General features: G+C 43.2%; 1 long non-coding RNA gene across 1 annotated transcript; it reads right to left on the minus strand.

Annotated features, from left to right (window-relative positions):
• Positions 1-24,321: 24,321 nt before the first annotated feature.
• LOC142467711 (uncharacterized) lies at positions 24,322-28,813 on the minus strand. Its single transcript, XR_012788490.1, has 3 exons — positions 28,470-28,813; positions 28,151-28,319; positions 24,322-24,904 (listed from the first exon to the last, which is right to left on the minus strand). It is a non-coding gene; the product is annotated as an uncharacterized LOC142467711 (long non-coding RNA).
• Between the last annotated feature and the right edge of the window lie 43,276 nt (positions 28,814-72,089).

Genomic DNA, 72,089 nt, shown 5'->3' on the forward strand with positions numbered 1-72,089 from the left:
ACACCATGGCAACGATGTCCCTCCCCCTATCCCGCTACCTCACACAGTGTAGCTCCCGCGGACCGCACAGCACGCCTCACATCTCCTGCACCTCACACATCTCCCTCCGCAACCGGACCGCGAGGCCCCCTAACCCGCTACACCATGCCACCAATGTCCCTCCCCCTATCCCGCTACCTCACACAGTGTAGCTCCCGCGGACCGCACAGCACGCCTCACATCTCCTGCACCTCACACATTTCCCTCCGCAACCGGACCGCGAGGCCCCCTACCCCGCTACACCATGCCACCAATGTCCCTCCCCCTATCCCGCTACCTCACACAGTGTAGCTCCCGCGGACCGCACAGCACGCCTCACATCTCCTGCACCTCACACATCTTCCTCCGCAACCGGACCGCGAGGCCCCCTACCCCGCTACACCATGCCACCAATGTCCCTCCCCCTATCCCGCTACCTCACACAGTGTAGCTCCCGCGGACCGCACAGCACGCCTCACATCTCCTGCACCTCACACATCTCCCTCCGCAACCGGACCGCGAGGCCCCCTACCCCGCTACACCATGCCACCAATGTCCCTCCCCCTATCCCGCTACCTCACACAGTGTAGCTCCCGCGAACCGCACAGCACGCCTCATCTCCTGCACCTCACACAGCTCCCTACCGCAACCAGACCGCGAGGCCCCCTACCCCGCTACACCATGCCACCAATGTCCCTCCCCCTATCCCGCTAGCTCACACAGTGTAGCTCCCGCGAACCGCACAGCACGCCTCACATCTCCTGCACCTCACACATCTCCCTACCGCAACCGGACCGCGAGGCCCCCTACCCCGCTACAGCATGCCACCAATGTCCCTCCCCCTATCCCGCTACCTCACACAGTGTAGCTCCCGCGGACCGCACAGCACGCCTCACATCTCCTGCACCTCACACATCTCCCTACCGCAACCGGACCGCGAGGCCGCGGCCTACACTCACACACCATGGCAACGATGTCCCTCCCCCTATCCCGCTACCTCACACAGTGTAGCTCCCGCGAACCGCACAGCACGCCACATCTCCTGCACCTCACACAGCTCCCTACCGCAACCGGACCGCGAGGCCGCGGCGTACACTCACACACCATGGCAACGATGTCCCTCCCCCTATCCCGCTACCTCACACAGTGTAGCTCCCGCGGACCGCACAGCACGCCTCATCTCCTGCACCTCACACAGCTCCCTACCGCAACCGGACCGCGAGGCCGCGGCGTACACTCACACACCATGCCACCAATGTTCCTCCCCCTATCCCGCTACCTCACACAGTGTATGACAACACCTACCACTGGAAATCAGATGTTCGTTGAAATAAAATATGTTTTCCTAACTATTTTACTGTCTGTATAATGTACACAACACTCACCCACACAAAACCCCCTCATACACACACACACACACACGCAAACATCCTGTCATTCTATGCCACACACTACACTCAAAAACATGCCATTTTTAACATGTGTATGACCAACAACACGCACTCACACACGTCACACACACAACATGCCTCATACACACACACACGCCATCACACACCAGCAACACACACACATGCTCTCACACACACCACACACCATGCCACCGATGTCACTCCCACTATCCCGCTACCTCACACACTCTACCTCCCGCGGAACAACCAGCACGCCTGACATCTCCTGCACCTCACACATCTCCCTCCGCAACCGGACCGCGACGCCGCGGACTACAGTCAAACAGCATGCCACCAATGTACTCCCGCTACCACACACACTGTATGACAACACCTACCACTGAAACTCAGCTGTTCCTTACAATAAAAAATGTTTTCCTAACAATTTCACTGTCTGTATAATTTATTCTAAAACACTTCTCACACCACCACTCACACACAACACTCACCCACACAAAACCCCCTCATACACACACACACACACACGCAAACATCCTGTCATTCTATGCCACACATAACAACAAATCACACCTCACCTTCACCCTCATAATACACACACTACACTCAAAAACATGCAATTTACAACATGTCTATGACCAACAACACGCAGTCACACACACAACATGCGTCATACACACACACATGCCATCACACACGCCACATACACACATGCTCTCACACACACCACACACCACACACCATCACACACAACACACACACAAATACACAAACACATGCACACACACACGCACTCAGCAACGCCACACGCCCTCAACCACGCAACACACGTACTCACACACACACACCAACCTCCTCTGCTGATACAACACACAAAACAACACTTCAACATAACCTTAACTACCACACACAACACAACCACCACTAAACAAACACACACACCCAACCCACTGTTCCAATTACCTACCCTTCACCATACACACTACACTGAATACAATGCACATTTACACGTCTCACCACCCACTCCCATTGCACATCAACATCCCACCACACACAAACATATACAACAACACAACACCTCCGCTACTAACACACCTAGCACAATTAATCACCTCTTCCTTTCAATAACATATTTTACACAAAACATTACTATTTACACATCTGTCTAATTTATTGCACACAAACACTCAACTAACCAACACTGACACACACACACACACACTCACACACCACACACTCACTATCACATCACACACTCACTCATCCACACACACACCCCACACAATCAACAATCACACACAATAATTACATACACACACTATTCTGCCACACACACAGCCAACATTAACACAAAACAAAAACACACACAACATTTGAACACCTACACAAACGCACACCAAACACAAATAAATACCCCTCAATACTGTCACACTTTATCAATTTACAAACTTTTCACAGACCACAACCGGATGCCTTCAACACCTCGACGCTTCAACGCTGTGCCAAAACACACAATACAATCATTGGATCGAACTGCGCCTTGACACAACAACATCAGGAAGTATTGTAAACACAATCGCACTGAAACACTTCACTAACATCACACACAACACCTACCTCAACACACACCAACAACTTTTAACAACACATCACAACTTACACACACAACACCTCTACAACACCTACAATAACGCACATCACAACAACAACACCAAACACACATCTTCACAACACAAAACATGCCACCCAAAAAACACCTTCGCAAAACAAAACATACACACCCTGACAATGAACGTGACACGCACACACACACACACACAAATTATATGTACTGCACCACACAATGCACACACCCATTTCACACACATTGAAATCCACGCACACAATGCTAACAAACAACTCACAACGGAATACACAATAGGTCAACAACAAATCTAACATTACATCAAATACACTCCTCTCAACAATGGACATTCACATCTTTCAAGAAGCATTTCCAACAATAACATTTTCAAAAATAACTACCGTAACAACTAACATACACTTCAAACATTTGCCCTCATATACATGTGCTTTCTACTACTGTTGATTTACAAACACAATTCTAACTAATATTACATAACATTGGCATCACATTACAACTTTCACATACAACATTTACACATACTTATTCACACTTCACATCCCGGGCAACGCCGGGTTTCTCAGCAAGTTAGCTATAAAGCAAGTAGTGAAATGTACCTGCGATTGACCTAACCCAACAAAGCATCACATTGCAGAGTAAAACTCCTCGGGACGTTATTTTAGCGACGGGGTTAAAAAAAAAAGTAACGACGACTGAATCTATTAATTATGAGAGTTATGAAGTTTTAGGGGTTACCTCAACACCAGACGTATTTCCTTCATCAATGGAAATGGGGCTGCCTCCGAGCTGGGCAAATGTCCCTAAAACCTTGTCACTTCTTATTGTATCAGTAAAGCAAAATAACTAGTGACAGACATTTTTTTTTTTTATCCATATGAACGGAGTTTGTTCGGTTATGGTCCGGCACAAACGGTACAGTGATATCCCACCGGCACGGCAGCATCTCGTACACGGGTAAAAAAAGGAACCCTCCATATTTACCTAGTGCTTGGGAGGCCAACTCCCGGTCCTGAAGGGCCACCAACAGGTTTTCAGGATATCCCTGCTTCAGCACAGGTGGCTCGATCAGTGGCTCAGTCAGTGCTGAACCCAGGTAATGATTGAGCCACCTGTGCTGAAGCAGGGATACCCTGAAAACTTGACCTGTTGGTGGCCCTTGAGGACTGGAGTTGGCCGCCCCTGACCTAGAAGGTAAAGAATAAAACATGCTCTGTTAGCTCCAATTCAATGCCACATTTGCCTGTCATTTTGTGTATTTGGATACAATCTGACAATATTTTAGCTGAAGCCCCAGAAGCCTTTAGGAGTTAATTCATATCATGTTAGTATGTTGCGGCTGCCCCCTGAGCATGTCCTTAATCTCTAGCTACTGAGGTTATAATGGTAACCTTTACACTGGGCTCTGGATAGAGCTCCATTTTAACCTCCCGGACACTTAATATTTCAAATGCTTAGATTGTATTGTATGTCTTTATATATTTAACCCCATTAATGTACATAGCGCTTCACAGTAGTAATACATGGGGTAATCAAATAAATAACAGATAATATAAATAACAGATCATGGGAATAAGTGCTTTAGACATAAAAGTAACATTAAGGAAGAGGAATCCCTGCCCTGAGGATCTTACAGTCTAATTGGTAGGTAGGGAGAACGTACAGAGACAGTAGGAGGGAGTTCTGGTAAGTGCATCTGCAGGGGGCCAAGCTTATGTATCATGTGTTCAGAATATCCACAGTGCTATTCATATGCTTCTTTAAGCAATTGTGTCTTAAGGTGGGTCTTAAAGGTGGATAGAGAGGGTGCAAGTCGGGTACTGAGGGGAAGGGCATTCCAGAGGTGTGGGGCAGTCAGTGAAAAAGGTTTAAGGTGGGAGAGGGCTTTAGATTCAAACGGGGTAGAAAGAAGACGGAGAGGGCTTTAGATTCAAACGGGGTAGAAAGAAGACATCCTTGAGAAGAACGCAAGAGTCTGGATGGTGCATAATGAGAAATTAGGGCAGAGATGTAAGGAGGGGCAGAAGAGTGTAAAGCTTTAAAAGTGGGGAGAAGAATGGAGTGTGAGATGTGGGATTTGATCGGAAGCCAGGAGAGGGATTTCATGAGGGGAGATGCTGAGATAGATCTAGGAAAGAGTAGAGTGATTCTGGCAGCAGCGTTTAGGATAGATTGTAGGGGAGACAGGTGAGAGGCAGGAAGGCCGGACAGCAGGAGGTTTCAGTAATCAAGACGGGAGAGAATGAGGGCCTGAGTCAGAGTTTTAGCAGTCGAACAACAGAAGAAAGGGCGTATCTTAGTTATTTTGCGGAGGAAAAAGCGACAGGTTTTAGAAATGTTTTGAATGTGAGGGGCGAATGTGAGAGAGGAGTCGAGTGTGACCCCTAGGCAGCGTGCTTGGGCTACTGGGTGAATGATGGTAGTTCCAACAGTAATGGGGAAGGAGGTAGTAGGGTCAGGTTTGGGAGGAAGTATGAGGAGCTCTGTTTAAGCCATGTTGAGTTTAAGGCGACGGAGGGTCATCCAGGATGATATAGCAGAGAGACATTCAGAAACTTTGGTTTGTACAGCAGGTGTAAGGTCAGGTGTTGAAAAGTATATTTGTGTGTCGTCAGCATAGAGGTTATAATTAAACCCAAAAGATGTTATTAGGTCACCTAGCGAGAGCGTGTACAGAGAAAATAGAAGAGGTCCCAGGACAGAGCCTTGGGGTACTCCCACATAGAGATCAATAGAGGAGGAGGTGTTAGCAGAAGAGACACTGAAAGTACGATGGGAGAGGTAGGATGAGATCCAGGATAGAGCTTTGTTCCGAATACCAAGAGTATGGAGAATGTGAAGGAGAAGAGGGTGGTCCACGGTGTCAAATGCTGCAGAGAGGTCGAGTAATATGAGCAGAGTGTAATGACCTCTGTCTTTGGCAGCATGGAGGTCGTCAGTTATTTTAGTGAGGGCTGTTTCCGTGGAGTGAGCAGTGCGGAAGCCAGATTGTAGAGGGTCTAGGAGAGAATAGGTGTTGAGAAAATGGAGCAAGCGAGAGAATACAAGTCGTTCAAGGAGTTTAGACGGAAAAGGCAGGAGGGAGACAGGTCGATAGTTAGAAAGACAGGTAGGGTCAAGCTTGGTGTTTTTGAGTAATGGTATGACTGTTGCATGTTTGAAGGAGGATGGAAAGGTTCCAGAGCAGAGGGAGGAGTTAAAAATGTGTGTGAGCGTAGGGATTATAGTAGGAGCAAGAGGTTTTAGGAGATGGGAGGGAATGGGGTCAAGAGGGCAAGTGGTAGAGGGAGAAGAGGTGATCAACAGTGACACATCCTCCTCTGAGACAGTGGAAAAAGAGTCAAGGAAGGCAGGAGGAGAGTTAGGAAGAAGTGTAGGATGGGAGGAAGAAACAGAGGGGATGTTCTGCCGTATGGATTCCACCTTTTTCTTAAAATAGTCAGCAAAGTCCTGAGCGGAGATGGAGGAAGGAGAGGCAGCTGAGGGTGTTTGAGTAGAGTATCAAAGACATAGAACAGTCGGCGTGGGTTAGACTTGTGCATGTTGATTAGTGAAGAAAAGTTGGCTTGTTTAGCTTGCGAGAGGGCAGAGTTGAAACAAGATAGCATAAATTTGTAGTGAAGGAAGTCTGCGAGAGTATGAGATTTCCTCTAGAGGCGTTCGGAGGAACGAGTGGAGGAATGCAGCATGCGTGTGTGGGAGTTTAGCCAGGGTCTAGGGTTAGAAGGGCGTGTGCGGCAGAGAGAAAGCAGCGCATGTAGATCAAGAGAGGAGGACAAGGCAGAGTTGTAGTTCCTGACCAGGTTGTCAGGGTCAGTAGCAGAGCTGAGAGAGGAGAGGGAGGAGTGTAAAGTGGACTCAAAGTCAGGTAAGTGAATAGAGTGCAGGTTTCTGCAGAACCGGGGGGTAGATGGAGGGGGAGAAGGGGAGAAGCGAGATAGAGAGAATGAGATGAGGTGATGATCAGAGAGGGGAAAAGGGGAAATGGAGAAATCAGAGAGAGAGAAGTTTTTACTGAAAACCAGGTCTAAGTAGTGGCCATCCTTGTGGGTGCTGGCTGCAGTCCACTGTTGAAGGCCAAAAGAAGAGGTTAGAGAAAGAAATCGGGAAGCCCAAGGGAGAGAGGGGTCATCAATGTGACAATTGAAGTCCCCAAGGAGAAGAACAGGGGAGTCTGAGGAGAGAAAGAAAGAGAGCCAGGATTCAAAGTGAGAGAGAAAGGCAGAAGGGGGATGAGTAGAGGTAGGTGGGCGATAGATGACAGCCACATGGACAGGGAGAGGAGAGAAGATCTGGACAGTGTGAGCCTCAAAGGAGGGAAAAACAAGAGAGGGAGGAATAGGAAGGGTTCGGTAACGGCAGAGAGAGGAGAGCAGGAGCCCCACGCCTCCACCCCTGCCTTCAGGGGGCGGAGTGTGGGAGAAGGAAAGGCCACCGTAGGAGAGGGCAGCTTCCAGAGCAGAGTCAGACTGAGTGAGCCAGGTCTCAGTTATAGCAAAGAGAAGCAGGGAGTGAGAGAGAAAGAAGTCATGCACAGAGAGGAACTTGTTAGAAAGGGAACGAGCATTCCAAAGGGCATAGGAGAAAAGGAGAGAGGAGGGTGGCAGGGGATGGGTATGAGTTTGGAGGGGTTAACACCAGAAGGAGTAGAAGTTGCATGTGGGAGGCGAGGACGAGAACAAGTAGAAATAAGACAGGGACAGGATTGCGAGAGATATCCCCAGAAGCAAGGAGGAGAAGCATGGACAGAAAGAGAATGTGTGAGGATGATTTGTAGGGGTATGTTTTAGTGCAGGGTGTATAGCTGTATGGTGTCAGAGGACGCAGGTAAGAAAGGAGTTCATGTGAACTGAGAAGTGGGGAAGAAAGGAGAGATGGAGATATATGAATAGAGTTAGAGACATAAGGAGACTGGTGGAAGGAAGTGCATAATTTGAAAAGGAGTGAGGTTACAGCAAATACAAAAAATAAAGGTGGCATCACAGCAATAGTTAAGTGTTGAGATGTGCAGCCTGTGATAGATGATATCCTCCTTTCCAACATAGATCAAAAGCAGGAATCAGAAGCAGTAGGTGTTGTCCACTTTTCCACTTCTTTTTGAACTTCCTTTTTAAACTTCATAAATACTTGAAACATATATACTTGGAAGCATGGCTGCAGGCAGCTAAGGCTGCTATGAGTTTACTTATATACCTTTACAAAGTCACCTGGCTGGCACAGCAAACTTAATTAGCACATGTGAGGGACGTTAAAGCAAATGGTTTTCTAAGATTGGGTGTTGTCTTGCACAAGTGTGAAAGCTGGATTAAATTAAGACAGCAGGGGATGATTTACAGACAGAATTTGGAATATGTTTTTACCTAAATAGAACTAAATACACAGCAGGGGAGGATATCAGGACAGAGACAATTTGGAATATGTTTTTACCTAAATAGAACTAAATACACAGCAGGGGAGGATATCAGGACAGAGACAATTTGGAATATGTTTTTACCTGAGGAAAGAGAAGAGATGAGATGCGATTGATTCAATAGTCTTCCTTTTTAAACTTCATAAATACTTGAAACATATATACTTAAAAGCATATCTGCTTGGAAGCATGGCTGCATGGCTTAGATCTCTAGAACGTAGCGTGGTTTTTTAAAAATAAAATAAAAACAGCATAGGAAAGGACAAAATTAGATAAGTAAAATAATGAAATAAGTCGCTGCATAAATGGTGACCGGCAAACACTGGTGTTTTAAAACAATACTGAGAGATTTATATAATACTGTATGTGTGAACTACCAGAAATTAAGGGAACTCTCCCTGACATTATTCAGGTCTGTAAATTCCTCCAGCACAGTAAAACAATAATATTGGCAGTGCTGGGAGGATAATAAATGATTGAATGTGGTCAAGTTGGGATAAAAAGATCCCTTCCCCTTACTTTTACCCTTCTATGTCCTCTCAAGATCTCATCAACCCTGTTTCTATCTATCATTTCCCGTCCTTCAAACCACCTGAGTATCGTCATCCCCTAAAACTGCCAGCACCAATTCTCACAGTCTCAGAATCCTGGGGGGGGGAGGGGTAATTAGATGCAATCACACTCCATTCTCCTCCTCACTTTTAAAGCTTTACACTCTTCTGCCCCTCCTTACATCTCTGCCCTAATTTCTCGTTATGCACCATCCTGACTCTTGCGTTCTTCTCAAGGATGTCTTCTTTCTACCCCCTTTGTATCTAAAGCCCTCTCCCGCCTTAAACCTCTCTCACTGACTGCCCCACACCCCATACTTCCTCCCAAACCTGACCCTACTACCTCCTTCCCCATTACTGTTGGAACTACCATCATTCACCCAGTAGCCCAAGCACGCTGCCTAGGGGTCACACTCGACTCCTCTCTCACATTCGCCCCTCACATTCAAAACATTTCTAAAACCTGTCGCTTTTTCCTCCGCAAAATAACTAAGATACGCCCTTTCTTCTGTTGTTCGACTGCTAAAACTCTGACTCAGGCCCTCATTCTCTCCCGTCTTGATTACTGAAACCTCCTGCTGTCCGGCCTTCCTGCCTCTCACCTGTCTCCCCTACAATCTATCCTAAACGCTGCTGCCAGAATCACTCTACTCTTTCCTAGATCTATCTCAGCATCTCCCCTCATGAAATCCCTCTCCTGGCTTCCGATCAAATCCCACATCTCACACTCCATTCTTCTCCCCACTTTTAAAGCTTTACACTCTTCTGCCCCTCCTTACATCTCTGCCCTAATTTCTCGTTATGCACCATCCTGACTCTTGCGTTCTTCTCAAGGATGTCTTCTTTCTACCCCCTTTGTATCTAAAGCCCTCTCCCGCCTTAAACCTCTCTCACTGACTGCCCCACACCTCTGGAATGCCCTTACCCTCAATACCGACTAGCACCCTCTCTACCCACCTTTAAGAACCACCTTAAGACACACTTGCTTAAAGAAGCATATGAACAGCACTGTGGATTATACTGGACACGATACATAAAGCTTGGCCCCCTGCAGACGCACTTACCAGAACTCCCTCCTACTGTCTCTGTACGTTCTCCCTTCCTACCAAATAGACTGTAAGCTCCTCGGAGCAGGGACTCCTTTTCCTTAATGTTAATTTGATGTCTAAAGCACTTATTCCCATGCTCTGTTATTTATTTGATGACCACATGTATTACTACTGTGAAGCGCTATGTTCATTAATGGCGCTATATAAATAAAGACAAACAATACAATACAATAGATTTATCAAAGAAAAAACTTGTATTGATTCAAATGGGATTTAGTCTCTTTGATGAATCTTTTGTGCCAGTTTTTAAACTTTGGAAATAATAGACACCAATATCTGAAAAAATTACCTGTATCATGTAAAAGAAACATTTTCGCTAATATTTTTTCACCATTCTCACCTCCTCTGCGTGTACTTATTTTCTCCTTAAACCCTTTTTTACTTCCCCTAAAATGCTGCGATCCGCCTCTCTGCTTTCCCAGGCAGTATGTACTTCCAATATAACACCATTGGCAGTTTCACATAATCCCACCGTGCCTGTCACTGGGGAGAAGACTACTCCATCACTTCTTCAATCACTGTCTCTGGTACATAACCTTGTATCGACTCTGCATATTCTTGTTATGTAATGTTCTATTTCATAGTGAACAGCACTAACTTGATTATCAGAGCTGTATAACCATTAACGCTGCTACAATGTCACGATGTACATTGTGACCACACTCACAACCCATCCGCATGACTTTATTTGTTCTGGTTTAAGACCCTATAGGGGCCCTCTCTCTGCCCAGTATGAGGAAAAGAGGGGGAAGTGCACGCCTGGGCTGGGGTCACAGTATATACTAAACAAAGGAAAAAGTAATCCCAGTTGTGGGCACTCAGAGCCCTGCGTAGTGTAATGGTGATTAGAGATAAAAAAAAAAATTACTTTTAATAAGACATAAAATGATAGATGAAAAAACTATGAAGGGATAAAACCTTAAAAATAATTCAACATGCCCAAACGGTGATATGTTGGTGTAAACTGCTAAATTGTGTACATACACAGTAACACAATCAGTAGCCGTAGGGTGTGTTAGCAAATACAACATACACTACCCAGCAAATGGTCACAATAGTAAGTGATAGAATGTACATTATTATGTGTATACAAGGTTGCACGCTCGACTGTAGGTACTGTTGGAAATGGTATTCCTTAATAACACTTCAGGTATCTGCCAGCCTCCTTTCTTATCTTTTATCATATATAAAATATCTTCCTTTCAATATGAAATCTATGTGATATGTATAGAGTAACTCAGACAATGAAATAAATGAAATACTCAATATTTATAACAGTGCTTTGATTTCCAGTAGATTCCACAAACTACATATGAGGCACTTCACCTTTAAAACGCGGCGATTCGATGAGAAGACATTGCTTCAGCGTGGGCAACCTTCGTTTTTCCCCTGAATGCTGACTCCTGCAATTTACATGTAAATATACTCTCTTTGACAAATGCAGAGAGAAGATATTTTTGCTACTTTTTACAGCGTTTCGGCTGACATAAACGGTAACTCTAAACTTCAAACCTTTCATTTGCAGTGTCACTTTCAGGCGAAAGTAATTCTCCCGCACTTATGAATTGCTGCAATGAAATATACTGCAAGTGGTAGCTGAATAAAACATTCACTTTCGCGATGCATTTCATTTTGCCGTAGGCTGGATATTTTTTGGAGGAGATAATTCTGTGTCTTTGTTCCAATGGATATACGGCAAACAAAGATAAAAACTTTTGTCTTCATCCGACGACATCAGCCATAATGACATTTGCTCACAGAAAGAAAAGGTGTTGGTACATTGGCAGATGCCTAATGCCAATGCTGAGTCTTAGTTGAACCCCCAAATGATTTGGAGTCTTCTACTGGAATGGGTGAAAATCCCCCGTGGTCACTGATATTTGGCACACTGTTACTTTTGGAAATGTGTCCACAAGATAAGCAACAATCTTCCAAGCTTCTGCCACTGACAGATATCTGCCAGCCAAAGTTTTTTTTTTTTTTGGTACAGTATATTGAATTTAAGGGCTATCCACAAGGATTAAATTGCTCGGATCCATCAGATTTTATTTCTGTCCTGGACCTTGTATATATTTCCATCTTTTATAGGCCTAGCAGTATTACTTGCATGGGAAGAAGTATTACAAGCTGTTCCTCTGCTGCTTGTCATTCATTACACAAGGAACCAGCAACCTCTCTTGATAGCCTGGCTGGAAGCCTCAGTATTCCATCTGCAGGACGCTGTTCTAGAATAATTCTTGATACATCTCCTCCCCGAAATGTATAAACCCATCCACACAGCTTGCGATAAATAAAACACTAAATATTATTTGTGTCATTTGAGTTGAAAAGAGCCGCTGCTTCCAACTGAAACTAATATACAACTCCACCAGTCCTGTCAATTTGGCTTGCAGTATATTAGTGAGATGTCTGCATTTTGAAACTAAGTCTAATAACAAAGGAGCCTGCTAACACTGTCAAGGTAAACTCCAAATATAGCAGGTACCGACAGTAAATGAATATACTTTCTTATTGTTCTATGTAGTGTTGGACCGGGTCCTACTTTAAAAAAAAAACGGGTAACGGGTGCCCGGCCAAAATTAAATGATCTACCCATCCGGGTACCCAGTTACCCGGTTGGCACTTACCTGGGGGTGGAGGAAGACGGCGGCGACATCTAGGAAGTTCAGCAGCGGTCCTGTGGCGGTGGCAGCATCAGAAGTTTGTGTTCAGCCGGCTGTCCAATAGGAACGCTTCTGCTCATGCTATGGTCATGTGGTTCCCTAGCTCTCACTGCTATAGATTCCTGCACCTCCCGCGCGGTTCAACACACACTGCTGATGCTGCCACCACCACAGGACCTCTGCTGACCTTCCTTGATGTCGCCCGCCGCCGTCTTCCTCATGGGTCTTCCTCGCCTTCCGTCGCTGTCAGCAGGTAAGTGATGTTGTGGGAATGTATATCACCAATTAGATTGTAAGCTCCCCGGAGCAGGGACTCCTCTTCTGAAATGTTACTTTTATGTCTGAAGCACTTATTCCCATGATCTGTTATTTGTATTATTTGTTATTTATATGATTGTCACATGTAGTACTAATGTCAAGCGCTATGTACACTAATGGCGCTATATGAATAAAGACATTCATACATATCAATGGTGTTGGGTAGGTGTGGGAATGTAAGAGGGTGTTGCATAACTAAAAGTGTAAGATTACCTTTGAGTATGGCCATCTTCAGATCATTCATCTTACGGCCAGAGTCAGAGAAATGTTCGCCGACAAGACTGTGTATTGTTCCGCGTGTGATGCTGTGGCGATGCAGATTCATTCTCTTGTTTAGCCCCTGTCCCGTCTCACCTATGTAGTTGCAGCCCCTGGGCATTTCATGCACATGATGAAGTACACTACATTGCTGGAGGAACAGGTGAACCTTCCTCTGATTTTGTACTCCAGATTCCTGTGTGGTATTTGTATTGTGCCCGCTGTGTGGAGCATTGCGCAGGTTTTGCATCTTGCGTCCTGGCATGGTCTTGTCCCGCATTCAGTTGTACTGTTGAATACTTTATGCCTCACCATCATTTTCTTGAGGTTGTCTGTATGATAAAAAGACCTGTTGCAGTCTTGTATCTTCCTGGAGAATGGGTTGTAGTTCCCTGGCGATCTTGCGTAGGGATTCTAGGTACAGATATCTCTACACACACACACACACACACATATATATATATATCATCTCTTGAGATTGGAGGGGAAGATATTTCACCAGCAGTATTGGAAAGGGTTCTTTACAGTAAGGGCAGTTGAAATGTATTTTCCATGGAGGTTGTGATGGCAGATACAGTAGATATCTTTAAGAAAGGTTCCATATCTTTTTAGAAAGGAAAGGTATACAGGGATATACCAAATAAATAAACATGGGAAGGATGTTGATCCAGGGAGAAATCTCAGTGCAATTATTGGAGTCAGGAAGGAATTTATTTTTCCCATTATGAGAAATCATTGGATAATGTGACACAGTTTTTTGGTTTTGTTTTTTTTGCCTTCCTCTCGATCAAAATACTGTAAATACAAATATAGGATAAGTATCTGTCATTTAAATTTACCATAGGTTGAACTTGATGGACGTGTCTTTTTTCAACCTCATCTACTATGTAACTATGTAACTATGTAACTATGTAACTATGTAACTATGTAACTATGTAACTATGTGTTTGTGTGTGTTAAAGCCCGACTTACTATCCCTGGAACGTCGCATAAAAAGCAAAAGCCCCGGCTGCCTGCGTGGGGTCGTTCTTCCGAATGAGACCCCCCATAGAGAGATGTCCCACTGCTGGAGGATGCCATGGTCAGGATTCTGATGGTTTCTCCAGGCAACCTAGCCGTTCGCCATTATCACTTAGCATACAATGCTTCCACTGCAGCTAGGGATTCTGGGTAGTGATATGAAAATGAGCACACAGTGTGTCACCTTATTATTGTATATAGTAACAAACCTTCCAGCACCATCAGAAGATTCTTTAACACCCATTGAAGTGGATGGACCGTGAAGTGTATATTTTTTGGAAAATTAGTTTGATGTGAAGAATGATCATTAAGGTGTATATGTTAAGTAAAGATCAATAAAAAAAAAAAGAACATTATATTGAACTTTATATAATATTTTATGAAGTTAAGTAGACTGTAGAAAGTGTGTCTAGCACAAGCTTTTTAAGCTATATAACATATTTACACTGCAGACTTTTAGCCATCTTCCTATATCTTGTTGAGACATTGTGAAAGACAAGACAGAAAAGGTATGATATTGTAAGCCGATACCGTGGTTATAGTAACTGAGATGATGAAGTGACAGAGCTGACAGATGATAAATGACAGTATGCATATGAACAAGCACAAAGTGGCGTTCAATCACTGTCCAATATGCTTTGCCACATTGAAGGACAATGCAATCTTCCTGGGGAGCAGATAACAGAGCAGCAATGACAGCCACCTAATATCTTCAGCACCTGAAAAGACGTACAGTAAGCTGCTCATTGAAAATGCAAACTCAAAAATATATATTTATTTAATAAAAAATTAAATAACTAAAAAAAAAAAACACAGTCCCCCCCATTTTGCTAAAAATTATCTACTTTACTTATTTACACCTTAAATAAGTTATGGTGGCTAAAAAAAAAAAGTGCCAAAGACACTCCACCATATAGCATACAACAAATTCAAATATCACTTGTGAGCACATTCACATGTCTCAGATAGGTCTGCAACCCTGCTTTTCCCCATTATCTCTTAGCATACTACAGTGCTTCCACTGCAGCCAGGGATTCTGGGAAGTGACATGCAAATGAGCACACAGTGTCACCTTTTGCTTCAAATCTATTTTGACATGGACCCCCATGAAAGGGCGAGTTGCAGACCTCTCTGAGCTTTGTGACCGTGCTCGCAAGTGATATTTTCATTTGCTGTTACTTATTTACAAAATATCTTGCTCTAATGCACAAGTTTATTATATGAGAAATGTATATTTAAGATAAAACTAGTTAAAGCACTTCTCACCATCAGTATTTTATATATGTTAAATAGCCGGCGATATTTGTTCCAAACTAAAGCCAACTTCTAAAAAAACAATTACAAATACTCCAAATTACACAGTGTATACAGCTTTAGGTTAAATATAAGTATGGGTTGGTTGAATAATCAATTATATATTGTCAACATTAAGTGAAACTTCTGTCATTCCCTCCAACCCCCCATCTCTCCCACATCATAGGGGGTCATGCACTAAGCAGTGATAAGTGCTTTTAAGTGAGATAAAAAGCCATTATAGCACGATACTGCAGTGTTATCACTGCTTTGTGAATCTCACAACAGGCAGTATCACGCTATAAAGGCAGTTATCTCACTTAAAAGCACTTATCACTGCTTTGTGCATAGCACCCAGAAAACCCACTTATCACTGCTTAGTGCATGACCCCCACAGAGAGGTACTGTAGTAAGGAAGGATGCCGACATGGAGATAGAGCAGGGGCAGGCAACACCTATTCTCAAGAACCACCAACAGGTCAGGTTTTAAGGATATCCCTACTTCAGGACAGATGGCTCAATCAGTGACTCAGTCATTGACTGGTCAAATCCGGTCCTCAAGGGCCACCAATAGATCAGGGTCTATGGTCAAAGATTGAGCCACCTGTGCTGAAGCAGGGATATCCTTAGCACAGGTGGCTCGGTCTTTGACTGAGCCACTGATTTAGCCACCTGTGCTGAAGCAGGGGTATCTTTAAAACCTGACCTGTTGGTGGCCCATGAGGACGCGAGTCTCCCACCCCTGAATTAGAGGCCGGTGACATTAATTACTTGATTTGAAATGACGTAGGAAATATTTTCCCGGTTGTAAAACAGAAACATGCAACATGTCCAAACGTTTCTTACGAAAGGCTAACAGTGAATGGTTTTATTCTCATGGTACGAATTTGCCATGCTGCTTTAAGCTTCTATTACTGTAATGTGAATTTTTGCTTTCAGAAATAAACTGCAGTTTATCCAAGTATAGATGTACTGTGATTTCCTTTACCCTCTGAAGCCAAACTATTCTAATATACTGTACATGCTGTTGAGGATGATATATAGTAATTCTGCGAGTGTAATCACTTTACCTGTACTAAGTTTCAAAGAAAATTGGGCATTAAAAGCATCCCTGCCTCAAATGCATTAACAACTTATGTAGTGATAGACAATTTAAAGAACATTCCTTTTGTTCCTAGCTCACCATAAACAATGTTTTATACATTCTTAGTTTGAGTTATGCCCATATGGTTGCATTTTATCGCTAACTAATATTCATTAAATGACTCTTTCATGATTCTCTTTGGAAAAACTAATTTTCCATTTGCACAAATGTACTGCATTCTTCTGAGCTATGATATCTATACCACATAAATATTGCTTTTAGGTTAACAAGTAAACTGCAGTACTGTACATGCCTTATCGTCTCCAGCTGAAGAGGCAGCAGTAAGGAAATTAAAGACTAAGATTTTTTCCCTTCCTACCTTTATTCAATAATCAAATACAGTTGTTCATTTATTGCACTGTCAACTTCCAATTCCTGGTTATGTCATTGATCTATGTAATTATTGTATCCATCAAAACTCCTGTTTCTAACACTGATGCACATACTGTAGATCAGTATTTTGTTAAAACGCCAGACATGAACATAATGCAAATTTATAGATTATATTAAAATGTTTGTGTAATATTACAAGAGTGATGTTAACCATCAACTGTTAATGCTTTTATTTTTAAGTGCACACCATAATTTATATTACAAAATGGTAATATTTGTTGTAGCTTGCTGACATGAGAGGCCTGTAAGTTACGATATAACAACCTGGTAGGCAAGAGGGGGGTGGGATTTACTTTTTATGTTACAGGTACAGCATCTTATAACTAAGATATTGGAAATTTTAAATCCTCCATTCCCTATAACATGAAGGGGTTAACAATTCCAGTTCTTGTTTTGTAGGTGTAGAGGAAAATGTTATATTACTAACAGAGATACTCCTGATGAACCACATATAAGTGCGAAACACATCAAGGACCCCTGATGAAGCAAGTCTAGCCCCACTTTGGGGACAACTAAGTAATGTAAGGAGTTAATGGCCTTAATGGGTTAATCAGGTGGGATCACTCTGTTATTGCCCCTCCCCATGTGATGTAGGATGACTGCGCAGAAGGGATTACCACTCCCATGTAAGTCTTGCGACCAGTGATGTCACCTTAGAGAAATTGTCAAAAATCTAAATGATTCCCATTTGCGTAAATTTAAACCACGTTTGAGGACATTCACACATTTCAACTACTCTCATGGATATGTGCATATTTATCAAGTTTGAACGTATATTTGGCCCTTTATTGTAATGAAACTTATGTTACGCTTGCCATGAAGGCAGAGTTTCCAAAACAAATCAGAAAACATAAGAAAAAAAGGCATATATTAATATAGACTTTATAAAGCGCTAGAGACCATGCATAGGAAGATATAGGAAGATACAATTGTAATAACTGAAATGATAGCAATATGATTCTGCAGTACCCAATAGAAAAATATTTTCCAACTGTGACCATAAAATAGCTTAATATATATTACCCATTATAATCCAGAAGATGGAAGTGGAAACATTGCTCTTTTGTACAGAATAATTTTTGATTGGCTCTGAATACTAAGCCACTTTTAAGAGATAAATTATTTATTTATTATTTATTTATTTATTTATAAAATATTTTACCAGGAAGTAATACATTGAGAGTTACCTCTCGTTTTCAAGTATGTCCATAATGGGGGTTATGCACTAAGCAGTGATAAGTGCTTTTAAGTGAGATAAATGCCTTTATAGCGTGATACTGTCTGCTATGAGATTCACAAAGCAGTGATAAGTGCTTTTAAGTGGGAAAAAATGCCATTATAGTACGATACTGCAGTGTTATCACTGCAGTATGAATCTCACAACAGGCAGTATCACACTATAAAGGCAGTTATATCACTTAAAAGCACTTATCACTGCTTTGTGCATAGCACACAGAAAACCCACTTATCACTGCTTAGAGCATGACCCCCTAAGTGCCCTATTCTAGTACAGTAGCTCTCAATTGTGACAAATAGCTTTAGAAGCACATTTGCATGTTTTGCGATTCTCTAAGCCATTCTGACATGTCCAAACCATGCCCAAAGGGCTTTTTTTTTTTATATATTGTTTTCATTCTGGCAGTGCAAATCCGGGAAGAATTACCAAAATCGAATTTTTTGCTATTTGGGTGTAATCTGGTAGCTCTGAGAAGTGGAAAAGGCTAAATCGTTCTAAACAACTCGCTACTTCAAAGCAGACGAGAGAGGAGCTCCGTCCTCAGTCGTGTATATGTCCCCTCAAACCTCCCTCCAAATAAATGAGGGAGAGATGCCTGTGCTGAAAAATGAACATAATTGAGGTACCCTGGGAGATACTGTATGCTTATGTCTATAAAAAGTATATTTAAATGAATCACACATCCTAAAACATATCCTTAAGACAAATCAGTTTAAAGGCTCTTGTGGTGAAGAGGGTACCAGTGTCAGAGCCAACAGGATTAGAACACAACGCTGCCATGCAAGGATGCAGCTCTAACACTGAACTAAACCAGATGCTGGGAAATTCTCCCGACACCCTCTCCCGGCATCCTCTCCCGACACCCTCTCCCGGCATGCTCTCCCGACATCCTCTCCCGGCATCCTCTCCCCCTGCAAGGTCCAGTCAGCATGGCTCTGCGACGTCAAATGGAGTGCATTACCATGACAAGGTGACATTATGGCGTCACGTGGCGTCAAGTTGCTTTGACAACGTGACGCCTTATGGCACGGAGGCGTCACGCATCGCCCCGTTGTAACAGCAATGTGATGCTACGTGATGCTGTGACGTCATAGCGTCCTGTTATCATGGCAATGCAGCGCCATTTGACATCACGCAGCCATGTTGACGGGATTTGCCGGGGGAGATGCCGCTATCGCCCAAAGATTTTCCATGTTGCCGAAACCCGGGTCAAACCCGGAGTGGTGGCAACCCTGGTGAGAAGCTCTGAATGCAAGGTTTGGCTATGACCTAAATACATTTGCATTATTTCCATTGTTAACTTTAATGGAATACTGGGGATATGTGCAGCGGTTTTCTACACCCTGTTAACGGCCACCTGTCTTAGCAATAAGACCAACCTTAGCACAAAGTTCGGGAGCTGTGAAGATCCCTGTGAGCACTCCCTGATGCAGTATCTTTAGTACGTTTGTGGATTTTGGTTTATGTCATGTAAAAGGACTACAGTTTGCGTAAGGGGTGAGCCCACTATATATATATATATAATTACATTCAGATGTTGAGAGGTGAATGCTTATTTTGTCTTCACAGCTCCCAAACTTTGTGCTAAGGTTGGTCTTATTGCTTAGACAGGTGGCCGTTAACAGGGTGTAGAAAAACGCTGCACATATCCCCAGTATTCCATTAAAGTTAACAATGGAAATAACGCAAATGTATTTAGGTCATAGCCAAACCTTGCATTCAGAGTTTCTCACCAGGGTTGCCACCACTCCGGGTTTGACCCGGGTTTTGGCAACATGGAAAACCTCTGGGCGATAGCGGCATCTCCCTGCATCTCTCCCGGCAAATCTCGTCAACATGGCTGCGTGATGTCAACATGGCTGCGTGATGTCAAATGGCGCTGCGTTGCCATGATAACAGGACGCTATGATGTCACAGCATCACGTAGCATAACATTGCTGTGACAACGGGGCGATGCGTGACGCCTCCGTGCCATAAGGCGTCACGTTGTCAAAGCTACTTGACGCCACATGACGCCATAATGTCCCCTTGTCATGGTATTGCACTCCATTTGACGTCGCAGAGCCATGCTGACTGGACCTTGCAGGGGGAGAGGATGCCGGGAGAGGATGCCGGGAGAGGATGCCGGGAGAGGGTGCCGGAAGAGGGTGCCGGGAGAGGGTGTCGGGAGAGGATGCCGGGAGAGGGTGTCGGGAGAATTTCCCAGCATCTGGTTTAGTTCAGTGTTAGAGCTGCATCCTTGCATGGCAACGTTGTGTTCTAATCCTGTTGGCTCTGACACTGGTACCCTCTTCACCACAAGAGCCTTTAAACTGATTTGTCTTAAGGATATGTTTTAGGATGTGTGATTCATTTAAATATACTTTTTATAGACATAAGCATACAGTATCTCCCAGGGTACCTCAATTATGTTAATTTTTCAGCACAGGCATCTCTCCCTCATTTATTTGGAGCGAGGTTTGAGGGGACATATACACGACTGAGGACGGAGCTCCTCTCTCGTCTGCTTTGAAGTAGCGAGTTGTTTAGAACGATTTAGCCTTTTCCACTTCTCAGAGCTACCAGATTACACCCAAATAGCAAAAAATTCGATTTTGGTAATTCTTCCCGGATTTGCACTGCCAGAATGAAAACAATATATAAAAAAAAAAAAGCCCTTTGGGCATGGTTTGGACATGTGAGAATGGCTTAGAGAATCGCAAAACATGCAAATGTACTTCTAAAGCTATTTGTCACAATTGAGAGCTACTGTACTAGAATAGGGCACTTAGGGGGTCATGCACTAAGCAGTGATAAGTGGGTTTTCTGGGTGCTATGCACAAAGCAGTGATAAGTGCTTTTAAGTGATATAACTGCCTTTATAGCGTGATACTGCCTGTTGTGAGATTCACAAAGCAGTGATAACACTGCAGTATCGTACTATAATGGCATTTTTTCCCACTTAAAAGCACTTATCACTGCTTAGTGCATAACCCCCATTATCTCTTAAATACGTGGCTTAGTATTCAGAGCCAATCAAAAATTATTCTGTACAAATGAGCAATGTTTCCTCTTCCATCTTCTGGATTATAATGGGTAATATATATTAAGCTATTTTATGGTCACAGTTGGAAAATATTTTTCTATTGGGTATTGCAGAATCATATTGCTATCATTTCAGTTATTATAATTGTTTCTTCTTATGCATGGTCTCTAGCGCTTTATAAAGTCTATATTAATATATGCCATTTTTTCTTATGTTTTCTGATTTGTTTTGGAAACTCTACCTTCATGGCAAGCGTAACATAAGTTTCATTACAATAAAGGCCAAATATACGTTCAAACTTGATAAATATGCACATATCCATGAAAGTAGTTGAAATGTGTGAATGTCCTCAAACGTGGTTTAAATTTACGCAAATGGGAATCATTTTGATTTTTGACAATTTCTCTAAGGTGACATCACTGGTCGCAAGATTTACACGGGAGTGGTAATCCCTTCTGCGCAGTCATCCTACATCACATGTGGAGGGGCAATACCAGAGTGACAATACTGTATATATATATATATATATATAGTATTGTTTTATTTGTGCTAGTTACTGCATTGTAATTATATTTAAATGGCAAAGCCAAGGGAACACTGCGCACACATACTGTATTTCAAAAGACAAAATAAGCATTCATCTCTAAACATCTGAACGTAATAATTATATCTACTAACACAATTAGAGATAAATCACTGAGCAGTGCAACAAATGGAAAAATAAGAAAAATTATCTTGGTTACATAGTTCCTACAGCTGTAGCAATTTTAGAGCAAAAAGCGTTTCACATTTGGCCTGACTGTCCACAGCTCCTAAATCAGATCTGACAGTTAAGACATCTTGCAAATTTACTAATTTAACTTATTGCCCCCAAAATAAATATTACAAAAAAATGAATATTTATTGGCTTGAAGACATCACCATTTAGAGTTCAACAGAAAGCCAAGTCAATTATTGTAAAATTCTATAAATGAGGCTGAATATTAACATTTGAGATTTGTGTGATGCAGAATGTTTCCAAAGCCTCACCAATGAAGATGCTGATCGTGAAAATTATTCCCGAACAGAGAACAAATGGGAGTTGACATTAATCCTAAATGAATGCCATGGCGGGAGAAGTGTTTATGAACTTGGAAACTAAATGTGGTCCAGGTTAAAATGATTAGATAACCTCAGATGCCAAGCACATCATTTAGGCTGCTCAAGCTCTCTCAAAATAGATGCTTCCAACATACTGTACATCAATGATCCTGAGTTACGGTATCAATGCAGCAAAGTCCAACAGTTTGGGCTACTTAATAATAATAACTTTATCTATATAGCGCTTTTCTCCCATTGGGACTCAAAGCGCTTCACAGTTAGAAAAAGGAAAAAAGAAGAAAACATTTAAGGTTATAAAAGAGACCAAACACAAGGAAAGATACAATACAGGTTGGGGCGGTACTGTATCTATTAAATGCCGGACAGGTTGTAGTTAGTTATTTTGTTCTCCCTCAAACTTCTTAAAGATGCAAAACTGGTTTCCCTTTAAAAAAAAAAAAAATATTACAGGATAGAAGCCGGGGGTCTTTGGAGCTGAACTGTGATAATTTCAGCTCTGGGGGTCCACTGCTTACCAAGATAATTACTTGTAGGTGCTACTGGTATCTCGTTTCAATTTAAATGTCTCAGTCACACAGGCCAATAGGAAGCCGCACTGGATGATGTCACAGCTTCCTATTGGACCGTGGGACATTTAAACGCTGCCCTTATGTTAGGCACACAGTTTCTCTGACTGCAGAGACACCTACCTCTGTAGGGGTGCCGGTATCTCTGGAAGCAGTCGGTCTCCAGAGCTGAAAATAAAACAGTTCAGTTCAGAAGAACCTCTGCTTAAATTTTGTAATAAAAATTAAGAAGTGAAACCCATATCGACTGAGAACCCCTGAGGAAGCCGAGCAATCATGCAAAACGCGTCAGGTTTTTTTTGGCGTTCAGAGGCCACCGTGCCTGGACTTCGGCAGGCTGATGTCACACCATCCCATAGCCCTGAGAGTAGGGGGATCGATTGCGAGAGCCGTGCGCAAGGAGGACGAGCAGCTGTGTCTGAAACCGGAGCCAGGTTGGAGCGCACCTCAAGTCGCTCACTGCCTTTACTAGTGGGGAGAGTGTGAGTGTTTCCTTTCCCCCCTGTGTTGTATGTTGCACGATCTGCTTTTTCTACATGTGTTTCTTTATGCATGAGGTCATATAATACATACAAGAATAAGGGATTCCACGCTGTGAAGACATGGAGTGAACTGCTGCAAGAGATCCGTGATATGTTTAGTTATACTATCCTTATTTGCACAGTTTATTGTCACTAATATATTCACTTATTTAACCAGTGTGCCATAGATACCTACTTTTTGCAGGGATATCCTTAAGACCTGACCTGTTCGTGGCCCTTGAGGACTGGAGTTGGCCACTCCTATACCATTTTATTTGGAAGATGTATCTGGATCTTTTGCTGCTACATGTGTATTTGTTAGTGTTACCCTGATGAAGTGACTGAGAGAAACCAGATTACAGAGCTCTACTGTATCAATTGAGTGATGTAATATGCTACTGAACTCATTCCTGTAAAGATGATTTTCAAGGCACTTCCTGGAATTGCATTTTTTGTTGAAAATAAAACATATATAACATTTCTTATACTAGGATCATATATGAGGCCATTGATAAGGTGTTGTGGCGGCAATTGTGTCAAATTCGTAATGCATAGTATAATACAAATGGTATATCTAAATGGTCAAAAACAAACATTAAAGAGGTACATACCGCAAAAATGAGAAAAGTAGAGATAATTGAAAGAGAATATTGTAATTAAAAACATATAATGGGAAGCCAGCAGAGACATTTTGATATGAGAATAGGCGGACTTAAAAAAGTATTAATTCTCCAACACATGAACTCGCCTAATATAATGGTTGAAAGAAACTATTTCCAATCTCTGACCTAAAGCTCCTGAAGTTGTTGTTATGTTTTTCTCCTACATAAGTCTATCCAGACTATCTTATTAACATTGAACATGAACTTTAAACGTCCTGTAATAAATATTTCTTGCAAAAACTCCCACAAGTCTGAATGCCATTGATCATAATAGACTTAACATCTTTCAGCTCCACCTCACCATCTGTACTGCCACTAGGGCATATTTCTGTTTGATTTAACACTGATAGTGCTGAAAGAGCCAGGGCTGCATTACTGTATGGCAATACTTTGAAAGATCCATTGGACGTTGCTTGGGAAAGGATTCCAGAACCGAATAAAACCGTTCCAGGCATAAAACCCTAGAAACAATAATACATTTACGTAGTCTATCCCTTTTGTAGAAGGAGCTTGAAATTCATTGCAACATCTTTGAGTCTTCTCCTGAAGAGACGGAGTTGAGTTCTATTCATTAGACAAGAGGAAATGAATTAACAATTAGCAAGAATTGCCAATGCTTAACGCTCAGCTTAATCACAAAGCATCTCCAATATCAACAAGAAAATCGTGTATACTTTTTATCTACATAACATCAGATTATATATTCTTAAATGTGGTGCATAGTAATGACTCTGGTCATTGCAACACAGAATATGTAATTTAACAATTATCAGTGCCACACACTGCCTAAGGATACAATTTGTCAAGAGATTTATACGATGGGCAATTATACTCACTCAACCTTGAAGGATAATTTTTTCTTCTGATGAGAACAAATTAACATTTCATTATAAAAACGCAAAACTGTTACTTTTTTTTGTAGGTCCTGGTAAATTAAAAATCAACAGAAACAACACATTCCAGAGAAGTATTATACCTTTAAAGTGATATTCTTGCTTTTACGACCAGTCCCCACAAACTGGTGTATTGCTCATGGCCATATGTGTAATCATCATTCAAGTATTCATGTAAATCGGGATGGCTATCTCCAGTCCTCTAGGACCACCAACAAGTCAGGTTTTAAGGATATCCTTGACATTATACATTATACATGTAGATTATTTTTACCCAATAATAATTAGCAGTTTATGTGCCAGAAATAACCCATTCTCACAGTGATATAGCACATAAAAGGATGTAACGGTGAATAGTATTGAATGATATTATCTGTGTGTAGATGTGTATCAGGAACATACTGTATCATTAAGTGTGCACGTCCTATCTTATTTTCTATGTTCCCGCTAAAACGCCATTTTCCCCGCAGTGACGCATTCGCGAGTCTCTGTTTGTGAGTGAAACGCGTAGGGCGTCATGCCAGGAAGTCTAGCACAGCTTTGAGAAACAAGCAGCATGTCAATGCAAAGACGCTAGAACCAGGGAACAGCTACATTTTGCTACAGTATATTGTTCTTTTTTGGAGTGTCAATAGGTAGCCGCTTAAGCACTGTGCTACTAGATAAAAGATGCATAGATCCACTGTGAGCTAGTTATGGTAGCTAGTTAATGCTTACACTGCTTACACTGTGTCTTTACACCAATGATGGCTGCTCAGTCTCACTTAGCACAAGGCTAACATTTTATCTCTGGTTCCATGCACATCTTAGCTGGCATATACACAGGTCTTTTATTTAGGATTGTTGTTCCAATATTTTACCGCTATCTAACTTGCTCTCAGTTAGATACTGACCTGTGCTGGTTGTTAACCCTACAGGGTGTGGCATTTATTGTACTCCGTTCCCTTTGATATACAGTGGTAATACTGGAGGTATTAACCCTTTAACTGACAGATTAGACATTAAGCTATATTTGCCAATATATAGCCTTATCAAGGGACGTAACATACCTTGGCTTCTTCCTGGCTTTTAACTTAGTTAGCCACTCTTTTCACTTGGTTTTTGACCTATGACAAAGCGTTGTTATCTATTGCCATTTATTTTCATTTTTAATATTAAAAGTTGCCATAAATTGTGGTGTGCACCCACAACGCAACTCTTTGGGGTGAATTGTGAATTTCTACTCCCCTATCTCCCTTTTAGTATTGGTTAGCAGTTTCTTTACCCTCCATTGGCCAAAAACAGGGCCGGCTTGATGGTGGTGCTATCTTTATGAGTGCACATGGCCCCGCGCTTACAGAGACCCCACGCTCTTCCCCGGCCCAACTTCAGCAATCACAGTCTAATCCTGCAGCGGTTAAATGAACCACCACAGCATTTAAACTGTTACCGCCGGACCTGGGGGAGGGTGCGGGGGCCTCTGCAAGTGCCGGCATCTCCTCCCCGGTACCATGCGTACGGCACATCACTATGACAACACGGTGCCAAATCACCATGACAACGTGACATCACATGACGTCATTGCGCGTCGGCAAGGCGACACGCTGACGCAGGACGAGATGCCGGCTCCGGCGCCAAACTCCCTCTGCACCGAGCCTTGCGAAACTCCCAGCTGGCCATGATTATTATCCTTATATATGCTACCACTTTCTTTATCTCTTAAACTGAATGAACAGGATGTATTTCTGTAGAACAAAATAATTACTGTCTCTGAAACACATACAGAGCCAAAAATGAAAAAATCACCAATATATTGCTTTTATACAGGACTTTAACTACATATCCTTACAAGATATATGGCAGATTGCTCTGAAGTATAAATCTGCACACATCATAGAATAAGAAATATGGAAATTTTGGTATCTATTTTATGTGCGTTTTTAAAAAAATATAAAAAAATTGAAAGATACAAAAATATCCATACATTTCCTCCCACAAAGTGTAAAAAAAAAGTCTGTTCCTTTAGCTCTGTTCTTCTTCCACACTCTGATTAAAAGTCGGTAAAATCAGAGACAAAACTTTCAATTGTTTGCAAAGTTATAAGGTCATTTGCCTGTGACCCCTTCAAAGGGTCGGCAGGATTACATTTCTAGAGAAGATTTGAAGATTCCATTTAATAGAAAAGGAAGCCTCCAGTGCCAATGTCTCCTGCGTTTCTGGGTCAAAATAATGCTCCTTTTGCGGATTCTCACAGATTTAAAGCACGTCTTCCTTAACAAGAGTCAGGCATAAAAGAGAAACAATGCAGTAACCAAGCTCTCTGCAGAAACTACTTCTGTGACATTTAAAAATATTTTTTGTTAGTTCATAAAATAGCTTTTGAATGTATTGCTAAAAGTGGAATTATTGTCACGACAGTGCAGGAGAGCAGGGATCAGGCAGCTGATACATATTTTCATAGATGATTGCTTATGACAGCCGAGGAGATATAAGAATACAGTATCTCAAGCATTTAGATTTACAATTACTTTTATATAGCAGCCATAGTGTGCATATACTGTTCATATACTGTACACTGTTTAATCATTTTGAGGCTAAGTTTAGAACCAAACAAACCAATATAGGTTTTGTTTGTCATACAGACTTAGGTTTCACTATTTATATATGTAGGGTATGTGGGGAATGGGTGCTCCAATGAAGGCAAAGCTTATAATTCAATGAATCCTAAAAAAGGCTCCTATATACAACTGTACTACGGTTATAAACTTAAGTATGACCTGTGAGTGACCAATTCAATAACAACCTCTCTTCTCCTGGAGGGAACAATCAAAAATGCATGATGTCACCTTGGTGTGGCCTCATTGGAGGAAAATAACAGGTGATGGTACTCATCCATATATGATCATAAATAAACAGTTGAATTGCAAAAAAATCTTACCCACTCCTACAGTCTGGGGGAGTCCATGGTGGCGTGCCAGCCGTCCGAGCAATGATCCAGAGGTAGAAAAAGAAGAAGATAACAGTGCATACTTCTTGATAAAGGACATTCGTGTCCGAAACGCGTAGGAGGACTTGTTCCACCTCCAGAGGTGATGCTTCTTTTGTACCTGTAATGAATAAATAGATTTTTATTTTATACCACCTGACTCCCTGGCAATGCGCTGTTATCTTTTTCTATTTATATATGTAGCCCACTTTCCCCTACCCTCTGGGAAATGTTCTTGCTACCAGTGTAATCTGTGGCTGGTGGTCCATACCTGTAGGCAAACAGAAGGCCGGAAATCTCTGCAGTGGTGTGGGGAGTGTCAGGACAGGTTTGCGTGAATTCCTCAGTAGTCAGCGCCTCCAGTCCAAGAGGATCCTGAGGCTTCAGGGTGCATCTCATGGGCAAACCTTCTCTCTTTTACCATTACCATGCTTCAAAGACTACACCATATGTATATTGGACTGACGTTTATTCATCTTCATAGTACATGCACTGAATTGTACATCATTATACCCTATCCTATCTTGGACTAGGCCTCAGCCACTTCACTATGCAGAGTATACATATTCTGGCATCTTCCAGTAGCACTCCTTACTCCTTCAAGGTTAGCTCAAGAACTCTCTGGAGCTCTCTTACTATTCTCCTCACTCCCCTCCTTCACTGTGGAGACTGCTCCCCTTCCCTGGGGAGTGGCTAGTAAGCCAGCCTATTTCTGTCATAGCACCCCCCCCCCCCTTACTTTAGTGAGAGGCCACTATAACTTTATTGTTCATACCTGCTGAACAATGTAACATCACACACTGAACATTAGGATGGATTCCCCTTTTAGGAATCATGCCCACACTGCCCATTGGGGACTTACAGTGGAACTTAAGGCAAGAAATAGTAGTCTAGAGAGAGACCTGGCTACACACACACACACACACACACACACACACACACACACACACACACACACACACATATATATATATATATATGTATGTATGTATGTGTGTGTGTGTGTATGTATGTATGTATGTATGTATGTATGTGTGTATGTGTGTATGTATGTATGTATGTATGTACAGTATGTATGTATGTATGTATGTATGTATGTCTGTATGTCTGTATGTCTGTATGTCTGTATGTCTGTATGTCTGTATATATGTATTTATGTATATATGTATATATGTATATATGTATATATGTATATATGTATATATGTATATATGTATATATGTATATATGTATGTATGTATGTATGTATGTATGTATGTATGTATGTATGTATGTATGTATATATGTATGTATGTATGTATGTATGTTTGTCAAATAGAAGACAATCAAAATTACTATTTAGGTCTCTCTGATTATGGTAGATCAGTGGACTGCAACATTTCTTCCACCTATTTTAGATTTCCTAATGTTACTTTTATGTCTGAAGTGCTTATTCCCACTACGTGTCATAATAGTATCTCGCGCGTATTACCGCTGCAAAGCGCTGTGTTCATGGATCGCGCTATATAAAGATATACATGCAGGGCATGGATACATTTCTCTTTAATACAATATTGCGGAAGGTGTCTCAGAGAACCCTGCTTTGTCTTCCTTGAAACCATTTTAATTCTCACAATAAATTATGTATGACTAATAAAATTTGATTTTCTAAAAGGGTTGTCTGTAAAATTAGCTGTTCCATAATAATTTATACGAGTTGTAAGGATTCACAGAAAAAAAGATTATCTACAGTACAGCAAAGTACATTTATAAACCTCATATATTAGGTGATTCCTAGCACAAAATACGTCCAAAACATCCCTAGCAGCAAAATAGTCCTTTTGGAATTATCATTATGTTAGGTTTTAGCGAACCAAATCAATTTCATAACATCTAAAACCAATTGATTTTCTTTCCCCAGAGCTGTCAAAAAAATGTATTTTTATTGGAGTCCGTCACACACAAAGCTTTGAAATCGGGATTAGAAAATCAAGCAGACATCAAAATGTTCACAGCACCCCAAGCCACGTTCTGCCTTTCCTCAGATTCTCGAGCAGTTATTACACTTGACAAAGATTTACAGGAGAAAATTCCTCCAGGTAATTCATTGTAAGGAGACATTAATTCTTTAAATAATTTTTCAACTTTTTTTTTTTTTTACAATGATTTGACATAATAAAATATATATATATATATATATATATTTGAATTGCAGGGTTCTGTGCTGTACTATTTCAGTATTTAAAAACACATTTTTTTTAATGTTACTGACACTCTTGATCACTATTTCGTTTTTGCATTGAAATATTTGTTAATGGCAGACACTGCAGAAAAAGAATCTCAATTTGCTGCCAAAACACAGTTTGCGACGGTTTTCCTCTCTCCAGGAACTGAACTACACTATTATATGAAATCCTATACTGGATTTAACACTTATACTTTTGAAGACCTCAACAGTAAAATGGTCAAATAATGTACAGCACTTTTTAGATACTGGAATCCTCTATGAATATATTCCCTTGGTAACTGATTGATTTGTATCAATCTCACATTTCCCATTATTCCTATATGTCTCTCTTGTACCAGCAATCATCTGTAACCAGCCATTCGGACAGGAATGGGTTAACACCCCGGCTCTAGCGAATAGAGATATATGTGTAGCCAGGTCTCCCCAGCCTGTCAGCACCCCCCTCACCTTACTGACGATCGCGGGTGCAGCCGAGTCAAATGGCGGCACCGCGTGGCGATCTCAGGGGTGAGGGTGGTCAGGCCCCGGCTCGGGGGTTGCCAGGGACGCGTGCGCGTTACAGGGCTCCCGGCGCTCTCGGAGCCGGGTTGTAAGGGCGCCGCCATGTTGCGCCGGTTCGCGCATGCGCAGTAGGTCCCAGGCGGCCCCGATAGCTCGCGCATGCGCAGGGAGGCTGCGAGAGGCAGGGAACAGTTGCGTGAGGGCAGGGAAGGCGCAGGAAAGTCGCGCGAGAGTAGGGATAGCTAATGAGAGGTTGTGGCGGCCATTAGGGGTTAGTATAGGCAGAGGGAGGGCACGCACGCGGCCCCAATGTTATTGTAAGTGCCCCGGGACTACAATTCCCATAGTGCTTAGTAAGGGAGGCACCAGGTGCCTCATAGGAGCCAATAGGGCTGCAGGACTGCCCTGGATAGAAGTGGATACATTTCGCGGGCAAAAGAGCACACTAGTCAGTCAGAGACCGGAGCAGCCCAGGGAAGGAGGTAGGGTACAGGAGTCAGGGACTCCCTGTACTAGGCCAGCACCCCCAGGGCCCGAGATAGCTCAGCTCCCCAGTAAGGTGAGTGTTGCCAGGGGCAGCCCTCAGGTTAGGGACCCTGCCACTTACATTAGTGGGAGCTGGGAAAGAAAGGTTACAGAGAGTTGGAGTCAGGGAGCTGTGAGGGAAGGAAGGGTGGGGGGAGCGAGTGCAGCTTCTGCCCCATATTGGTACCTACACCCCAGGTAGGCCCCAACTCCCCACTAGTTTAGTGGGTAAATGCTAGGGAGGCCCAAGATAGGGACGCTGCCCTTAGTGTAGAGTGCTGCCTTGTCAGAGTCACGGCTGTTAGTGCTGTGAGGTCTGACAGACAGGCACCTTGTTGCGCAGCACGTTGGCTGCAGCATCCAGTGAGCTACAGCTTGCTGCTGTAGGCGCTGGGACTCGTTAGGTCTTAGTAAGTACAGTCAAGGCTGGGAAGAGTTAGGGGAGTGGGGCAGGTTATTAACCCCGGTAGGCCTCTAGGAGTTTTCCCCAAAGCCACTTTAGGTTGCGGTATCACAGGGACAGGCCCTAGGTTAGGGTTCCTGTCACGTTAGTACCAAGTGTTAGTTAGGGACTCAGCGGACGCTGCGGTTCCTGTAAAGCGGTTCGGACCCACGTTGGGGTCCGCAGAGACTATTCCAGAGGGAGACCGCCCTGGCGGTCTGCGTACAAAGGTGTTCGGTTGGAGGATCAGACGGATTCATCACACATACAAGCAATGGGGGAGCGTGGGATTAGAAAAACATTTAAGAATTTTAAACATTTAAGAATTAAAAACAGTAAAATACAATAAGATCACACGTCTGACCCTTTGCGAAGCCAGTTGCTGATCCGAGTACCGGAGTGCTCGGCAGGTACCATACAGTCATAAGTGCACCAACGGGCCCTTAGTTTAATAGTGACTGCGCAGTCACCCATTGACTCTGTCTGCAAGAGTGCGGGACATTGGGTGGGGTTCTTTGGACACTGGGTGGGATCACCTGGTGTTGGGGAAGCGTCCTGCTGGACGTCGCAGTTAGTGTCTCCTCGTGAGAGGGACACCGGTTATGTGATACCTGTCATGATGTGTTATATTCTGTTCTAACCTAAGTAAATAGTATTAGTTATTATATATCTGTGTATGAGTATTGATTGTCCTGCGAGGAACCACTCCCCCTCTGGTGGGAGCCATCACAGGTGGAGGCGCTGAATTGAGTAAGTGGTTACCCCTAGTATAATTGCCCCAGGTTCCCCGTGGCGGAAGCTCAGCCCTCCTGCGAGCCAACAGGTAATGCACCACACCTATGGTAACACCGTATGTTCCTTGCACCCACATCAGATCTGCGATTGGGGGGGGGAATACCTGTTACATATGTATGAATGTTTACGCCTGCTTCCATGAATACGGCAAAAGAGCACCTTTTTTGCAAATGTTAAACTCACAAATGTTTGCGAGGAGTAGGAGTTCGCAATAAAAAAAAACATATTTTTTATAGTCTTATACTAAAATTTTGATCAAACCTTGATGTTCACCAGACGAACAGTACCCTGAAATATAGAACAAGTCAACATTTATCCAACTGCTGATCTGTGTATGGTAGCTTCCTCATATTAGGGTTAATTCCCTTATATAGTTAGCGCTACCTACTCTGTGTTAGGCCTCGGTCCCGCTGCGCTCGTTGGCGCGGGCGGTGGGTCGCGAGTTCCCCACCAGCAGGGGAATCCTCGCGAGCCGGTCCCGGTCCCCACTGGCGGCACAGCTGACTACACGCTGTAGCGCGTCAGCCACTGGAGACACCAGAGAATGGTGTTTTCTAGCTTTGACGCGTGACGTGTGTGGCTGTGAGCCAATGGGGAGGGGAGGCTTCCGGAGGAGGAGAGGCTTCGGGGAGCGGGGAGGAGTGTGGAGTGAAAGCAGGTGAGTGCCTTTCTCTGTGTGTGTGTCTGAGTGCGTGCCTGTCTGTGTGTGTATGTGTCTGTTGCGTGAGTGCCTGTCTGTGTGTGTGTGTGCCCGAGTGCCTGCCTCTGTCTGTGTGTGTGTGTGTGTGTGTGTGTGTGTGTGTGTATGAGTGCGTGAGTGCCTGCCTGTGTGTGCGCGCGTGTGTGTGTATGAGTGCGTGAGTGCCTGCCTGTGTGTGTGTGCGCGTGTATGAATGAGTGCCTGCGTGTGTGTGTTTAAATTTACCTTCCAGCTCCAGCCCGAGTCCGTGGAGGGAGGGGGGGGAGAGTAGCGGGTCCCTCCGCTCAAGCCACGCCCCCCCTCCCTGTCAAACCGCCCACCTCCCGCCCACCTCCCGATCAAACCTCCCACCTCCCGCCCACCTCCCGCTCAAACCTCCCACCTCCCGCTCAAACCTCCCACCTCCCGCCCACCTCCCGCTCCGGCTCCCGCTCCCTACAGACCACAGATCGCGGTCTGTGTATCTCAGCGCACCGCCTGTCAGCAGCACAGGTGCGCTGACTCTGGGAGCGGGGCCTTAGCCTTAGCTTCCAAATGTAGCTATACTTCCTCTTGCTGCCCGCTGCCAATGGAACGATCCACTCCACACACTTGGAAACAAAGTAAAGAAGAACAGGGTGACAGGCGCACCAACGTACGTAAAACATAGGATGTATACAGTATAAAAAGGAGAATATCCAAACTTATAATTCAGAAAACATCGGCGCGTTCACAGCAGCACAGCCATGTGCAAATCTTGGGTAGCGGAATGAATGGCGTCCGGCATACAAGGACGCACTGCATACAGTCCGCAAGGCATAGTTGTAGGAACCAGAACTGATGTCACGGACGAGGCTTGACCAATCCCAACATGTTTCGCACAGCAGGTGCTTCATCAGGGGTGAACCAGAGAACGTCTGTCATGTATTATATAGCCCGCCCATAACATTTACTGTCTGGAGGGTCAATCAGTCAAATATGTACATATATATGAAACAGACGAATGTAATCAGCAAATATTAGTATATCAGTGGAGAAGTGTCATAAATAAATAGAAGATTTGAAAGAATTCCGTATAATAAGGCAATAGCTTAAATAACCATTAGAGAATTTGAATCTTATATTCAGAAATATAATTTCACGCAGAAATGTAAAATTTATAAATAGAAATGTGAGTGAAGTAACTAGAAAGAAATAAATACAAATGTATTCTTGAATAAATATATGTGAAATCAATTAGAATGTTTGTAATTAGTTGTGTGAGGTCATTTTATAATTGTATTTTTTAATGTATTCATTTTATACTGTACCTGCATTTCTCTAATGATGGAGTCACCTGGTCTCAGATACATGGCAAATCTGCTCATTTAGAAATGCAAAGTATATTCAAATGATTAACAATAACAAATTTTCCAGGTATTTCAGGAGTGTTCCTTTTTGTTCGCATGAGTTTCTCCCTTTTCTCTCCTCTTTCTCTCTTGGGCGTAATTTTGCACATCTCTGATAGTGAATACTTCCAAACTGCAGGAGTTCTTAGCAGTTACTAGCTTGGTTCAATCCATAGGATAAGTCTCCAGTCAGCACAGAAAAAATTGGAGGAATCACTAAGAAAAAACAGGATAAGAAAATATCAAATGAGACAAAGTAGTTACTGAGGAAACAACAAGAAATGAACCAATCCCAAGCCGTGAAAACAGGAATTGAATTATGCAAACGTTGTGCAAGTTGATCAGCAAGAATTTAACCGAAGATATAAGAAAATGGAACTGTGATTTGGTGAAGACTATCAAAGATAACAAAAGCTTAAAGAAGGCAAAGCCATGACTTATGTTTGGGAAAAAGCAAATCAGTGCTCCAAACAAGATGATGGATCAACAATATACAGTAAGACCATGCACTTATCACAAAGAGAGTTGGGGGATTCTGCATGAAATTGTATGAGAACACGGATAACACGGGGCATATTTCAGGATGAGCAAGAGGAAACGACAATGATGTACCCTGTTTCCTCCCAGAAGAAGTGGCACAAGTAATAAAATCCATGAAGAATGGGAAGGCCCCCAGGGAAGATGGAATTACAACTGAAATCTTGAAAGAAGCCAGGGAAGAAGTAGAGAAAATCCTTGCAAAACTCTTTTGCTGCTGCTTTATGAGGTTTGGCACTATCCTTTCTGGGTTTTCAAATCCCGGTTCAGGATTTTGCTCTTGCTCGCCCTCTGTGGCTGGATTGTCTATTTTTGCTCCTGGCAACTTCCTTTAAAAGGACAGCCCTGTTAGCAGGAAGTTGCCGAGCAAAGTTTCAGTTTATGCTGAGAACATGCAACGCGTTTTCCTATTGTCTTCACATTACCAGACCCGGCTCACGTACCTCAACTAACCTTTGATTTCAGCCTGCCTCGACTTCTGCATCCACACCGACTACGCAGCTCTGCTGCCAGCCCTGACCTTCGGCTTACGACTCACTACTCTATCAGGACTCTGTCCCTCAGCTAAGGTCAGTTCTTTCACCTTCCTACCTTAGCCCTGCGGGTCCGTTTCCTGCTTGAGACGAGCATCGTTACATGCTTGAAGAACAGGAAAATTTCAGAAGAATGGAGCAATGCCACAGCTATCCTCATCCACAATAAAATAAACAAAGAAGACCTCAAATACTATAGACCAATCAGTCTACTTCCAATCACTAACAAAATTTTTCCGAAAATACACACTAATCAGCTTCAACAGACCATGGACTTTGCCCAACCTAAAAACAAGTGGGATTCCATAATGGATACAGCACAATGGACCACATCCAAGTCATACAACAAGTGATCTCACGAAGTACGGAAGATGATCTACCAAACTTCTTAGGACTCGTAGATTATGCTAAAGCATTTTTTCAGTCTACACCTCAGCGGTTTTATAGGCATTAAGAAGCCAAAGGATTAAAGAATCGAAAATTGATATTATAAGAAACATTTGCGAGCATGCCACATAAACAATTAGATTACGTGAAGTTACAAGCAAGATATGGATCAGCAAGGGTGTGGACACTTCATGGAGACTTCATGTGACACAAGCTTTTCACAGCAATACTTGAAAAATTGTTCAAGTCATAACATTGGGACAAAATTAAATCAAAATCATTGGAGAATATTGGAGTCAGCTATGATTTGCAGATGTTAGTTATTTTTGCTCCAAGTCCAGAAGACTCCCTGCAACAAATCTGAGAACTCTCAGAAGAAAGTAAGAAAATGGACCTCCATATTAATCTTAGCAAGACCAAAGTGATGTTCAACAAATGTGGCAAAGCTACAAAGATGAAAATAAATGGAAAAGAACTAGAAGTCGAAGATGTATGCTGGGTATTACCCGAAGAGACGGGAAAAATAATGAATAGGTTTGAAACCAAACATAAGACTATGGCGACATCATCAAAAGGTACAGTATCACAAGAAGAAATTACCTCCGTTGGACAGGGCTGGTACTCAACTGGATTCCAAGGGATGTAAAAAGACCAAGACAACAACCAAAAGTAAGATGGAAGCATGAAAATGCTGTACCTAGAAGACCATTGGGGAGGCCTTCATAAAGCAGTGGATCGACCAGGACTGAAGAGGCTGATATATATATATATATATATATATATATATATATATATATATATATATATATAAAGCCTCCAACAGAAAAGGGAATAAAGCAATAGGTAGAGAGGTTTTGATGAAATAAATATTTGGCATTGATAGACACTTCAAGTCTGATTTTTAAGGGGCATCAAAATTCCTGCCAAATCTGCCATCATTGTTCTCTAACCCAGGGAAGTGCAAACTTTTCCTGCTGCGCCCCCCTGTCTGCCTGCTCAGGACCTTGCGCCCCCCCCCCCCTCCTACCTGGCAGCTGCATCAAATGACGCTCCGGAGTCACTTACATCAGGTCACGTGACACACAACGTCATTTGACGCCTGTGAAGTCACGTCACATGACCCTGTGGCGTCATTTGACGCCGTGATGCCATGGAGACGCGTAACAACGTCTGAATCCCGGTAAGTGTTATTGCTACAGAGGCCTCACGTGATCCCCCGCATTTAATTTAAATGTCTGGGGGAAGAGCGCGAGACCTCTGCCACTGACCGCGCCGCTCCTGACAAATCTCCCGCCCCCCCCCCCCCCCCAGTTTGCTCACCCCTGCTCTAACCCACCATCAAAATAGTATTCGGATATCGGCAGTAATTAGTTGGGTCTATTACTTCTAATTCTGTTTTCAAATCAGTATGGGCTGTGGACATTTGTAAATGTACATGCATGCTCAGTATCGTTTTATATTACTGCATGCTTGGGTTAATAATGCTTTAATAAGTCCCTAAAATTTCAGATAACATTGTGTAAATGCTCAAATTAACTGCCGGAACCAATATTTCTATATCATAATATATATTTTGCTTTCAAAAATGAAAATATATCCCTTGGGTTCAATCATTATTCACTTAAGTTATACCATCCAGCTTTCCAAAATCTAGTAATGTGGAAGGTTTGCTCACCTTCTACCTATTTTAGTTTCTGAATAAAGATGATATGAGCCAGAGCTAAATAATTCAAGGGAAAACAGTTTCTGAAACAGTGCTGAATGGATTGCAGCCAAGGTACATAATACCTTAAGATTTCAAATCCTTGGAGGTTTTCTTCACAATACGTGCAATTCTGGGATGACATTAAAATGGAACCCAACAAGGTGAATCAAAGCAACCAGCTGGGATGTATCGATAAGGGAGGCTTATTCTAATCAGGGTTTTTGTGTTGAATATATATCAAAAGCTAAATAAACCCCTTCATTGCCGGACAGGTCAACAGCACGTAACTCTGCAATAAATGCATCAGGCAGGGGAGTGTAGAGAATATTAAGGGGGTTCTGTTAGTCTCTTGGTTTTCTAGCAATTACAGTCCTCTCTCCCGTAAACGTATTTAATTAGCAAAGGATCCAACTAGTTATGAATCTGATATTATGATATTACCAGTTAGATTTCTAAAATGTGAATAAACCTCAGTCAGGACTACCACATAGCATACAAGGACTGGATTCGAGTCAGGAAGAGACTGAACCCAGTTTAGTGTAGTGCCAGAGACAGGGAGCCTTAAATATATTGGTTGTAAAACCTATATTTTAGCATGTTATCAGTGAACAAGCAAGTAAAATGTTTTTGAAAAATGATGTGAATCGAAACAAGGATTCCATTCTCACGCACTACATGCGTTAGCTATACTGCATGTATAGCCACGAACAGACACGCAAGCAGGAAGCTACGACTGGTCCACTGGATGCCAGGGGACATCCCAAGAGGACCTCGGCACCTGGTACGTTGTCAAGATACAGACAGTTCAAGTACTCTAGAATTACAGTGACCCTTCGAAAATATTTGCTATACTCAGGATTTGGGAGACTAGCTGGGTCTGTATGTGCGTGACATTCTGGTGAGATTTCTCTCTCTCTCTCTCTCTCTCTCTCTCTCTCTCTCTCTCTCTCTCTCTCTCTCTCTCTCTCTCTCTCTCTCTCTCTCTCTCTCTCTCTCTCTCTCTCTTCTCTCTCTAACGAATCTGAGGATAATCCCTCTCAGGGGTTGGGCTCGAATTTCGCGAAGATTCCAAAGCATGTTCCAAAGTTCAGTTTTCTAGTGCAAGTCCTTTTTTGTCTGTTATTGCCCTATAACCACTATAATCTATTTGCCCCATGGGCCTTTGATACCCCAGTCCAACCGGCTGACACACACATTCATTTCAAGATAATATGAAAACATGAATATGAATCAGTGCTCACTGTCTTTTCCTGACGATAATATGAAGAAAAATAAACATATTAATGGGCATTACTACTGTTAAGCCAATCTAATAACGCAAGAATGTATCAATGCTAAGTCTGATCTTTCAAAGACAACGTCGCAACCTCTTCTCTCTTTCATTTGCTTCTTTTTCTTCCCTTTGTCTCTCATCATTTATCAGGAGACTTGTTAAAAATTGTTCTAGTTATTGAACTTGTCCTATCAAAGGAAAGGATACTTGTTTGAAAGATGTATTTTGTCTGCCTTTGCCTGTGTCTCTTTCTATTACTCTCACTATGCTGCTTTCAGTGGCAAGAGATCATACTGACTGAAGGAATGATAAAACATTTGAGCCTGGTAAATAAAACACACAAAATCAATATCATTTTGAAAATCAAGTTGAACTCGTGCCTATCAAAGTGACTCTTCCATTTGATGATATCATCTTTTCCTTATTCAGAACAATTGTTTAGCTGGCTGGACATACGTGATTTGAAGGATCCTAGATGAATGGTTTTCAGTGGTAAATGTATAGAATTTAGTATTTTTCAGGGTATCTGACCAAACTAAGCTTTCTGCAAAGTTGTTTTAAGTGTGTTATGTTTACAGTTATTCAGTGACAACCTAATAGACTAGCATGCTGTCTGTATTGACAAAGCTGTGCTTTTCATATAATGCATCATTTCTTTGTGTTTGGAAGATCTTTTGGAACACTATGGTTAAATCCATTTTTTTTTACAGTCTCTCAACACTTGTTCTTAACTATGATCGCCGAACGACGGGCGAATCCACCCAAATCCGTTGCCTGTTTTTTCTCGCATTTTACCCACAAGATTCATTTCGCGGTGTAAAATCCGCAAACGAATTTGGTCGGTTTTAATCCGCGCGGTTTCATCAAAAAAACGCAATTGGACACAACCCGTGGACGGATTTGTAGAATCCAATCCGCGGATTCAGGAATCCGCCAAAGGACCGCTGAATCCGTGGATTGGATCCTAGAAATCCGTCCACGGGTTGTGTAATCCACGGAGTGTATTGGTGATAATAATAAAAAAAATCCACAAACCGCGAATCGCCCTTTTTGAGATTTATCCACTGAAATCCATGGACCAAAGGAACCAGACAATCCACTGCAGATCCAAATCCGCCCCAAAACATTCGTCCATCTCTAAATAACCCCATAGAAGCACAGTTTACAGTCTCTATTACATCCATGTGTCCTCAAAAAGATATTTCAGAATATTGTGTGGCTAGGTGGTATCTACATTAGTAATTTATCACCATCAGATAAGAGATTATGGAAACTAAATGAGCCAGTACAAAGCTTTAACAAACCTCTCCACCCATGGCTAGTTGAAAAATACCAAATACTTAATTAATCTTATTTTGTAATTTAAACTACATTGATGTGCAAGAATAGGATCAATGGTGGAATGCATCAAGATATTTTCTTAACTTGAAAACAGAATCAGTTTTAGGGGTTTAGGGAAACTGACTGTTTTTAAGTTGGAGAGTCGGAATCAGTCCAAATTACTGCCGTGTCGCGAGTTGACGACTCAACTTTGGCAGGTTCGTTCCCTCTGCCGTAAGATTGAGATGCAAAACGACTTCCAAAATGTCTTGAAAGAACGATGAATGGTCAACATTTTCCAATCGTACATTTTGACGGTTTTACTGTAAATTATAAATACACTTTTGTAAAAAAATGTGACACAGTCCAAAAGTAAAACGAATTGAACAAATAGATGTAAAATGTTACCAGTTCATGTTTCAATTATTATTCAGGCCTCTAACCATCTATTCAATTCGCAATTCAAATACAAAAAAATAAAACTGTCAAAAGAAAACAAATGCTCTAATTCAGGGCTGGCCAATTCCAGTTGTCATGGGCCACCAACAGGACAGGTTTTCAGGATATACCTGCTTCAGCACTGATTGAGCCACCTATGCTGAAGCAGGGATATCCTGAAAACCCGACCTGCTGGTGACCCAACATGACTGGAGTTGGCCAGCCCTGCTCTAATTATTCATAGGATCTTTCTTCATTACATTTCACAGTGCAAATGTAAAACTAGTATGTGCTCATTTAAGTCAATGGGGGTTAACACCGGATCAGGTGCGCTAACTCGTCCCAGCGCTTTATTCATCGGCCCAGTAGTCGCATTTTGTACACGTTATCTACAGGTATATGAATTAAACAAAATAAAAAGGCATGCAAATGAAATATTAATAGAATTGGGAAAATACAAAAATAAAAAAGCACTTAGAATGTAAGTTCTTTGGGGCAGGCACTCCCTTTCCTATTTTTACTCATGTCTGAAGCGCTAGGTTATATTATTATGTCACGTGCATTGCTGCTGTGAAGCGCTGTGTACATAGATAGCGCTATATACCAAAAGATATACATACATCTAAACATGAAAAACATCTTTTTTTCCCTGAACACAATATAACCCCTTTATATTTAATTTATGTGTTTCTTTATTAGACGTTTCAATGATTTTATTCCTACAGATTGCTTGCAGGAAATTATTTTGTAAACACTTAGCTAGTTATATTACTATGAAAATGCCAATGCTTTGCTTTCCATTTCTTTGCAGGAATGTCTGACATTTAAAACAAATTAACATATGACATGATATCACATTATCGTCCCAGTGATCAAAACCACTTAGAACTAACAGAATGATTTATCAAAGTAAAAGGTGTAATACAGAGACAGTGTTACAGTTTGGAGGCTGCCTCAGCCTAATGTACCAGGGAAAAGAATCCATACTCCCCTTGCATTTCACATTGTAACGTGCGTCCCTGCTGTAGACAGATAGGTATCGTCAATTAGAAGAAAATAAAATCTGTGTGTTTAAATTAAATCTTATGCAAAACTGGCATGAAACTGGGGTTAACCTGTGATGCATTTTGCGTATTTATTAAAGCTGTAAGACGCTTGGGGGGAGTTATTCATTAAACTGCAATAGTGCCGATCGGGGAACTATTGCATGAAGAAGAAGAAAATCGCACTTCAATGGGAACTATCGCAGTTCCCCACTGCTCTTTTAAACGTTAATAGTTTTACAATGGCCATGTGAGCATGAAATAAGTAGAGAGCCATGTCTACTAAGGCCGATAGGTACAGTATCAATTGTCAAAAACGGAAGCATTTCTCGGAAAACAGATAGAAAGTGTGTCATTTTTACTTTGTGTCACTTTGCTTCAATGTATCATTGGGCTTTGCTCCAATTTTCTTCCACTTGGCGCCAATGAGTGCTCAGACTGTTTCCTACTGTAGTTAAAGGCTTTAAACTCCAGGCTCTGAAGCCGCTTCACACCTAGGGGCCTATGCAGTAAACAGCGATAAGCCACTTATCGGCACCTGATCGCCAAAAAAGCCTACTGATATTAAGTATGCTCCGATAAGTCGGCGATAAGAGAGGTTTTCGGCAAATTTTGTTGCCGGAATAAAAAAAATCGCCAAACGCGCCGTGATAAGCCACTTATCCCCACTTATCACCAGCTTTTCAAACTCATGCTATTCTAGTAGCCCCGATTAGCTTATTGAGGCTAATCACGGCTCTAGAATCGCGATTTCCTCTCCAAATCGACTCACCAGGAAAAGTTGGCAAGAAGGTTGTGAGAAGCTGTCGATGAGCGGTGAGACGGGACATTAAAAAAACCCGCATTTTTCCTTTATCGGATTGATCCCGGGCGACTTCGGAGCTGATATCCATTAATATCAGCACCGGAGACCCCGGCATCAATTACATGCAATAAAAATGCATTTATAGTCAACTTCATAACCTTAGCGGCTAAACGCTAAGGCAATGAAGGGGTTAATGGACAACAGCAGCCTAATTGGGGGCAGACGGGGTGAGTGAAGGGGGTACTTGGCCCTTCAATCACCCCCTATGTCCCCTGTGCCGGTATCTCATTCATGATTTAAATCCCTGTGGTCACGTGACCTGGACAATTTAAAAATGGCGCCGAGACTGGCACCTGATGCCCCATACCAGGGCCTGTAACTCGGGAAGCAGGGGGTCACTGAGGCTGAAATCAAAGCGCTTCAGCTAAGGAGACCACTTGTCCCCGCACACTATTAATAAAAAATATATTAAAGAAGCGTCATTACCGTAGCAGATAGCCGCTGCGGTAACAAATCTGATAACATTTTTAATGATGTTTTTAGTACTAGTGTATTGTAGCAGGGGGTTTCCGGAGCAGAACCGTGTGGATTTCAGGTCCGGGGACCCCCTGCTTCCCGAGATACAGTCCCTGTTATTGGGTGCCGGTATCTTCTATGCATTTAAATGTCTTACGTAACGTGACCGTGGGAATCAAATGCATAGGAGATACCTGCACCCCATAACGGGGCCTGTAATTCGGGAAGCAGGGGGTCCCGAGCCGGTTCTGCTCTGGAGACCCCCTGCTATAATACACTAGTAATAAAATTAAAATGTAAAAAAAAAAAAATTCGGCCAATATTTGCAGCAGAAACAACTCGCCAGGTGAGCCCTTTACACAGGAGCAATCTTCTCGTCGCCGGTTACTCGCCATTTTTGCAAATGTTGTATTCGGGGCTTTCTGCATACAGTGATAGCAACGCTGTCAAAAATGGAGATTTAAAATCCCTGGCGATTTTGTCTATCGGAGTTTAGTGCATAGGCCCTAATGTGTTTTAATGCAGCTTTACAATTGAATTATGTGGGTGGTGAAGGAATTTAATTATGTGGGGGGGGGGGTTGAATTGTGTGTGTATAGTGGGCAGTGGAATTTGTGGGTGTGCGTGGTAGAATTGTGAGTGTATGGGGCAGTGGAATTTGTGGGTGTGCGTGGTAGAATTGTGTGAGTGTGTGTGGGTATTGTGGGGGGGAGATGGGGGATTGTCTGTGTATGGGGGGAGGGGAATTGTTTGTGTGGCCAGTGGGGGATTGATTGAGAGGAGGGGGGGTCATTGAGTGATATAAAGGGGGAGAGTGTGTGAGTGAGAGGAGGTGGGGAGGAAAGGAGGGAGCAAGAGGGGGAGAGTAATACATACTATACTATAAAAATAGAGGGGTTAAGAGAGCGAGGAGGTGAGAGAGAGGGGACCCAGTGGAAAACCTAGTCCAAGGTCCGGGAAAGCTGTCGGCGGCTCCTGGCTATGGGGGTTCCCAGAAATTTGCCTACATCCCTCAAGGGTCGTGACCCATGGGCTGCGCACCACTGCTTTATAATATACAGATGTAGTCATACTTGCTGTTTCCAGATCGTGAGGCTGAAAAAGCTGAAATCTGCGGTTCTGGAGGCAGTGCTACTGCGTCGCACTGTAGGGGCCCATTGTTCCGGGTTTGGACCCCCACAGCGATAATCCTCTTGCGCCGGGGCAGTTACGGTCCTGCGTGTTGCCCCAACGCCGAAAACAGTAAAATATGAAACATCTGTACATAGAGATATGCGCCGATGCCGAGATTCGCAGCACCACAGATTCAAGAGAACTAGCTAAAAGTTCACAAAACCAACAGAAAACGCCACTAGTACTTTGGACACCGAAAGTTTAAGGGACATGGCCCAAATTGTTCCAAATTCGCTTAGGAGCATGAAAAGTTTGCAGATCTGTAGTGGTACAATTCCGAAGTGCGGGGCAACAAGCCTCAGGTGAGGCGATTCCTGCTTGTGCACTCAACACAACATAGGGACCTGAAACGTCGTCTTCCCACTGTTCTTGGCAGCCACATTAAATGGAGAACGTCATTATGAACTTGTGAGTAGAGAGCTACTTTGTATCTCTGGCTTAGAGAGGAGACCTGCACTGTGATGAAATTGTCGCTCTGTAGTGGTGATACCCCAAAACAGCAACTTGCATTCTAAGTAAACTTAGCCTTTTCACAATGTTTATTATCTTGTAAAGTAACAATTAAAAAAATAATCATCCATCCGTGATGTGACTAAATGCATTGTCGTTTTGTGAGCGGGGGGAAAAGCCATTGTACATTGTAGTAGCGGATGCCAAATTGAAATGTTCATTACATTTTTATAGCCTGGATAATATTGTGTGGTACATTTGCCATATCCTGTAGCTTTTAAAATTGTCATACAGACAGTCATTTACTGGAATTACTGAAGAGATGGGCATGATTCAATTGATTAGAATCAACATTAAATAACCAAAATGGCAAAATAAATAATTTAACTAAACAGTTAGATATGTCATGCCGTGGAAGGCATATGCTTTTGAACTAGAAAGTTCATAATACTTCATGAGACATAACAAGCAAGCTGTGAAATATAGTAGTAAGTAAGCATACAGTTATGATACCTTAAAGCTGCAGAACAAGCAATATCCTACACGTGGCTTTTAAAAAAAAAAAAAAAAAAATTGTTCTATATTATGAGAAAATACTTGTAGCATTTAAAAAACAAAACAACCCTGAATGACATTTGTTATGTATTATAATGTAACAAGCATTTTTTGTTTCTATAGCAACCATTTACAAAGTCACATCACCTTTCTCTTCTGAAATGGGCTGTGGCACAACCCTTTTTGAGCCCTGCCCTCTCTCAAGCAGTGCACCAATTGTATCTAGTGACTGCCTGGTCATATGATCTTCACTTAAATATTACACTATTCTTCCGACACCCCAAGCAAGATTCTTAGGTGTCATTGCTGATTCATCACTCTCCTTCATCCTACCCATACCCTGCAGGGTCAAATTCAAGACACTCATGCTCACCTACAAAGCTATACATATTGCCTTCAAACGTCACATTTTAATGGGAGTTTCTGTGCAATAGTGCCATGATCGGAACTATTGCAGTTCCCCACTTCTAAACTTCAACAGTTGTACAATGGCCGTGTCAGCATGGAATAAGAAAACAGCCATGTCAACTAAGGACAATATTATCAAAGGTAAAAAACAGAGCATTGTACTGTACAGATGTAACGTTTTTTCCATTGGTGATGTAGAGTCACTCCCCTCCATCTCTGATCTAATTTCCAAGTCTTCCACACGCAGTCTATCCTCTGAGCTTTGTCTTTCCACCTCCACTTCTTCTCACTCCCACTTCCAAGACTTCTCTTAAGCTGCACCCCAACTGTGACTTTCTATCACGCACAATCAGACTTTCTCCTAATATAAATACATGTGAAAGTACCCTGAAAACCCACATGTAATGGAGGCCTATCCCACACTCTCCTAACTTCTTTCTTTTCTAATGTCATCCTAGAACCAAACACTCCGAGCCCCGGAGTTGATAGCTAAACCCATGCTGTGTAAACACACACACCTTTATAGATTGTAAGCTCCTTGGGCAGGGATCTTCTTCCTATTAAGAAAAAATATCAAAGTGCGCTACTATAATTAACCTCTACTGTATTATGTGAAGCAGTTAACCACACATTAATTAAACCCCTCTGTGATAAATATGAAATAGCACCAACCTCTGTTAGTGAAAAAGGCGTCTGCTGCTGCTAGTATTGGAGTGGCTCAGCACCCCTACAGATAGTGAGACACAAGAAAAAATAGCGCACAACGCATATACTGTAGGGAAGTAGGTTCAATAAAAGTATTAAATTTAAAAGGTTTAATATCTGTGTACATCAAGTTAGAACAAACAGGCATATCATGTACTAGGATATGTGTTACCAGACACCGCACACCAATGGTAGCAGGATCAGTCTCACAAGCGGCACCTTTAGATGGTATCCCTGAAGAAGTAGCCGTGTGCTATGAAACGCGTAGGATTACCTCTATACGTTTGATCCCCAACTGTGCAAGGGTGCCTCTAGGCAATTTATTTATTCCCCGAGGCTCAGCGGGTCTCCAAGTGCTATCGAGCGACGCCACATCAGCTGATGGCAGTCACTGCTTGGCGGCCTGTCGTAAAATCGCGCGAAGCAACTGGGCTGTAAGTGTGACTGTGGACATATACTCTCCCCACACTGAAAGCTATCTACCCTACAAGTCGGTCACCGGATGGAAGTTTTCTAACATCAGACGCAAGTTACTTGATGACAGCAGCTACTCATCTGCAGAGAACACACTCCGAGGCTCTAGCCGAATACCGTCTGAAGGTGCCGCCTGTGAGACTGATCCTGCAACCATCGGTGTGCGGTTTCTGGTAACACATGTCCTAGTACATGATATGCCTGTTTGTTCTAACTTGATGTACACAGATATTATACCATTTTAATGTAATACTTTTATTGAACCTATTTCCCTATATGTGTTGTGCGCTGTTTTTTCTTGTGTCTCACCTTCTTCCTATTGTCTCAGTTTGTCTTAACTTATATGTACTCATTCTTTATACAATGATATTGTCCTCTGCCCCACATTGTACTGTCCTGCACAATTTGCTGACGCTGGACAAAAGATAATGAAAGATAGTGGCAACCAATGTATTACATTGTGCTGACAGTGTATACAGCACTTTACATATCATTTTACAGCCACAATGAGTCCCTGCCCTGCAGAGCTTGCAGTCTAATTTTGGTGGCTGAGGCATAGGGAGATGACGTGACTTCTCCAAAGTCACACAAAGTCACACAAGGTGAGTTGACACTGGAGTTGAACAAGGCTCACCCGCTTCACTGGCAGTGACATTACCTCTGAGCTAGTCCTTCCGCATGCTTATTGCAGATAGTCCTATTGTATAGGAGAAAAACGCATAAACAAAATTGAAGTCTGTGATGGAGACGCCAACCCCCCGAAAAGTAATGTTATCGGGGCCTTGTTACATCGAATCAGCCGAATCAGAGATGCCAGAACCAGTTCCCATGTACAGTAGGTAATTACTTGGGCAGCATATCTGCACTTTTTTTTCCAGTTACCGATTATCATTGTGGTCTGTCTCTACTACCCCTGCTAAATACAGCTGTCGCATACAGCCCCATTGGCTTGCATTGCGCATCGCACGAAAACAATAGCACATCGCATGATGACGTTCAAACGCGCACGCGGTATTGTGCAGCAAAGGGTGCAAAATGTCGTCCACATCTGTAATTATCCCTTATCTCGAGCGGGAGAGAAAGGGACGCTGGGTAGATTTCTATGTGATTGAATAAGAACAAGCCCTTTTCATGTAAAACAAGGTTGGGAGTGTGCATTAATCTGCAGGGATTCCCTTCTTTTGCACCACAATGTAATCTTTAAATGAGTTCTTAACTGTTTAATCATAATAGAGTGTGGTCAACAGCTCAGCTAAACACTAGCATCTGTTTAATCACAAAATCCATTTGAGTAAAGGATCCAAGCTCACTCCATCTGTTTCATCTTTGAAAGAAAAGAAGCATAAAATTGACATTTTCGATGGTGCTTTTCACTTAATAACGTCTTGCTTCGGCTGCTTTGTTTAAGTGGACTTCGTTTCTTCATCAATGAAAATATAAGATTTCCATCATTAAAAGAGAGGTTATTAAAATGTGTAAATCCCTCAATTAGAAGCAGCAAGAGATGGGCAAATTTTTTTGGGGGCGGATTTGGATCCCCGACGGATTGGCAGGTTCCCTTGGCCTGCAGATTTCAGCGGATCAATGTCAAAAAGGGCAAATCTCGTTTTGCGGATTTTGTATTATTATTACCAATACACTCAGCGGATTCCGCAACTCGTGGACGGATTAGTAGAATTCTTAAGAATACGCCTACGGATGGCTGAATCCGTTGATTGGATTCTACAAATCCGTCCACAGGTTGTATCCAATCGCGGATTTTGATTAATCTGCGCGGATTAAAACCGACCAAATCCGTTTGCGGATATTACACCGGGAAACGGATTTTAGGGGGGAGAATACGAGAAAATACGGGAAACGGATTTGGGCAGATTCGCCCGTCTCTAGAAGCAGCTTTAATGTAACTAACTTTACTTACCGTTCCCTTTACTTCTTTCCGAACTTGCAATTTATGGCTAAATACCGCGTTACATGGCATGGCTAATTCGTGCAGGAGTTTAATATGCATCTTGGATCATGTAAGGAGATGGGCAAACTTTTCGCTTGAGTTCGAATCGTTTGCGAAAAAGGCGTTTTTTCACAAGTTCAACTTTTTTGCAAATTTGTCTTGAGTTCAAAAAGAGTCTCCTATTTTTTAAACCTTTTATGGGAATATTTGACTAAGCGACAATAAAAATGTGACACCAGCACAAAGTTAAGGGAAGGCACGAACACTGTGGGAGAGAAGGCAGGGGGCGCAGCTCCAAATGTTTGTGCACACCTGGTCTACAGCATGCAGCACCCATGCTCTGTTTAGTTTAATATTCTAGATATACATTGGTTAGCGCTTGTTCTTATTGTTTGTTTTGTTGTACAGAAGTGTATCCCTACAGTACCTAAGGATTCAGAGGGACATATTAGATGTGTCAAACTTTCCACAATGTATTCGAAAAATTGCTAGTGTTTTGTCCCTTCCTGTACCCCCCCCCCCCCAATTAAAATCCCTACCAAACACTTTGCCAATCATCAAGAGGCTAATAAAGTCACTAAACCAATATTATTGGGGAAAAAACAGAACGTGAATCCCTGCGCTTCTCCCATTGGGATAACAATAAATGGGGAAATAAATATACATATTGAAACCTAAGTCTGTAAGACTAAGGAGACTTTTGGTTACATCTTTGATCAAATAATGCCAAGCCTGCTAACCAACGTCAAGGTAAGTCTCAGTAGCAGGTCCCTATGCTAAATGCAGACAAACGTTCTGTGAAATATACCCTGAATGGGGTTAATATACTAAGCGTAAGCGTATGTAACTTAGTTCATTTAAAAACTGGTATATACCAATGAAGATACTTACATGTGTGCAAGTAAAGGGGAAAGTGAATTTACAGGGACGTTACCGGGAGATTATATACCTTGAAAAGGAGGGACTAACCTCCCACAAGCTGCTCAATAAGCAGTTACAGGTGGATTGGCTAAATACATTAATCTCACCCTAATAGCGGTGCCCACTGGAAGCTTGCTGCTAGGGATTTAATTCGGCCCAACAGAAAATGTAAAACAAATATATATACAGTATATTCACCGCGCTTCTCCGTGTAAGAAGCATGCTGCTGGTGAAACATGATGTGTGCGCCTATTAATAGCCCATTTCCAGAGCAAATATGGCAATTGTGGAGAATTTGGCAATATTAGCATATTACATGACATTTCAATGCAAAATGACTCAATGCATGGGAAATAGCTTGCAAACTGTGACTTAGCTATAGCATGGTGCGTGACCTCACGCGAATGTCTCACGCATCTCTTGAGTTGAGTCATGAGCTGTAAATAGGGTCTGGATGGGGAGAACCATCCACGTGCTCAGAAGTGAGCTCCATGTTGATCTTTGATTGAATCCAACGCATTATGCAAATCATTTTAATATTATAAGATTGTGATTTCAAGTAGTTGCATTGACTGGAAACCACGGCACAATCTAGCAGCCCCGGCTGATATATTTCTTATTTGCCTTAAACATTTTTTTAAGAAAACAAAATCTGAAACTCAAGTCACTTTGCCGATCTTGATAATTAGGCCCAATGGCCTCTAACCCATTCAAAGCCAAAGAGGATTAAAACATATTGTGCTACAAAGCACTGCAAGGCCCTTTAACACTGGTAGGGCAATTTGCTAATTTTATATGAACGTGTAATTAATTACTCTAATTTAAGAAAATTAAGATAAAAGGTGAAAGATGGATGGAATCAACTACTAATTAACCTTTTTCAGACTAATTACGGTATGAACGCTAAGAGCCCCTTCTTAGTTTTATCCGATGAAAAATGTAAGTTTAGCTTCCCTGCTGCTGCACATTGTATCACTCTGCTTAATGACAGTATAATTGGATAACATGGAATTTTAGACAGGGTGCCAACAAGACAACAATGAATAACGTGAGGATTAATACAATTAACTGTAGTAAATAGAGTCTGAAATAAACCGTTCCAAAAATGAGCCAGTTTAAAATGTAAATTGCTATTATTGAGTAACAGTAAGTATAAGCACCTATTATAATAAGGTTTTTTTATTCTTCTTGTACAGCACTGACAATGCTGTAAAAAGAATTTGTGCAGGCACAGGTCCTTGCCCCATAGAACTTAAAAAATACATTGTATGTCTAAGGCACAAAAAATCACAGCAACTTGCTTAAGGTCACAAAGAGCTGACACCAGGAATTGAACCAGGATCCCCACACTCCATATCGTTCTCAGAATCAGAGTCTTTACTCACTGAGCCACTCCTCTAGCCCTACCGAAAAATGTGTGTAGTGAATACATATCTATTCAGCTGCGTAAAACATGAGTCTTGTACACATCATTTACCATGCAGCCCTAGTGATTTGATTACGCTTTGCTTGCGCCTCTGTCTAAACTCTAATTGTGAACTTATGTGCACACTGTCAAAAGAAAAAAAAGATAAGGATTCAGAAATCCACCAGCACAGCTAAAGCTCTCAATGTTCATTAACCCGAATGAATGACATTTGAGATTCTGGAAGACTCTGGGACATAGGCATCAACGCAAAATTGTTACAATTCTGGGTCAAAACCATCTCCCTCTACAGTATTCTGTATGTGTCTAAGAAAAAAATTCCATTGACATTAATAGGATTTTTTTCTTTGCTACATAGGGTGCAATTGTTTTGCACGCAAATTGCTCCACTTTTGTCTTGATACATAAGCTCCTCTGTCTTCAAAGTCTTAACATGGGTATGTGGCTAGTATGGGAATGGTTTAGGGACCTCTGCATCTTGCACAGACCTACTGTACATAAGAGATGAGAACATTTACAGTAAAAGATGTACAACAGGTGCATCTATAAATCCAGGGAGTATCCCTAATAGAGATCACTATTCATTCTGCCTCAGAGATTTATTACAGATACATGAAACTACAGTGGCTAAACTAATGAAAGTGACTCCCAACGAATGAGACTCATTCGAAATGAGTGAGAACCAGAAAGTAACCCTGTCTCTTGAGTGGTCACCTACAAGCTGCAAACCATACATGAGACTGCTAAATATCCAGTATGTTCCCGGTGGTGATGCAAGGCTGAGACCAACCTTTACTGGAATTCCATTCATCTTCAAGCAACCACTCAACTTCAAACAAATGATTGTGGGGGTTCCGTGTGAGGTTCTAAATGACAACGAGGCATCACAATCAATATCCAAAAGAAGAGGAAATAGCAGATCTTGCACCCTGCTCATGTTTTGGAAAAACACAATGTTGAACTCAATTAACTGTGAGAGAGACATTCAGCACAAGAAGGAAATTGAAGTCAGATTCCCGACCACCATGAGCAAGCCCACAGGTTATTGACGAGATACATTATGCAATGAGTCTGACCCGTTGAAAAGACCCAGACAAATGTTTCCATATGAACGCATTTGGTGTTCTAGTCAAAGGCCTTAAGAATGACAGAAAATGACAAATAGATTAGCCCATACAATCCCTTTAGAGATCCCATCTTCAATTCTATATGTTGTTCTAGAGAAGGGGTTCCTAACTCCAGTGCTCAAGAGGCCCCCGACAGGTCAGATTTTAAGGATATCCCTTCTTCAGCACTGGTGGTTCAATATGTCCCTGCTTCAGCCTCGAAGACTGAGCCTCTGATTGAGCTACCTGTGCTGAAGCTGGGATTTCCTCAAATCCCGAGTTGTTCAGGGTTCTCGAGGACTGGGGTTGGGAACACCTGCTCTAGATGAATATTACAGAACTGAGAAGAAATTATAGGCTCAGCCCCTGAGGAAGCCATGGACATCTCCTACAAGATCATGGAATGTAAGCTGAAAAGTAGAGGATTCAATGAAAATAAAGTGGTAAGAGCTTCTACAAGGAATGTGTGTGTGTGTGTGTGTGTGTGTGTGTGTGTGTGTGTGTGTGTGTGTGTGTGTGTGTGTGTGTGTGTGTGTGTGTGTGTGTGTGTGTGTGTGTGTGTGTGTTTGTGTGTGTGTGCATGCGTGTGTGCGTGCGTGTGTGCATGCATGTGTTTGTGTGTGTGTGTGTGCATGCGTGTGTGTGTGTTTCTGTGCAAGTGTGTGTATGTGTGTGTGTGTGCATGCGTGTGTGCATATGTGTGTGTGTATGTGTATGTGTGTGCGTGTGTGTGTTTTTAAAGTGGATGCACAATTAACATTGAGTTTGAACACATCTTATATGCAATAAGTGGGCTGGGGAGATCTAGACACATTTAAAAAAGTATTTCAAGTAATTAATAATTCAACACATTGTCCTTGCTTTAACTTTATTTCGGAACAGCTGTCATTTCGCCTGTGCTACAGTATGTACAGAATTTTGTTCCATTACATCTGTTCTTACACCTTGAAAGCAGACAAATCTTTCGAGGAAAAAAAATAATCCTAAGAGTTCAGACCAATTCTGTTTTTATAATCCTGAATGTAAAAAAACAAAAAAAAAAACCCCTGTCCTATTTCCTTTAATTAACGCTTCTTTGTTCTTTTGGCACTGACGGGGTTAAAAACATCAAGAGTTACGGAAATTGTCACTCTGCCAGCTTGATAAATTGTAGCCCCAACTGGCAAAGCCTTTTGCCCTGCGGTAAGCACAAAACGACAGATCTTTGCTGAATACAAACTATATGCTTGCACCTTTCACAGCTGGTTTACCTTGTAAACGCTGCAAAAAGTACTCTAGTCAAAAAAAATTACAAATAAATGAAGGTTATGTGCAGAAAAAAAATATTTTTGCATTGAAATCCTTTTCTACAATAGTGGTCCTCACTTTTATGTGAGAAATTAGATTTGAACAAAAGTCAATGCAATGTACCAGAAATTTTCTGTTAAAAGTACTTAGAGAGAAATACAGTAGCAATAATTATAAAAGCATCTCCATTGTCTCCCCAGTTGGCTGTGTACCTTTAGGCTGTGCTTATAGTGCTGGCGTCGCCACTAGCGAAAGTTATAATTTGATTTTAAGCGACGTCGCTGGCGACAAGGCCAGTGACGTCACGAAAGGGGACGGACGGGCCGCGGTCTCTGATTGGTTTAGAGACAGTCACATGTGACGAACTGTCTCTAAAAAATCAAATAGACTCAGCTTCAACATTTTTGGTCGCAACGTCGCCGTCGCGCTTACTAGAAGCACTTGTGACGGAGTCAATGTATTTGTTTCGGAGCGACGTTGCATCACCGTCGCCGTTGCAAGGCACTATAAGCGCAGCCTAGGAAGCAGCAGAAGACAGTGTTTGGGAATAGAGACTTGTTTTAGCATTACCAGACACATCAACTCTCGCTGATTTGTTTATCTCACTGATTTTCTTATCTCACAGAGGCACGCCTAGTTTAGTAGCATGAGTGTTCCATAGAGTTCAAATTAGTCTCACTAATAGAAGAATACAGGAAGTACTATAAGGCACTGCAGACTTCTCAAATTGAATGTAATGAGCCAAACACTACCAACGTTTTGGCCACATGCCATAGCCTATATCAAGCTCTCTACTATCAGTGATTTCTTGGCGCTTTAAAGGATAGCTCACCAGCAGTACTGAGCACCAGCTCTTACGAGACGTTGTCTCTTTATCTCTAGAGTACTTGAATAATCCATCATTTGTCTTGCTAATAGAGAGAGGACGAATCCGCCCAAAATTCACGGTGTAAAATTTACAAACGGATTTGGTTGGTTGTAATTCTGTGTGGATTCATCAAAGTCCACCATTGGACACAACCTGTAAATGGATTTGCAGTAACCAATCCAGCCACTCATTGGCAGATTCTCAAGAATCTGCCAAAGGATTGTTAAATTTGCGGATTGGATTCTGCAAATCCGTCCACAGGTTGTGAAATCTGCGGAGGGTATTGGTAATAATAAAAAAATCCAGCAAATGCGGGTCACCCTTTTTGAGATTGATCCGATGAAAACTGCGGACCCAAAGAACCAGCCAATCCACTCAGATCCAAATTCACCCATCTCTACTCACTAATAAGAGTCAGAAGTGTTACATTAAAATGCCATTTCTTGTGACAGAACCACCAAATCTGACTGGTTTGGGTCCTTGGAAGTTGACATCTCTGCATTAATATTTAATTAGCAAGTAATATGATTCCACTGCCCCTCTCTCATTGTCTACAGATGTAGCCAGTCACAGTGTTCAGAGAACCCATGGTCACGATCCCGCATCTTCCCCGGCACCGAGAAATTCTCGGTGGTGGGTCCCATTTGGTAGCATGAACCCCCCGCAGGCACCCACACCTCCAACTGTCCCAGGTGCCTCTGCGTTTTGCTTTACTTCCCGCGGATCCAGAGACGGTAGTTCCGGCTACATGTGTATAATGTTTTGCGCATACATTTTTTGATGCCCCCTCTGTCTCTAGTAATTTTTAGAACTACCGAGCCTCTGTCTTATTTAAGATTAGGTTGCACTTTTTTGACCCACAGTTCCCTTTGTCTTAGCTGCCTTTTCTCTCCCTCTTTTTAATCCGGGTCATATAATTCATTATAAAATCTTCAATAGTTTCCTGTTTTGCAGAACAAAGAAGGATGGGTAGCAGTATTGGTCATTTCATCCATGTAATAACAAAAGAGGGAGAGGGAGTAGGGGGTATGATACCTTTTATTGGACCAACAAGTAGTGGATAAGTTACTAGCTTTCCAACTTCTGAGGGTCCTTCATCAGGTCTTCCACCGACCCTGAGAGGTTGGAAAGCTTGTAACGTATCAACTACTTGTTGGTTCAATAAAAGGTATCATACCCCCTACTCCCTCCCCTTCTCCCTCCTTTGTTACTGTTTTGCAGAAGAATTCATGGAAATTCTTTTGCTATCTTTTTCAAAACTGGCACCATTTAGAAATATTGAAGAAGCACTCTATAATTAGCGCTGTGTGAAGGTTTCACGTGAGTTTGAGAAACTGTGCAAACTGGCGATTTATTTTCTGGAGACAGAAGTTGCGGGTTAGTCGCGAGCAATTCGCCAGACATTATGTAAATGTGCATTTCACTTTTGTTTAATGATGCCGACTCCCCTGTAATAGGGCTTTCGGAGGAGAGAAGAAGAAAGCAGAGGAGAGAGAGAATATGCTACTTTGCATGTGCAAATTATATCCAAATTAGCATATTTCCCAGTTTTCTTTGCTATGTTGACGTTTATTCACATGGAACTATCCATGTGTTGTATAATACAGTGTTTGCAGAGGTATATAAGTTGATGGGTACTCTACTAAATGTCTCGGGTGTCGTCTTGGGTCACCATCTTGGGTCACCATCTCGGGTCACCATTAAAAAGCTAAAGGAAATGGCACACAGTTTATTGCTTTCCATTAATTGAAACTTCAATATATGTTGCTGGAAGACGTCACCGTTTCTGTTTTGTTAATAATCAGTTGTAGGCAAGAGGGGGGATGGGTGCACTTGATCAGTTCTGTTCTCCTGCAATGTCACCTCCAGACTGTCGCGAACAAAAATAAATCTGTAGCTACTTGAAATGGTAACATCTGAAAAACATTGTGTGGGAGGTTGCACGGAAATAAAAACGAGAATAATGAGGGTCAGGAACGTTGGCATTGCTTTGAGGGACAGATGGATTGAAGAAAACAAATAGGAGTTCAAAAAAGGATAAAATCATTGAAAAATAACCAAAACAATTCCTCCAAAAGCACATTCTAGTTAGCAGATGCCCGTGCAAGAGATACAAAATAACACAAATAAAGACACCACTTATTCCTTCTGTGTGATTAAATGAAACAGAGTGACATTCCCAGAGAACAGACCTTCTAGGCAGTGATATGATTCTGTGCAGTAACAAAAGTGCACCAGAAATTTCCCATGCAAATATACCTAAGGCAATATTTTGAGTATAGTGTTATTCCTCTGACCCTGAAAGATCCATTCCAATCACACAGTACAGTACATATCTCCGGGTCATTTATGACTTTCTTTTGAAATATCATCCCAATGTATCTTGAAACAAGACGTACTAAAATGTTGTACTGTAATAGTATTTTTCTTTCCCGTTTTGGCTGAGTCGCGATCCCCATCTGCATGAAAATCTTTTTTAGCACTAGAATAAGGATGGTAAAATAATTCTCCAGTGACGCTCCACTCCAGCGGTTCCCAAACTTTCTTACATCGTGCACTCCTGCAAGAAAATATTGGTTGTGCGAACCCCTATTAATCTTACCACATGCAGACGGGTCCCCAATATACAGCCTGGGATCCACCATTACAGATTTGATTTTTGAGAACCCCCTTGGAGACACCTCACAAACCCCTAGGGGTTCCCCAACCCCATTGGAATCAGTGACTGGAAAAATAATCAGATGGCTTTTACTAAACAGTGGCGTCATTACAACTGATGCCTAAAACAAGTTACAATATTTCTTAAAGCAACCAAATTATACACACAGAAAATGACATCGGTCAGGGATTTTTTTCTCTCCTGATTTTGTACTTATTGGCCATCGGGCAGCAGTTGTTTAATGGTCTTATTTTTTATCTGTGAGCATTAGATTAATCTGCCACTGAGGATGAGGAGGATGGCCTGGCAGGTGTAAGTAATATTTTTATTTATTTAGGGCGTAATCACTTAATAACACATAGTGCTTTTCTCCCAATGTGAGTCAAAGCACGTCACACTTACAGTACAGTGCACGGTACACAGCACATACAGTAGGAATGTTACAGGCACAGGTCCCTGCCCAGATGAGCTTACAACCTATGATGTTGGTGCCTGAGGCACAGGGAGGTAAAGTGACTTGCCCAAGGTCTAGGCCTCCATTTAGGGCCTAGGTAATTGTTTCATTCTCCCGCGTCACGTGACCGCGACATTTAAACAAATGTAGGGAGGTTCCGGCACCCCATACCGGGGTCTGTAACTCAGGATGCAGGGGGTCCCCAGACCTGAAATGAATGCGGTTCCGCTCCGGAGACACCCTGCTTCAATACTGTGTTATTAAAATAAAATGAAAGCTCCGCGATTGCCTGTTAGAGACGCGCAGGGAGAGTGACTGATTCAGTCTCACTCTTACTGCGCGTCTCTTACTGCGCGTCTCTTACAGAGAGGTGCAGCCCGGTAGGATTCAATCCGCGGGAGGCCCATTCAGACGCAGGGACCCCCGCGGTGTTAATCCCGATGGGACATTACCGGCTGCTATGCGGTGCGCCACGGAGACGGTCAACGCTTTGCACACTGTGCGCCAGCGCATGCTCTGCGGCCGTACGACCGACCGTAGCCCTGCATCTGTATGTAAATGATGTATCCATAAGCATCAATGTCTGTAGAAAGGGAATTCACTTTTATGGCTAATATTAATATACTGAACCTAGACCTCTAGGAATTTGAATAACTGATGATATGACTATAATTATATTGTGATACTTTGTGACTGTGAGCCGTTATTTATACAGTATATGGTAGTAAAATCTGCAACCGCAGTCAGACTACCCCAGATCTCACATGCAATACAGTATGTCTGGTTACCAGTGACAGGCCTTGTTACACATTTAATTACAATTATAAAAAGGAAATAGACTGTGTTTTAGAAACAAAGCGGATCCAATACAGTAGCTTGTTCCCTTAAAAACAGATTGCAGGCACCCCACTGGCAAGCTATGTTTGAAATCCACTAGTGCAGACCCTCTTGTACTAACTTTATCTTGAGATAAAAGAGTGAAAGCTAATGAAAGTATAATTTCCTGTCGTATGCTAATTAAATACCCTACACTGGCTAAGACAAACAGTTCGCTGTAGGGAACTGATCCTAGAGATTTTAAAGGAAACGCTATGGGGGTTATCATTAAGCTGCAATAGTGCCGATCTGGGCATTCTCACGCAGAAAACTCCCATTGAGTTAAATTGTACCTTTTGTGTCACAGTGCCCCGATCAGCAGCACTATCACAGCTTCAGGTATAAGCCCCTAAGACTTTTGTTCAGAATGCTAGTTTTTGCAGCTTGCTTTGTTGATTTACAGATGCGGGTTCTATAATCCCATTTTACAAGCCCTGGATACACGCAGGCTTCCCATTCTGGTAATTAACATAAGTACACGAAGAAAGAACATGGTTGTGTTGTCATTGGGAAGTTCTACTGAATGACAATAGAAATCTGATTTTCTCCTCTTATGATTCCCACGGTATTTGGGTCCTAATCATGACAGAATGCTGGCAACAAAAAGCGCTGCTGACTACAGCTTTGAACGTGCACCGCTGTGTGTGTCAGGGGTGCTCAACTCCAGCCCCCCTTCCCTCCGTCCCAACAGGTCAGGGTTTCAGGATATTTCAGCTTCAGCACAGGTGGCTCAATCAGAGGCTCAGGCTTTAACTGAGCCTCTGATTGAGCCACCTGTGCTGAAGCAGGGACTGATTCAGCCACCTGTGCAGCAGCAGGGATATCATGAAAACCTGACCTGTTGGGGGGCTTAAGGACTGGCGTTGAGTACCCCTGGTGAAAGTAATATATGTGCCTAACATAATGACCGCCTTTCAGTTTCAATTAATCCTTCAGTCAGTGTAACTCAGCAGCTACAATGTATCCTTATATTACTAAGGTGCCATTATCTATTTGTACAGTTTACAACTCAAACTGCTGAGAGCATTGGCAACAAATTATCACAAACAGGAAAGTATTGCAAATATCTTGCAATGCAAGGGAAGTGTGCTAAAACCTGCAATGGAACTCAAAGGATGCTTCAAAACTCATTAAAAATAGCATTAAGAGTTTGAATAAAATAAAAAAATAAACAGTTGCTATTATCTAGTACTACAGCACTGATTTATTTAAATACATTGTTTACTATTTAGAATGCCCATGTGCCCTTCCTTATATTGGCCGCACTAAAAGACAACTCAGGAGGCGGGTATTGGAGCATGCAGGGAACATCAGGATTGGGTTTGAAAATCATAGTGTATCTAAACACATCATAATCAGGAGCACACTCTACTAAAATATAAAGGACTTGAGGTTGTTCCTATTAAAAGACGTGGTGGTGACAGTGAGAGGGAGTTAGCAAGGAAAGAAAGCTATTGGATCTACACTATAATTTATTTATTTATTTATAAAATATTTTACCAGGAAGAAATACATTTAGAGTTACCTCTTGTTTTCAAGTATGTCCTGGGCACAGAGTTAAATCTATGGCTCCCCTCTGTCTACATGAAGACATAGACATTCTGTCCCTAGTCACTCGAACCTCTTCGGCGACTCCTTAAGTGATAACTCAGTCCTGGTGCTCTATCCATGCTCCATGCCCTGTGGTTTGATTCTGCCTAGGTTCACATACGTTTCATCACACTGTTATTACTGTGTGGGATATTGTCGCATTAAGTGTCTCCACCTATTGTCAATACCCGAATACCATGCTTTTTATGCGAGCTGTATAGCTGGTATATATTTTTTTGGCACAATTTTGTGCAAGTATCAATATGAATATATCACAATTAAGTTTGTATGTATTTTTATACCACACATATATATACTGTATATAGATTTTTCATGATAGTATTCTCAATAGAGTTTGCTGTGGGTACAACAATACTGTTCAGATGAATGCACCGTTTATTATTAAGTTCCACCTTTAATAATTATACTAATATAATATTTTGGGGGGGGTCTCCCCCAGTGTTTCTCTGCATTTCTCCATGACCATGATCATTGAAACTACACTGTTTAGCTATTCAGCTGATATCTATTGTTCTCTTTTTTAGCTTAATAGATGTTTTTTGAGACCATTTTGGTCTTATGATATTTGTCTGTATTATGTGTATTTTATTATATAGAAGTAGGTTTTTTACGGGATGTGTATAATTTCTGTATGTTTAATATGCACACACCTGTTCCTATTTGCTATTACCCCATCAGGAACACTTACACCTTATATATAGCATTATGGGAGTTAATCACTCCATTTCACTGAAGAAGTGACTTTGCGTCACGAAACGTGTTGGAGTTTTTCGAGCAAGTGGTGCCTCGATATTTATCAGTCCCCTTGTCTAGTTCTTTTTTTGGTAATTATTACACTGAGAGACACTTCCGTTTGTTTGCGGATGTGCCAGGTGGAATAACTGTGAAGCAAGCAGCCTCCCATCCACCACCAATCCCGTGAGTCGTGAGAGCTGGCGACGCGCTATACGTCACGCGCTGTGTGTGGTTCAGCTGACGTGACAAATTCCCCCCGGTGCAACCGCGCTCGGACGGGTCAACAGGCGGTCGGGAGAAGGAGACAAGCAGCTCTACCAGCCTGAGGTTCATTCTCTCTCCCTTCAACAGTGCAGTGTGCAGCTGGTGATGAGGAGACAAGCAGTGCCTTGATGACCCTATGCCACAGCTGCGGGAGCGTCTGTCCTACATTGGTTAATATACCTACACGCTCATTTTATCTTTGATTCTGTACGTGCTTTCTTCTTTTGTGTTTTTCTATTTAGCTGGTGCAATCCTGACCCCAGCCTATCCAGTGTAGCAGCAGACCCTCCGTTTTTAAGAGAAGTGTTTCACTACTTTTTTTTTGGCAGATTTTTGCAATTTGGGTGTTTAAATATTTTCAATATACACTTTTTTATATACACACTTCATATTATACGTTGCACTTCTATTACTATATCACAGTTTATATCTGTGGTTCTTAATTTGATATATATGTTTATAATCACAATCATAATTTGATATTAATATCACAGCGACGTCTGCCGCGCTCCCTTACCCGACCACCAGCTATCCACCGCGCGCCCGACCTGACAAACCAGGTCTGCCAACTGCATGTTTAACTGTCCCGCACGGCAACGCAACACTGCCTAGACAGTGCAATTCTATGCGCCATCTTTAAATGTCTCGCGTGGGACCGCTACATTTCCTAGAAAGGCCGCTCCAACGCGCCATCTTTAAATATCCCACACATGACATTTAACCATGCAGTTGTCAGCGGGGGGTCGGAAGCGGCCCTGCGGCGATATGTCCCTGCGTCGTTTTGGTTCCATTCTGTTAGTACGTATATTAGTACATTTGTGGAAAACGTATATATATTTTTATCACTAGAACAAAATTATTATCTATCTTCTTTCTGGATGTTTTTATGAACTACTTAAAATCATTGCCATGAAACTCTTTAACTCATATCATGTTGAAAAACAGATAAGCTGGCATCAAATCCGACACAATTTGTACAGAACCAAAATACCTATTCTATGCCAAGAGGTACTTCACGCCTGCGGAGGGCTCTGTGCCTAGCTGCTCTTTGTATGGCTAGAGCTTTATGTTTTATATAATATTAATTTGCGTTTGGTACTTTGCATTTGGTACAAACAGGTCAGGGTTTTAGGATATTCCCTGCTTCGACTGAGCCACTGATTGAGCCACCTGTGCTGAAGCAGGGATATCCTGAAATCCTGACCTGTTGGTGGCCCTTGAGGATTAGAGTTGGCTACCCCTGGACTAGAGCCTATTTACTTTCCAATTGCACCATGTACTAAATACAAAGGAATATTATATGAAACAAAAGTCTTTGATGTCATCACAAAAGTGAGGAAATTATAACCTCTGTGTGACGGTCATGTGATATCGAGAGAATATTTGTTTGAGTAATGTAGAGCAGCCGTGCGCAAACTAAGGGGCGTGACCCCCAGGGGGGCACGAGACTGAGTGCGGCACGGGGTTCACAGAGGCCCCGCGCGCTTCCGAAGGCATTTAAATTAAGTGCCGGGGGGGCTGCAGGGCCTCTGTTAACCTAACTTACCTTGGCTCCGGCGGCTTCTCACACACGGCGCCATGGCAACACGGCGTCAAATGACGCCACAAGGGCATGTGACATCACGTTGCTATGGCAACGTGACGTCATGACGCGGGGGTGAGGGGGGCGTGGGGGTGAGGGGACCGCCTGCAGGGGGGCGCAGGGAAAAAAGTTTGCGCCCCCTTGATCTAGAGATCAGAGCCTGGCAACAGCAATACCTGGAAGAGAATTTGGGATGTCTTCATCCAGCAGTGGATCGACAAGGGCTGGTGATGAGATATATTTATACATCATATATATTTGTGTCAAGAGGAGCGGCAAGGATTGTGACCTGATGTATAGAACAAAAGACAAAAAAGACTCCATGCTACATCCCGCTTGACCTAATATATAGTTAAATACTTATGTATGTATGTGTGTGTGTGTGTATCTGTGTGTGTGTGTGTGTGTGTGTGTGTGTGTGTGTGTATCTGTGTGTGTGTATGTATCTATCTATGTATCTATGTATCGCCATCCAGGAACCCAGCGCTTCCCAGCCATAATACATATGACATAATTGTAGAACATATAGTGGGATTAAGTGCTTCAGACATGAGAGTAACAATAGCAAAGGGTGTCCCGGTCCGGAAGAGCTTACAATCTAAGTGGTAACTAGGGAGAACTTACAGAGACAGTATGAGGGTGTTCTGGTAAATACTTAAATATTATATTACCTTAACAGCAACGGTGCTCCACGTGGACACGCCACAAATACGACCAAATTGTCCAACACGTTTTTCTTGGGGTAAAATATTAACGCAGGTAAGACTCAAACAATTCTTAATACATTCGGGTGTCAAAAAATGAGACCCAGCAAAGCAAGACTAAGAACACGTGCGCTGTATGTAAGAACATGAATAATTACACACAAACATACACACAGACATACCCCGGTATAAGGACACTCACTTTAAGTACACTCGCGAGTAAGTACATATCGCCCAATAGGCAAACGGCAGCTCGCGCATGCGCCTGTCAGCACGTCCTGAAAAGCAATATGGGCTCCCTACCTGTACCGAAGCTGTGCGCAAGCGGGGAGACTATAGAGCCTGTTACACATGCTTTATTTACATCAGTTATGCACGTATATGATGATTGCAGTACAGTACATGCATCGATAAGTGGGGAAAAGGTAGTGCTTCACTTTAAGTACATTTTCGCTTTGCATACATGCTCCGGTCCCATTGCGTATGTTAATGCGGGGTATGTCTGTGTTACATACACGCTCCCGTCCCATTGCGTACGTTAATGCGGGGTATGTCTGTGTTACATACACGCTCCCGTCCCATTGCGTATGTTAATGCGGGGTATGTCTGTGTTACATACACGCTCCCGTCCCATTGCGTATGTTAATGCGGGGTATGTCTGTGTTACATACATGCTCCGGTCCCATTGCGTATGTTAATGCGGGGTATGCCTGTGTTACATACACGCTCCCGTCCCATTGCGTATGTTAATGCGGGGTATGCCTGTACGTAATTAAACAAATATGCTGCTAATGATTTCAGGTGAGAAATTGTGTTTCGATGCAATGCACTCTTTCAATTCGTTTCGATATATGTCAAGCCCCATATTATTGAAAATTAAGCAGTGTTGTGATTTTTTTAATTTTAGCCAAATTACGTGAGCGAATTTCTTTGCAAAATAAGCGATGTACCAGTAGACTTTTTTTTTTATATATACTGTATGTGATCATTTTCCTGGAAATAATCCAATTTGCCCTAAACAAACAGAACCTATTTATGAATTTGTAAGTTCCTCTTTCTATAATATTGATATTGATCAGATTCATGTCCCCGTCTGCACATACAGTGTACTTTATTACCCTGCCAGTGTCTGCAGTTCGTCTTAACTACTGAGTGTAAGATAGGTCTCTTGTATAAAACCACAGGACACATTTTCTATATGTAATGTAGACATCTTTTTAGATAGGAAAGGTATACAGGGATATACCAAATAAGTAAACATGGGAAGGATATTGATCCAGGGAGAACTCCGATTGCCAATTCTTGGAGTCAGGAAGGAATTTCTTTTTCCCTTATGAGATATCATTGGATGATATGACACGGGGGGGGGGGTTGTTTGGCTTTCTCTGGATCAATAAGTAAGGATAGATATAGGATAAAGGGGCCTATGCAGAGAGCCGCGCTATTTCGAAATTCGACATTTTTTGGAGAAAATCGCGCAGAAAGCAGCAGAAAATGGCGAGTTCCGAAAAACGCGCCAATTTTTCTTTTCTATTTGTAAAACTCGCCTCGCGGCTGGCGAGAACCTCAATCTCGCCAGTTTTAAAAATATCCGTATGCAGAGAGGCGCGAACGGCATCTAGCGGCTGTTCGCGCCAATAAAATGGCGCGATTGTCTCCGTTTTGCCTCGCCAAAAAAAACTGCCGCTCGCGGCCATTGCAAAGGGAAAAAAAAAGGCGCGAATTTGTTTTAACACATTTCTGAAGCGCGCATCTCGCCAATTTAAACTCGCCACACGCATCCATGTTAAACATAGCAGAATTCGCACTTTTCTGCATATGGAGATTAAAACTCTCCAAAAAAGCTACTTTTTAATAAATTCGCCAATTTTAAAATTCGCTGCTCTCTGCATAGGCCCCAAAGTATCAGTCGTCTACATTTAGCATAGGTTGAACTTGATGGACGTACGTCTTTTTTCAACCTCATCTACTATGTAACTATGTAACTATGTAATGTGAATTAGTTACAATTAAAGCAGCAATTCCACCCCCATTTATTTTCTTACAAGGTGGGTATTGGGGGGTTATGGAGCTGAAAATAGAGCATTTCAGCTCTGGGAATCACCAGGTTCAAGAGATACTTAACGGTGAAGTTATCTGGTTTAAATCTCCCGCCACAGAAAACAAAATGGCCACCAAATCTCAGGTCAATTGGAAACCGCAATGTTATCAGTTGCGGCTTATCGAACAGCAGTACCGGTAACTTCAACGACAAGTTACTAAGTATCCCTGAAAGAACCCCCAGTCCCAATCCTGTAAGAAAACATTGGGTGTAGTTAAGGGGGGACTGCTGATTTAAATATGTCAGTGTACTTAGAAACCAGATATATTTACATGCTAGTGGATAAATGCATCTGCCTATACTGTACTGTACTGCGCTTTCTATTGTAGCATTAAAGTCATCTTAAATAATGGAATAGCCTTACCACAATATAATTTATATATGTCCTAACGTCTGAGTTGGTGTGATATCGTCCGAGGAAATCCCAATGTACGATAAACATAGCTGTGTAAACTTTGGCTGGTTAAATATGTCATCAACGCGAGCTGTAATTCAACACATTATTGTTACAACTACTTTAAATGCAGAGACAGTTTCAGAGAATATTCTGTTTTAAAGAAATGACAGGCATTACTGTAAATTGCCTTCTTAGGAATGGACTAGAAAATACAATTGTAACACGTATTTTATTAAAATGCCACAAACATAGAAAGGTCGATGTCTGGAAAGGTTGCAGAGTAGTGGCCCTGTAGATGGGTAGGGGTTAGCTGTGCACCACATCACAATACTAATCTCTGCCCGTGTGCGTTCACACAGGCACTGAATGTGCTCAGCAAGTGGTATATAGTCATCGCAAAATCATTTCAAAGGCTACCTAAAAAAACCAGAGTCTAATGTAAGAATACCAAAGAAAAATATCTCTGCTCAACTCAAGTTCCCCTAAGGATACTGTAGGTATCTGCAACAAATTAGGACAAGTCTTTTAGTCCATTCAATCTGGTTGCTGCTCCGTGCTAAACCAGACAGGGGAAGCAAGCATGCGGACGTGATGGGTGTCTTGCCAGGACGCGCCCATGTTTTTTCCATTTTGGGCAAGAATGGCGGTGATTGGACCTTCCATGCCTTGCTACAGTTGATGCTTGGGAACTACTGAATGGTTTCTTCTGTCTCATATGTGAGTGGGGATTGTGGGCTATTGGGAATTTTAATATATTGCTTTTGACTAAATCTTGGATGCACCTATCCATTTTCCCATCTAATGTAACAATAGCATTACTTTAAATAAAAGAAAATGTATTTCATAATCTGCTTTATATTTTGTTTGTTTTTTTGCCTAGATTTGAGTGGTTTGAACATTTGGGAATTCTATTCAAACACATCGATCAAATAAATGATTTATTTTTTTAGAGAGAGAGTGAACACCTGTTTTCCCATTAACAATTATTTATACATTTTTAACACTAATTGACAAATTCAAGAGGCTTTTTGCACAATTCCACCTCTACTTTTCAATGTTACCTGCGAACAATGGTCCAGTTGAATCAATATCTGTTTCCTTTATAAACACTGTAGCTTCTGTAGAAAGTTTATTCCGTATTATTCTCTATTCAAGAAAATAGCGTCCAGCTATCGTTGACAAATCTTGAATTGTTATGATCTATGAAATAGAATCAACTCATAGTTTTCATGACTTAAAGGTCAAAAACATATTTCAACATAAAGTATTTGGGATAGCAAGGTACAGTGACTCCGAGGCATATTGGGCACAATGGGAGAATTTGTTTGTTTTCCATTTATCATATAAACATTATACTTAGTTCATAGACACACACATTGCTCCGTCTCCAAGCAGTGGACAGGAATGATCTGTCAAATGTTTCTGCAAGCCTCTAGTTTTGTCTTTCAGCATGCTTCCAGGAGGCTAGTGAGGGTCAGTGATCTCAGTGAAAGTGAGTGAGATATCGAGAATCTGGAATAAAATGCAGCATTGGGGAAGGTCTGCCATTAAACAGACAGATTTCAATTAGATCCTACGCCTGTGGAAGCAGAGGGCCTGGCTGAGTCTTCATTTGGGAAAGGTTCACAGTCAGTGAATGACACGTGACAGGTGCAGGGTCTTGTCAACCCTGGCGTAACTACAAGGTGCAATTACCAACCGGCAGGGTGCCCACAACTGGGGTTTCTTTTCTTTATTTAGTTATATCTACTATATATTTGTGAAATCACTGTATGTCTGCGTCCCAAGGGTCAATCGCATTGGACCTTGGGCCTGTCACTCCTGTTCAGGCCATGCCCGCCCCCGCACACCTCTCATTGGCCTACGTCCAACACCAATGCCACATTGTCCCACCCCTCACTGACTCTCATTGGCCTGCGTCCAATGCCCGCCCCCGCACAACTCTCATTGGCCTGCGTCCCACCCCTCACTGACTCTCATTGGCCTGCGTCCATTGCCCGCCCCCGCACACCTCTCATTGGCCTGCGTCCCACCCCTCACTGACTCTCATTGGCCTGCTTTTCACAGCTATCAAAACCTTCACGTCTGCTACCACAGACTGCCGAATCAGGTACAGCAGTGTTTCCCAAACTGTGCGCAGCGGCGCCCTGGTGTGCCGCGGCTTGGCTAGAGGGGCGCCGCGATCAGGGCCGCCAGCAGCGGGAAACAAGGGCTGCTAGCTCATTTAACAAAAAAAAAAAAAAAACCTCTGAGGGGAAGCAGAGGAGCGGTCACGTGACCGCTCCCATCCAATGGGGCTGCAGCCTGCCCGGCATTGCAACTGCAGAGCCACCAGACAGCACCAAGGTGTGTGTGTGTGTGTGTGTGTGTGTGTGTGTGTGTGTGTGTGTGTGTGTGTGTGTGTGTGTGTGTGTGTGTGTGTGTGTGTGTGTGTGTGTGTGTGTGTGTGTGTGTGTGTGTGTGTGTGTGTGTGTGTGTGTGTGTGTGTGTGTGTGTGTGTGTGTAAAACGGGCTGCAGGGTGTGTGTGAAAAACGGGCTGCAGGGTGTGTGTTGTGTGTGTGTGTGTGTGAAAAACGGGCTGCAGGGGGTGTGTGTGTGTGTGTGTGTGTGTATATATGTGTGGTGTGTGTGTGTGTGTGTATATATGTATATATATGTGTGTGTATGTATGTGTGGTGTATATATATATATATATATATATATAATGTGTATGTGTGGTGTATATATATGTGTGGTGTGTGTGTGTGTGATGTGTGCGTGTGAATATATTTATCAAAGTTGCACAATGTTAATAAATAATTTATTCTCACATGTCTTTTTTTTTTTCATTTTTAAATATTATATAATGTACACACACACACACACACACACACACAAACACTGACAGCTACCAAGTGACAAACACACACACACACACACACTGACAGCTACCAAGTGACAAACACACACAGTGATACCCGCCTACCAAGCGCGCTTGCTGTCTCCTCTGCCAGGCAGCGCTGATTACAGATGCAGGGGCTTTGAACATCTGTTCAGCCCGGCTCAGCGACGCTGAGAGAGGGAGGCCCGGCACGCACGCTGGAGGAGCAGCACCGGGAGACTGAGAGAGAGAGTGAGGTCAGAGAGAGAGTGATGTCAGAGAGAGAGAGAGAGTGAGGTCAGAGAGAGAGAGAGTGAGGTCAGAGAGAGAGAGTGAGGTCAGAGAGAGAGAGAGAGAGGTCAGAGAGAGAGAGTGAGGTCAGAGAGAGAGAGAGAGAGAGTGAGGTCAGAGAGAGAGTGAGGTCAGAGAGAGAGAGTGAGGTCAGAGAGAGAGAGTGAGGTCAGAGAGAGAGTGAGGTCAGAGAGAGAGGGAGGTCAGAGAGAGTGTGAGGTCAGAGAGAGAGAGAGAGGTCTGAGAGAGAGAGAGTGAGAGAGAGAGTGAGGTCAGAGAGAGAGAGAGTGAGGTCAGAGAGAGAGTGAGGTCAGAGAGAGTGAGGTCAGAGAGAGAGAGTGAGGTCAGAGAGAGTGAGAGTGTGTGAGGGAGACACCAACTGCGCACTGCAACTGTTAGGTATGTATATACACCTTTGTTTTTACTTTGGGCGCCGCGTAAAAATCCTGATCGCCTTGGGGAGCCTTGAAAAAATTCTGATTGCCTTGGGGAGCCTTGAACCGAAAAAGTTTGGGAACCACTGAGGTACAGAATCTACACACAACGCACAAACACAGCACACACACACATTCACACAACACCAAACACTGCAGACTGCCTCTTCAAACCCCCCCTCCCCTCCACTCACACACCATGGCAACGATGTCCCTCCCCCTATCCCGCTACCTCACACAGTGTAGCTCCCGCGAACCGCACAGCACGCCACATCTCCTGCACCTCACACAGCTCCCTACCGCAACCGGACCGCGAGGCCCCCTACCCCGCTACACCATGCCACCAATGTCCCTCCCCCTATCCCGCTACCTCACACAGTGTAGCTCCCGCGGACCGCACAGCACGCCTCACATCTCCTGCACCTCACACATCTCCCTCCGCAACCGGACCGCGAGGCCCCCTACCCCGCTACACCATGCCACCAATGTCCCTCCCCCTATCCCGCTACCTCACACAGTGTAGCTCCCGCGAACCGCACAGCACGCCTCACATCTCCTGCACCTCACACATCTCCCTACCGCAACCGGACCGCGAGGCCCCCTACCCCACTACACCATGCCACCAATGTCCCTCCCCCTATCCCGCTACCTCACACAGTGTAGCTCCCGCGGGCCGCACAGCACGCCTCACATCTCCTGCACCTCACACATCTCCCTCCGCAACCGGACCGCGAGGCCCCCTACCCCGCTACACCATGCCACCAATGTCCCTCCCCCTATCCCGCTACCTCACACAGTGTAGCTCCCGCGGACCGCACAGCACGCCTCACATCTCCTGCACCTCACACATCTCCCTACCGCAACCGGACCGCGAGGCCCCCTACCCCGCTACACCATGCCACCAATGTCCCTCCCCCTATCCCGCTACCTCACACAGTGTAGCTCCCGCGGACCGCACAGCACGCCTCACATCTCCTGCACCTCACACATCTCCCTCCGCAACCGGACCGCGAGGCCCCCTACCCCGCTACACCATGCCACCAATGTCCCTCCCCCTATCCCGCTACCTCACACAGTGTAGCTCCCGCGAACCGCACAGCACGCCTCACATCTCCTGCACCTCACACATCTCCCTACCGCAACCGGACCGCGAGGCCCCCTACCCCGCTACACCATGCCACCAATGTCCCTCCCCCTATCCCGCTACCTCACACAGTGTAGCTCCCGCGGACCGCACAGCACGCCTCACATCTCCTGCACCTCACACATCTCCCTCCGCAACCGGACCGCGAGGCCCCCTACCCCGCTACACCATGCCACCAATGTCCCTCCCCCTATCCCGCTACCTCACACAGTGTAGCTCCCGCGAACCGCACAGCACGCCTCACATCTCCTGCACCTCACACATCTCCCTACCGCAACCGGACCGCGAGGCCCCCTACCCCGCTACACCATGCCACCAATGTCCCTCCCCCTATCCCGCTACCTCACACAGTGTAGCTCCCGCGGACCGCACAGCACGCCTCACATCTCCTGCACCTCACACATCTCCCTCCGCAACCGGACTGCGAGGCCCCCTACCCCGCTACACCATGCCACCAATGTCCCTCCCCCTATCCCGCTACCTCACACAGTGTAGCTCCCGCGGACCGCACAGCACGCCTCACATCTCCTGCACCTCACACATCTCCCTACCGCAACCGGACCGCGAGGCCCCCTACCCCGCTACACCATGCCACCAATGTCCCTCCCCCTATCCCGCTACCTCACACAGTGTAGCTCCCGCGGACCGCACAGCACGCCTCACATCTCCTGCACCTCACACATCTCCCTCCGCAACCGGACCGCGAGGCCCCCTACCCCGCTACACCATGCCACCAATGTCCCTCCCCTATCCCGCTACCTCACACAGTGTAGCTCCCGCGAACCGCACAGCACGCCTCACATCTCCTGCACCTCACACATCTCCCTACCGCAACCGGACCGCGAGGCCCCCTACCCCGCTACACCATGCCACCAATGTCCCTCCCCCTATCCCGCTACCTCACACAGTGTAGCTCCCGCGGACCGCACAGCACGCCTCACATCTCCTGCACCTCACACATCTCCCTCCGCAACCGGACCGCGAGGCCCCCTACCCCGCTACACCATGCCACCAATGTCCCTCCCCCTATCCCGCTACCTCACACAGTGTAGCTCCCGCGGACCACACAGCACGCCTCACATCTCCTGCACCTCACACATCTCCCTACCGCAACCGGACCGCGAGGCCCCCTACCCCGCTACACCATGCCACCAATGTCCCTCCCCCTATCCCGCTACCTCACACAGTGTAGCTCCCGCGGACCGCACAGCACGCCTCACATCTCCTGCACCTCACACATCTCCCTCCGCAACCGGACCGCGAGGCCCCCTACCCCGCTACACCATGCCACCAATGTCCCTCCCCCTATCCCGCTACCTCACACAGTGTAGCTCCCGCGAACC

Source organism: Ascaphus truei, chromosome 16 (assembly GCF_040206685.1).
Source record: "Ascaphus truei isolate aAscTru1 chromosome 16, aAscTru1.hap1, whole genome shotgun sequence".
In the NCBI taxonomy this organism is placed as follows: Eukaryota; Metazoa; Chordata; class Amphibia; order Anura; family Ascaphidae; genus Ascaphus; species Ascaphus truei.